At 43.8% G+C, this 72089-nt stretch overlaps 1 protein-coding gene across 1 annotated transcript; it reads left to right on the top strand.

Moving 5' to 3' along the window:
• Positions 1 to 20786: 20786 nt before the first annotated feature.
• LOC132826171 (spondin-2-like) lies at positions 20787 to 56242 on the top strand. The gene is made up of 5 exons (XM_060841814.1): positions 20787 to 20970; positions 23006 to 23220; positions 35507 to 35996; positions 52523 to 52927; positions 56124 to 56242. The coding sequence occupies exons 1-5, from the start codon at positions 20787 to 20789 to the stop codon at positions 56240 to 56242; spliced, it is 1413 nt and encodes a 470-aa protein (XP_060697797.1).
• The last annotated feature ends 15847 nt before the right edge of the window (positions 56243 to 72089 follow it).

Below are 72089 nucleotides of genomic sequence, written 5' to 3'. Positions count from 1 at the left end.
AGTCGTCTTGCTAAATGCCTGATTGCTTGGGATTTTTGCATGAACAATAGAAAAGAAAAAAAAATGTCAATCACACTGTAATTTGGCTCTTCAAATGACTACTAACACCCACACTACTCAACATTTAAGTGCATACTGTAATTTAATATCACTTAGATTGTACCATAAGTACTCACATATAAAGTTAAGACTTTTCACAATATATAAGAAATAGGAAGAAGAGCAGGGTATTTGGCCCCTTGTTCTGCCACGCTGTAAGCTCAAGGCTGATATTCAGCTATACCTTCTTGCACTATCACCATATTATTTAATCCAGTCAGTGTCCAAATATGTATCTCCCTCTATCTTGCATATATTCACTGACTTCACATTCCCAACAGTTTGCGATAGAAGATTCCAAAGATTCACAATACTTTGAGCAAATGCATTTCTCTGCATCTCAATTCTAAATGGCTTGCCCATGCTCTGATACTGAAATCTAGTGTTTTACCCCTCTCAATCAGGGAAACAAGTGAAATAAGAGTGGACTTGCAGTGACTTTCATGCCCTTCAGATGGCCCAAAATACTTCACTGTCAATTACTAACCTGCAAAATACAGAGCAAGATCCCATAAACAAGTGTTAAATAGCTAGTTCATCTGATCTAATAATCATGTACTCTGGAGATAGAGTCATAGAGTCATATAGCATGGAAACAGACTCTTCAGTTCAACCAGTCCATGCTGAACATAATCTCACATAAATTATTCCCACCAGCCCATATCCCTCCCAACCTTTCCTATTCATGTATCCATCCAAATCAACTATATCAATACCTCTTATTATTTTATAAACTTCTATCAGATTGCCTCTCAACCTCCTACGCTCCAGTGAAAAATGTCCCAGCCTGTCCAGCCTTTCTTTATAACTCAAACCCTCCATACCCGGCAACATCCTGGTAAAACTCTTAGCAAACAAGGACATACAGACTAGACTAGACTTACAGTGTGGAAACAGGCCCTTCGGCCCAACAAGTCCACACCGACCCGCCGAAGCGCAACCCGCAAACTCCACACAGTCAGTCGCCTGAGTCGGGAATTGAACCCGGGTCTCAGGCGCTGTGAGGCAGCAGTGCTAACCACTGTGCCACCGTGTCTTCTGTACCCTCTCCAGCTTAATAATATCCTTCCTATAACTGGGTGACTTAAACTGGATACAGTATTCCAGAAAAGGCCTTACCAATGTCCTGTACAACTTCAATATGACTTCCCAATTCCTATACTCAAAGGTCTGAGCAATGAAGGCAAGCGTGCTAAATGCCTTTTTAACCACCCTTTCTACATATGTAAGGCATACTATGAAGAATTATGTTCCCGCACCCCTAGGTCTCTCTCTTCTACAACACCACCCAAGGCCTGACCATTAATTGGATAAGCCCTACCTTTGTTTGTTGTACCAAAATGATGTTTGCTGGCAGGACTCCTGCTGATTTTAGCAACGCCACAAATACAAATAGACTCTCAGTTCGAATTCTTGAACCTGCAACCTTCCTAAAGGAAGCTCAAGGTGCTACTAGTAAACAGTAATTATCTCATGATTTGGGCAACAGAATGTAAGCCAGTCACCTTACATCCAGCATTGAGACAGCTCACCATGTCTATGCCAACCAACAAGCACCAAACTACACTAATCCCATTTACCTGCACTTGGTCCACAGCCTACAATTCCCTTGCATTTTATGTGATCATCCAGATACTTCTTAAGTGTTCCGTACATACTTGCCTCCACCACCCTCTCAGGCAACACATTTCATATTTCCACCAACAACACAGATCTCCTCTGAACCACTTATTCCTCATCTTAAAACTCTCATCTTAGACATGTCTGCCATGGGGAGGAGATTCTCATAATTTAAATTACTTACTTTCAGTTTAGGCATTGTTCAGGTCTTGGAGGCAGTCGGAGAGGTCACGACATGACGTATTTGAGTGGTTGCTTTACCCGAAACACTACTCAGGTAGTGTCTCCCACCCATCCTCCTCCTCTAACCAAAAAAAAAGTCCTGTGCATCAGTCGGTAAGTGACAAGTGTTTTCTTTTGTGTTTCATTTTTTTTCAGCAGTCTATTTGCGACTTTAGAATAGTGGGAATGGAGGTTAGGGCAGTTGAATGTTCCTCCTGCAGTGTGTGGGTCACCTCTGGTGTCCCTGCTGACCTCATTTGTGGGAAGTTCACCCAACTCCAGCTCCTTGAAAACTGTTGGGGAACTGGAGCTGGAGCTGGATGAACTTCGGATCATTCGGGAGGTGGAGGGGGTTATTGAGAGGAGTTACAGGGAAGTAGTCACTCCATAGCCATGTAAAGACGGTAGGTTACCTTCAGGGTAGGAAAGGGAACCAGCAGGCAGTGCAGGGATTTCCTGTGGTGGTTCCCCTCAACAACAAGTATAGCGTTTTGGATACTGTTGGAGGGGATGACTTACCGGGGTAAGCAATGGGGCACAGGTCTCTGGCCCAGAGCCTGTCCCTGTTGCTCAGAGGGGAAGGGGGAAGAGGAGCAGAACTTTAGTCATTGGGGACTCCATACTAAGGGGGACAGACAGGAGATCTTGTGAGAACGAGAGAGATCTATGATTGGGGTGTTGCCTCCCAGGTGCCAGGGTTTGTGATGTCTCTGATCGTGTTTTTGGGAGCCTTGAAGGGGAGGGAGAGCAGCCCCAAACTGTGGTCCACAGAGGCACCAGCGACATAGGTAGGAAGAAAGGTGGGGATTTAAGGCGGAAATTCAGGGAGCTAGAGTGGAAGCTTAGAGCTGGAACATACAGAGTTGTTATCTCTGGTTTGTTGCCCATGCCACGTGCTAGTGAAGTGAGGAACAGGAAGAGAGCGGAGCTGAATACATAACTGCAGGGATGGTGCAGGAGGGAGGGTTTTGGATTCTTGGATAATTGGAGCTGTTTCTGGGGAAGGTGGGACCTCTACAAACAGGATGGTCTTCACCCGAACCAGAGGGGTACCAATATCCTGAGGAGGGGAAATTTGCTATTGGTCTCCAGGGGGGTTTAAACTAATGCAGCAGGGGGATGGGAACCTGAATTGTAGTTCCAGTGTAAAGGAGGTTGAGGGTAGTGAGATTAGGAATAGGTTTACAAGGTCGCAAGAGGGCACCGGCAATCAGGGTTTTGGTTTGAAATGTGTGTACTTCAATGCCAGGAGCATCCAGAATAAGGTGGGTGAACTTGCAGTTTGAGTTCGTACCTGGGATTTTGATGTTGTGGCCATTTCAGAGACATGGCTGGAGGAGGGACAGAAATGTTGCAAATTCCAGGATTTTGATGTTTCAGTAAGAACAGAGAAGATGGTAAGGGGTGGTGGGGGTGGCATTGTTAATCAAGGTAGTATTACAGCATCTGAGATAACGTTTGAGGACTCATCTACTGATATTGTTTGGGCTGAGGTTAGAAACAGGAAAGGAGAGGTCACCCTATTGGGAGGTTTCTCTAGGCCTCTGAATTATTCCAGGGATGTAGAGGAAAGGATAGCAAAGATAATTCTCGATAGGAGCAAGAGTAATAGGGTAGTTGTTATGATGGACTTTAACTTCCCAAACATTGACTGGGGATACTATTGTTCAAGTAGTTTAGATGGATCAGTTTTTTTTTGTTCAATGGGTGACAGGCCAACAAGGGGCAATGCCATATTGGATTTGGTACTGGAGAATGAACCTGGCCAGGTGTTAGATTTGGAGGTAGGTGAGCACTTTGGCGATAGTGACCACAATTTGCTTACGTTTACAATAGTAATGGGCAGAGATAGGTATATACCACAGGGAAAGAGGTATAACTGGGGGAAAGGCAATTATGATGTGATTAAGCAAGATTTAGGATGCATAGGATGGGGAAGGAAACTGCAGGGGATCGACACACTTGAAATGTGGAGCTTATTCAAGGAACAGCTACTGCAGGTCCTTGATAAGTATATCTGGTGAATTCGACGTTTCGAGCATAAGCCCTTCATCAGGAATAAGAGAGAGAGAGCCAAGCAGGCTAAGATAAAAGGTAGGGAGGAGGGACTAGGGGGAGGGGCGATGGAGGTGGGATAGGTGGAAGGAGGTCAAGGTGAGGGTGATAGGCCGGAGTGGGGGGGGGGGGGGGGGGGGGGTGCGGAGAGGTCAGGAAGAGGATTGCAGGTTAGGAGGGCGGTGCTGAGTTGAGGGAATCGACTGAGACAAGGTGGGGGGAGGGGAAATGAGGAAAATGGAGAAATCTGAATTCATACCTTGTGGTCGGAGGGTTCCCAGGCGGAAGATGAGGCGCTCCTTCTCCAGCCGTCGTGTAGTTGTGTTCTGCCGGTGGAGGAGTCCAAGTACCTGCATGTCCTCGGTGGAGTGGGAGGGGGAGTTAAAGTGTTGAGCCACGGGGTGATTGGGTTGGTTGGTTCGGGCGGCCCGGAGGTGTTCTCTGAAGCGTTCCGCAAGTAAGCGGCCTGTCTCACCAATATAGAGGAGGCCACATCGGGTGCAGCGGATACAATAGATGATGTGTGTGGAGGTACAGGTGAACTTGTGGCGGATATGGAAGGATCCCTTGGGGCCTTGGAGGGAAGTGAGTGTGGAGGTGTGGGCGCAAGTTTTACATTTCCTGCGGTTGCAGGGGAAGGTGCCGGGGGTGGAGGTAACCCAACCTCCACCCCCGGCACCTTCCCCTGCAACCGCAGGAAATGTAAAACTTGCGCCCACACCTCCACACTCACTTCCCTCCAAGGCCCCAAGGGATCCTTCCATATCCGCCACAAGTTCACCTGTACCTCCACACACATCATCTATTGTATCCGCTGCACCCGATGTGGCCTCCTCTATATTGGTGAGACAGGCCGCTTACTTGCGGAACGCTTCAGAGAACACCTCCAGGCCGCTCGAACCAACCAACCCAATCACCCCGTGGCTCAACACTTTAACTCCCCCTCCCACTCCACCGAGGACATGCAGGTCCTTGGACTCCTCCACCGGCAGAACACAACTACACGACGGCTGGAGAAGGAGCGCCTCATCTTCCGCCTGGGAACCCTCCAACCACAAGGTATGAATTCAGATTTCTCCAGTTTCCTCATTTCCCCTCCCCCCACCTTGTCTCAGTCGGTTCCCTCAACTCAGCACCGCCCTCCTAACCTGCAATCCTCTTCCTGACCTCTCCGCTCCCCCCCCCCCCACCCACTCCGGCCTATCACCCTCACCTTGACCTCCTTCCACCTATCCCACCTCCATCGCCCCTCCCCCTAGTCCCTCCTCCCTACCTTTTATCTTAGCCTGCTTGGCTCTCTCTCTCTTATTCCTGATGAAGGGCTTATGCTCGAAACGTCGAATTCTCTATTCCTGAGATGCTGCCTGGCCTGCTGTGCTTTGACCAGCAACACATTTGCAGCTGTGATCTCCAGCATCTGCAGACCTCATTTTTTACTTGATAAGTATGTACCTATCAGGCAGGGAGGTAGTTGTCGAGAGAGGGAGCCATGGTTTACTAAAGAAGTTGAAGCTCTTGTCAAGAGGAAGAGGAAAGCTTATGTGAGGATGAGGCATGAGGGCTCTGTTAGGGAGCTTGAGAGTTATAAGTTAGCCAGGAAAGATCTAAAGAGAGGGCTAAGAAGAACTAGGAGGGGACATGAGAAGTTGTTAGCGGATAGGATCAAGGAAAATCCTAAGGCCTTCTATAGGTATATCAGGAATAACAGAATAGCTATAGTAAGATTAGGGCCAATCAAAGATAGTAGTGGAAAGTTGTGTGTGGAATCTGAGGACAATAGGGGAAGAGCTCAATGAATACTTTTCATCAGTATTCAGATTGGAAAAGGGCAATGTTATTGACAATACAGGGATACAGGCTACAGATTAGATGGGATTGCAGTTGACAACGAGGAGGTTTGAGCAATTTTGAAAGATCTGAAAATAGATAAGACCCCTGGACCAGATGGGATTTATCCTCAGATTCTTTGGAAAGCCAAGGAGGAGATTGCATAGCTTTTGGCTTTGACGTTTATGCCATCGTTGTCGACAAGAGTAATGCCAGAAGACTGGAGGATAGCAAATGCTGTTCCCTTGTTTAAGAAGGGGAGTTGGAAAAGGTTATAAGAGATAGGATTTATAATCATCTGGAAAGAAATAATTTGATTAGAGATAGTCAACACAGTTTTGTGACGGATAGGTCATGTCTAACTAACCTTATTGAATTCTTTGACAAGGTGACGAAACAGGTGGATGAGGGTAAAGTGGTTGATGTGGTGTATATGGGCTTCAGTAAGGCGTTTGATCAGGTTCCACACGGTAGGCCATTGCACAAAGTACAGAGTTTCGGGATTGAAGGTGATTTAGCGATTTGGATCAGAAATTTTCTAGCTGAAAGAAGACAGAGGGTGGTGGTTGATGGGAAATGTTTATCCTAGAGCTAAATTACCAGCGGTGTGCCGCAAGAATCTGTTTTAGGGCCACTGTTGTTTGTCATTTTTATAAATGATCTGGATGTGGGAGTAGAAGGATAGATTAGTAACTTTGCAGATGGCACTAAGGTAGGCAGAGTTGTGGATAGTGTCAAAGGATGTTGTGGGTTACAGAGGGACATATAAGATGCAGAGCTGGGCTGAGAGGTGGCAAACGGAGCTTAATGCGGAAAAGTGTGAGATAGTCCACTTTGGAAGAAATAACAGGAATGCAGAACACTGGGCTAATGGTAAAATTCCTGGCAGTGTAGATGAACAGAGAGATCTTGGTGCATCCCTGAAAGTTGCCATCCAGGTTGATAGGGTTGTTAAGAAGGCATATAGTGTGTTGGCATTTATTGCTAGGCGGATTGAGTTTCAGAGCCACGAGGTCATGCTTCAGCTGTTACAAGACACTGGTATGACCGCACCTGGAGTATTGCATACAGTTCTGGTTACCGCATTATAGGAAGGATGTGAAGCTTTGGAAAGGGTTCAGTGGAGATTTACTAGGATGCTGCCTGGTATGGAAGGAAGGTCTTACAAGGAAAGGCCGAGGGAACTGAGGCTGTTTTCATTGGAGAGAAGAAGATTGAGAGGCAGCTTAATCGAGACATATGAGATAATCAGGGGGTTATATAGGGTGGACAGTGAGAGCCTTTTTCCTCGGATGGTGATGGCTATATACGAGGGGACATAGCTTTAAATTTAGGGGTGGTAGATTTAGGACAAATATTAGGGGTAGTTTCTTTACTCAGAGAGTAGTTGGGGGAATGAAGCGACCTGCTTGCTCACCGATGTCAAGGGCATTTACATGGGCATTAGACACACATATGGATAATGATGGAACTGTGTAGGTTAGATGGGTTTCAGATTAATTTCACAGGTCAGCGCAACATCGAGGGCCAAAGGGCCTGTACTGCACTGTAACATTCTATGTTCTATGTATACTGTCTACGTATATCTCAATCAGATCCCCCCCCCCCACCCCCCCAACCTCCTCTGCTCCAAGGAAAACAAACCCAGTCTCTTCTTGTAACTGCGATTTTTCATTCCAGACAACATCCTGGTGAATCTCTTCTGCACCTGATCCAGTGCAATCACAACCTTCCCATAGTGTGGGGACCAGAACAGCACACAGTATTCCAGCCGTGGCCTAGCCAATGTTTTGTAAAGTTTTACATAACAGAAGGTATAGATCCCTCACAGCATTCATCACGCGTGCAATTGGCAAATCTATCTTCAACCATCATTTATTGCATTGCTCTATATGATCCAGCAGTATTTGTGTTTGGAATGGAGGTCGAGGAGTCATCTTCTATGTTAGTCACAGGACAGCCATGTGATTAACAAATTGAGTCATTTACTGAGTAACTTCACCAGGTGAAATAGAGTTATAGAACCATAGACGTGTTGACCTGGAGGCAGGATTATGTGGGATTTGGCAGCTGAGAACTTTGGCACGGTACCAACTTTGTCTTAATTAAGTTCTGAGCGTGAAGGCTCAAACTCTGTCTCCCTGCCCTACTGTCAATTAAAGCCCTTATGTAGTTGATGAATGACCAGTTAATGGTTTTATCCCACCTTAACTGCAATCACTTCAAACTATGGAAGCCAACCTATTTGGTTAACTAATGTGGGAAAGTTTTCAGTTGGGTTTGGGTAGGGTGACATTCAATAGTGCACGATTGAGGAATTGGACATGGTACAGGAGAGTAGCCACTGAGAGTTCACGTTTTCAATTCCCACTTGACTCAACACCCAACCCCAGAAACAGCCACCCACCTGAATCTCTCCTAAGTGACATTTACCTTTCCTGTGGACAGTCCTTCAAGCTGGGAGTCTGGAGGGTATTGTACTGGCAGTAGCCACATCTTCACTGCGGCACTGCTGAGCTCTGATTGGCTGGTAGCTCTTGGCAGCCAGGTTTATTTTGCGTCTGGTCCTTATTCCAGTAGAAAGCCCGGTGGCAGCCAATCAGTTGCCTGATTGTTAGAAGATCTAGTTGGATTTTCCAACTTCATTGGCCTTGGGTTTCCCTCCTCCAAACTCTATGAAAAGAGGATGATCCCGCCTACAGTCTTTACCTTTCCATTACTCTTCCTTCCATTCTGAAAGAGATTGATACATGTTCCATTCATGCTCAGATCCTCTTACATAAAACACTCTAATGGCGATCCTATACATGGGGCTTTGGAGTGAGGTCCAAGAAACTACTCAATGAGCGTCAGAGACCAACAACAGAAACTTGGATTTATATCACACCTTTAATCGAATAAGCATTGCACTACACTTCATAAATCATCATGTGACACCAAATCACTAAAGGAGATATTGGCACACTTAACCAAAAACGTTGTCGAAGAGGGAGGTTTTATGGACTGTCTTAAATAAAGGAGGAGAAGAAAGGGCAAAGGGATTTAAGGACCAGAATTCCAGAACCACAGGTGGGGCACCCCTCAAATGTGAAGCTGCTCAAGAAGTCAGGAGTGCAAACATTTCAGATGACTGTGGGTGAATTACAAAGAAACCTGAAGGCAAGATGATGGAGGGGTTTAAAAATACAGATGTGTACACACACACACACACACACACACACACACACACACACACACACACACACACACACACACACACACACACACACACACACACACACACACACACACCAGGAGAAAGGAATACTGGCTCAATTTCTTCTTAACCAAAGAATGTCGAATCCAGTTGTACTGCTCTGACTGTGTTGAGCTACTGAACATATAATAGGCATCAAAACTGCAACCTCCCTCGTCTGAACAACTCAGAAACAGCACTGAACTTCAGAGAGCACAATCTCACATCAAGCAATTCATTCACAGTTTATAGAGATTAGGATATGATAAGAATATATGGGCATTGGTGAGCTGAGTAGCAATGTTGGGTGAGATGCTTGGCAAGCCTATCCCAATGTAAAGAATAACTCACTGTTCTGTTCTTGCTGAATGTGAGGCAAGTTTCCTGTGGGCAGTGGGGAGTTGTCAATTAAAGGGAATTATTGATGCTAAATGTCTTATTAATGTTGTGACTCACCTTCCTGACATTCAGCTTCCTATCTTACTGAACACACTGAACAAGTAAGACATGAAGAATTCCTTACCTGAAAGTGGCAGCAGATTCCTGATGAATTCAGCTCATCATGGGTTGTGAGGAACCCCCATGTTGCTCAGCAGCAAACAGCATCTCAGGACACGGTCCATGGGCACCAGCCACACGTACTCCTCCTCCATGGGCACTGGCATCAGACATTTGCCAACTCTTCACAATCCTCATGATAATGCCTCTCTGGGCTCCGTCACCCCCCAACAACATGCTGAGGAAGTACAGACCCACACTGCAGGATGCATCAGTAACCAGCTACATGGGCACTCCACACAGGGACAGGCCCCCAGTTCATGGACTGGACCAGGCTGCAACTCAGGGCTGCTTGTTGACTCCCTTAATGCTCTCACTTTGAACCAACTGCCAGCTGGCAGCATCCCTGCCTTGCCATCCCATCCCATGCCTGTTAGTCAGAGCCAAAGGCTATCAGTATTGTCTTATGGACATGCTCTTTATTGCAGCCACACAGAGAGGTTACTTGTCATTAGGGATTTGGCCGGGGCTGGGGGAATGAATGGAAGGAGCTGTTTTTTATGAACAGCACACCGAGACATCGATCTAACACCTACAGCATGTGCCAGCTGGCTGTGCGGCAAACACACCGAACACATGTATTCAAACACAAGGCCCTGTCAGAAAGTGGATGGGAGCCAGCGCTCAGTCCACTCAAGAGAGGGGGTACTGCTGTCTGTAAGGGGGTCCCAGTGCCATCAGTCACAGGCACAATCCATACACAGTCCAGGGGCTGGGCCATGTTGTCCATTTGGACTATTTACAGCCAGGGGATCTGTCCGAGCACAGTCCGGGCAGCGGTCAGTCCTGTACAGCCAGTGTTGGCAATCCAGGGAGTGATGTATCATCAGTGAAGGAGCTGCAAACACAGCGGTCTGGCCCATCATGTGTGAGGGCTGCTTGTCGAACTCAATCAGAGAGCTGCGGACAAGTACACTGTGTCTGTTAATTGTTCAAGAAAGTGTAAAGGGCTGTTTTATAGGCAGCAGGTGATTCAGGGCCAAATGTGTTGAGAGGAGTGAAGGCTAGGGGTCAAAATAGAGGCATTTGTAGAGGTGGTGTCAAGCACGGTGATGAGGAAAATTCTAGAGAGTGTGGGGCAGGAGGAACAGCAATACTAGGCTTCAGCAGGGAATGCTATTGACAGTGACCACAGCTGTGATCCCAACAGGGAGAACATGGAGGAGCAAGCTGGGCATTATTAAGGTAGAATGTCGGAGTTCAGGGGACAGTGAGGACAGAAGGAGGTGAGGATCAATGAGGTGAGTCTCTGAATGGGGGAGAATGGGTGCAAATGGTCCACAGGAGTTGTATGAGGATGCCCAGAAGCAGGGGTATTACATGGCAACCAGGCAGGGACTAACACTGAAAACGTATACCATGAGTTTCATTCCATGCATCACTTCCTATTGTCTAAAAGTGAAATATGTCTGGGACAGTGCCCAGGCTGAGCAGGGTCAGTGTCACGTTGGTGGGTGAATGAGTGGGATCCACATCTCTCTGGCACATTGAAGGGAAAGGGGCAAAATACCTGAAGCAAACTCTAGCTCCATTTTATGTGTAACCATTTCATCAGCTACTTGTAATGCTGGGAGAATAAGCATGATTAAAATTCAAATGCTGGTCAAAGGAAATTTTCAATACACCACTGGGGCTTGCAAATTGAACACTGGCATCTCAATGATGCTGAAGTTAGCAGCAATGATGCACAATGAGGACAATATTGGCCAGAAGTGCAACTTCCATGGGATTGTAGGAAATGGAGATCATCCTCTGTCATTGATGGTCTGTTCTGAATGCAACAAAGAATTGAATGATATGTGTTTGAGATGGGAAGGGATTTGGTGCATAGCAGATACTCTGATCTTAATGGAATGAGCTGGCCTCTCCGCCAATGCAGCTCCTTCATCAAGTTAGCGCCCATGCTGAGGCTGAAGCCAAATGAATGAGAAGACATGGCTCCTGTTATTGGAGCACAGCATGTCACCCTGTGTGGAGGAACGTGTGCAGTCCCCATCAGTAGGCGATGCCACCTCTGACTGAGTCTTGCACACAGACATGGTGGGGGTGGTGGTGGTGGTGGGGGGGGGAAGGCGTGGGATGTTGGTCATTGCTTTCCTCCAGATGTAGGAGAATCTGGTCCAACAGCAAGCCCAGGAGCAGCAGCAGACCGCTGAGGGCCACCCAGCTGAGAGAGTTGGCACAGTACTATGGCCCCTGAGGATTCACAGTAGGAGCAGAGTTTCTCACCCCCAACTCTGGATCAGGAAGCTTCATTGTTGACATAGACTCCGTGCATCCTGGAACAGTGTGATGGAACTGTGGTAGATGCTGGAGGAGGACGTGGAGTCTGTAAGAGTGGGAGGCCATCCTCTCCCAGTGGCTGTGAAGGTGACAGTTGTTCTGAGTCTCTTCTGACTCCTTCTAGGGAATAATGGGTGACCTGTGTGGGATCTCTCAGTCATAAACCCACAGATGAATGAGCACTGAGGGGGCCATGGCACAACATTGCGGGATTCGTTAACAGTAAGGATTCCGTTCGGTTATTGTGCACATGATCTGATGTCACTGTTACCACTTCCTCAAGTTGTGCACCCCTCTACCTTAGCAGCAGCGAGACCTCCTACCTCCAGGAGTATTCTTGTGTACCTGTTATGTTTGAAGGTCCAGGTGCCTTACAAGGCTGATTCCTGGGGTACAAGGGCTGCCCATTGTGACCATGGCTCATGACTCCACTGTGTAATCCTTTAATTAGTGCAGATCACAGTTACAGTGTTGTCCAGGCTTTGAGCATGGCTGTGGTGGAGCATAAGAAAGGCCTGGTGAAGATACAGACTGGTCTGGGGAAGGGACCTCCAGTCCGGACACCATGTGCTGCAGCGTCCCTGTGCTCTACCCAAATGGAACAGGCAACAAGGTGGTGTGGCCGATACCGAGGATCTTCAGGATCAGTCTTTAGAGGAGGAGGACGTGGACACTGAGGAAGATGAGGAGGAAACTCTCCTTGTTTGTGATGGAGCGCAATTGTGTTGAGCACTCCAAAGCAGACAGGACCTGATTGACACTCAGTTCCAGTCAATGATAGCTGAGTCCAGCAGATGTCCCCGAATGTTAAATCGCCTTTGGTCATGGTGCCAAAATTTGGTTTGCATTGTCAGGGTGAACTGCAGCCTCTATTTGTTTTATTTAAGCTCAATTTTGATGGCTGCAAGTAAAAGCTCTTGCTTGGAATTGTCCAAAAGCTTGCCTTTATGTGATTACCCTTACAGGACAAGGATTGTCCAGTGGGAACTAGGGGAAGAGTAATGGTCACTTAGTGATTATACCATGCTAGGCTGTCGCTACAGAAAAGGTTAAACTCTGTGGCCCAGTGATCTCACAGTGACGAATGTGAGAGAATGGGGTTGTACTTGTGAGGGAGTGTCAGCCATGTTGGCTACGTGCCGTGGGCAGTGTGGCTTTGTGGCTGCTGTGGTGACAATGCCATGATATTGCCAGCGAGGGCCAACACTGGATTGCCAACACTTTTCTGGGTGCACAGCTGCCATTCAAAGATGGCACAGTCAGAATTAATGGTCATGATTTGGAGATGCCGGTATTGGACTGGGGTGTACAAAGTTAAAAATCACACCAACATCAGGTTATAGTCCAACAGGTTTATTTGGAAGCACACCAGCTTCGGAGCGTCGCTCCTTTATCAGGTGATTGATGGTGGTCTTTCAATGGATGTCCACAGATTGGCAAGTTGTTCTGATAATGGAATGTGGTAAATTCAGGATAGAAGCGAATGAGAGAGATGTCATGGGGGCAGCATCGGTCATTAATGCTGATCCTAGGCAAGATGATGCCCTGACCATGCATTACTATATCCACCAGAACCACCAGGTGCCTGCCCAGAAAACAGGGCACTGATTTCTCTGAGTGCCACATCCTGGGAAAATGCCAGGAATGGTGCAGTGCAATCTGGATTGCCAGTGCTTGTCCCAGTACATTGGGCTTTAAAACATAGCACAGCCGCAAGGTGACACTAGTCTTTCAGTGGCAAGTGGTTAAGGGAATGATGTCTGGAAAGATGGCTTAGACTTGGACAAGAGGTAGTTAATGAGGTGAGTTTGGAAAGGTATGCCAAGAAATCTCACTGGAATGCTGGAAAGACCTCCAAAGAACCCAACGCAACTCTCCCTTAGCTAAAAACAAATAAGATTTGTCTATTTTCCTACAGACAATGTTACAATGTAAGTGATCAAGCTTTGGTGAACAGTGTAGTTTATCTCCATGGTGGGGATTGGACACTCTAAATGTTGGGTCCCCTTTATATGAAAGCATTTCTTGTTTGTCCTGCATCATGCTGATAGGAAGATAGACTGTCCAGTCTTCTCCCTGTATCAATAATATGTTTGAAACAATGAGGGCCTGGGATATGCTCAATGACAATTCTCCTTTATTTCCATCATTTATTTGGGAAGGTGCCTGCCCTCCATTAGTTTCTCATGCCTCCCACAGATAAAGAATGTCATTAAAAATAAAATCACTCATCTTTGCCCATCTTGGAGAGCATTTTCCTCTTAACAATTGAAAGTCTAATAATCTGAATAAGGTCAAACAAAAGTTCGCTGGATTAAATCCTGGGATGAGAGAATAGTGTTCTGAGAAGGAGGGACTGACCAGAATGGACCAATAGTCTCTGCCATTCAGAAGAATCAGAGATGATTTCATTGAAACTTATGTCAATCTTAGAAGGCTTGTCAGGGTGGATGCTGAGAGGTTGTTTCCCCTGGGCAGAGACTCCTCCAGAACTAAGGGGAATTGTCTTACATTAAAGGAGAAAGTGAGGACTGCAGATGCTGGAGATCAGAGTCGAGAGTGTGGTGCTAGAAAAGCACAGCAGGTCAGGCAGCATCTGAAGGGCAGGTTCTCCTGATCCTCAGATGCTGCCTGACCTGCTGTGCTTTTCCAGCACCACAAGCTTGACTCACGTTAAAGAATCAGAAATTTCTGACTGAAGTAAGGAAAAATGCCTTCATTTAGAGGGTTCAAGTCTTTAGAAGTCTGTCATCCTGTCCAGTTATTGAATATATTCAAGACTAAGGATGCGTTTACACTAATGTAATCTCAGCATGTGAAGAACAGATATGAACTTGCTGAGGTTGAAGATAAACTATGAACTTGTTAAATCATAGAATCCCTACAGTGTGCAAACAGGCCATTCGGCCCAACAAGTCCACACCGACCCTCCAAAGAGTAACCCACCCAGACCAATTCCCCAACTCTACTACTGTACAGTTCCTCTGACTAATGCACTTAACCTTCACATCCCTGAACACTACGGGCAATTTAGCATGGCCAATTCACCTAACCTGAACACTTTTGGATTGTGGGAGAAAACAGGAGCACCCAGAGGAAACCCACGCAGACACGGGGAGAATGAGCAAACTCCACACAGAATGTCACCCGAGGCTGGAATCGAATCACTGTGAGACAGCAGTACTAACCACTGAGCTACTATGCCACCTGGTGATATGTTATAGCCATTTGACCTACTCTTGCTTCCCTTTCATACACTCATATGAAGGTCATCCTGCTGATTTGTGTTTCCTGGTCAATTTCCATTGCTTACCCATGGAAATAATGAACAGTCTTCAATCTGTGCTCAAGGCATCAGACTGCGAACACAGTAGTCTAAGCAATGAAAGTTATAATTCATGCCACACTCCTCAATATTCCTGCACAGCATAGTGCCAGCTTAGCTCACTTGGAAACATTGTCACCTTTAGGTCACAAGGTTATGGATTCAAGCCACAGTCTAGCACTTGAGCACGTTTGTCAGATAATGCTGGAGGACTGGTAGTGTTGTCCTTCAAACGAAATGCTAAACTGAGGCCCCATCCAACTGTTTCCAATGTCTGGAGACCATCTCAAGGTTTGACGTGAAGAGCAGGAAGGTCACCTGGTGAACCATACTTCCAATCAAATGTTGATCAAAATTTGTTTAATCCATTACATGGCACTCTCGAGGTAAAGTACTTTACAGCCTCCTTTGTATAGTGGAAAAACACAACAGCCACATTGGAAGATACATTAAATTGAGGATCTAACTGTCCCTTGCTTGTTGTAGCACTGTTTGAATAGTAGGTGTGTTTTCCTTGTGACCTAAACAATAGTTATTTCTCTTTTTATTATTCACTCATGGAACTCATGGCTGGGTCACTACTTATTGCTCATTCATTGATGCCCAGAGGGCAGTTGAGAGTCAACCACTTTGTTATGTGTCTGGAGTCACATGTAGGCCAGACCAGGTAAGGATGACCCACTTTGGTCCCTAAAGGATATTCGTTAACCAGACAGGTTTTTCTGACAATTGACAATGGTTTCATGGTCACTATTAGACCCCTAATTCCAAATTCTTTTTATTGAATTCAAAATCTACCATCTGCTACAGCAGAATTTGAACTCAGGTACACAGAACATTAACTGAGTTTCTGGATTAATAATCTAGTGATAATACCATTAGGCCATTGCCGTTCCATTAAAAAATGCCTGCTCATCCAAAATCAATTATTTCTGTATGTGGTACCTTACCTTATCCTGCATTGCTGTTGTGATTAAGATTTTAAAAAGGTACTTCACTAGCCTTGAAGGGTTTTGTGATATCCTGAGATGGTGTAAGGAGCTGTATAAATACACATCATCTTCTCTCATTTATACTAAATACTGAACTAGGGCTTGACTGCAAAGCTTTCTAGCTCAGATCATTTAGACACTCAGTAGCAATCCTTTCAATGTTCTCTGGAATAGAAAGCCAGGAGGTTGTTTTTAAAAAAAAATCCTAATCAGTGGCAGACTTGCTATACCAGATATTCCACCAGTAACATGCCCCGTCAAAAACACACAATGCCCTTTCAAAACAAAAGTAGCCATGCAGATTATTCACTAAGGTGATAATTTTTGGACTGACTGTTTTTCCTTTTTCTATTTTCATTTTATAGTCTGTGTGCAGGCAGTACACCACCCTCAAAGAATGAAATTGTAAACCTTTACTGTCTCTGCATTGATTATAACATTCTTGTACTGGCCTGCCTAGTGACGCTGTAATTATAACGCATTCATGCTGTTAACTGCAATTTAAGGAGCCAACTTGTTCTCCTAGCTAGCTGCATTAATCCCTGCAATCTTCTTTCTCAAAGCTTTTGAAGAGTTCTTTAAATTATATTTCTGTAATCACACTTGGTTTTTTTTTCATTAAAACTAAAACATCTAACTTTATGTATACAGAAATAATGACGTGTTGCCTTGCAGGAATCAGCTGGGGCTCATTGTTCAATGGTGATCACATCAATTGCGGTGAGACAGAGTAGCTACCTTTCACAAAATCAAAAATTGAGATCCTGTTAGAATTTCACTGTGCTCTCAATTTTCTCCTGATCATACCTAAAGACGTTGACTTCTGCTGGCCTTGACAGTCTCTTTTGCTATCTCATCCAAGTTGCAATCCATCATCTGCGAGCCTGACCAGGCAGCAGCTGGCAACTATTTGACTGGAGGAGTCATCACAGTGAAGTCAAATTGTATTCTCATCTGAATCCCAGCAGTTGTTTGAGGTGTGAAATAATAACGTTGTGATCTGTGAAGTGTCTGTCTATCTCTTTTGTGAGTTTGTATTAGTTTATGGGAACATTGCAATCATTAAATCATTAAATTGTAGGGCTGTTTTGCAATTGTTTTCCTCCTTGCTACCAATGTGCACCCTCACCATTCCCTCCTCCCAAATAGGAATGACAACAAAAAGTTTTTGTATTGATTGGGGCTCTAGCAACAAGGTTAAGAAAGCTACAATTGCACCATCCTCAGAGGAGAAGGAAGATTCCAGCCCAAAGTTACAGACAGGTTCAGCAAGCTGCAAATATGGTGGACATCATTTAGCATAAGCTGAAAGTTACAAATGAAACCAGGAAAATTAGATGTAATTTTGTGTTCTTATCTGGTCTGACATTCCAAGCCTCATGCTAAAGCATTGCTGCAATGCCAGAGTTGTCAGCTTTCTAATGGGTCATTAGATGAAGGTGGCAATAAGATCAGGTTTGAAGGAGAATAAGAGAGTTGTCCTTTGTGTCTTGCAGATATTTATGCCTCAGTCAACAACTCTGGAACAGATAAACTGGTCGCTTATCAAATTGCTATTTATGGGAGGTTACTCTGCACATATTAGAATCATAGAGTCATAGAGATGTATAACATGGAAACAGACCTTCCAGTTCAACTTGTCCACACTGACCAGATATCCTAAATTAATCTAGTCCCATTTACCAGCAGTTGGCCCATATCCCTCTAAACCCTTCCCATTCTATACCCATCCAGATGCTTTTTAAATGTTGTAATTGTAACAGCCTCCATTACTTCCTCTTGCAGCTCATTCCATACATGAACCATCTTCTGTGTGAAAACGTTGTTCCTCAGGTCCCTTTTAAATCTTTCCCCTCTCACTTTAACATATGCCCTCTAGTTTTCGACTCCCCTACCCTGGGGAAAAGACCTTGTCTATTCACCCTATCCATGCCCCTCATGAATTCATAAACATCTATAAGGCCACCCCTCAGCCTCCAATGCTCCAGGGAAAATAGTTACAGCCTCTCCCTATAGCTCAAACCCTGGCAACATCCTTGTAATTTCTGAACCCTTTCACATTTCACAACATCCTTCCCATAGGAGGGAGATGAGCTGCCACATCTCCCTATAATGCAACAGTACCTTCCATAACATCTCATTGGTTGTAAAGCAATTTGGGACATGTCGTGGTCTTGGAAGTGCATAATATAGATTCAAATTCCAAATAGAGCTTTAGGACCTTGTTGGGTTGTTTAGTTAATTGGCTAGAACCTGGTGCAGAACGAAACCAAAGTGCGGGTTCAATTCTTGTCATGTACAGTATGGCTATTCATGGAGGCCTGCTTCTTCACACAATCCTATGTTTGATGTGGAGCAGTGTCCCTCACCTATACAATGACTTGTCTCTAACAGAGAGCACACCATGGCTTTGAGATCTTTGCAGGAAAATGCAAATGTTGAGCACATTTAAGAGTAAAGTCACCACAGTCCTATTGAACAACAGGGCTGCTCTCTCATTAGAAAGAGCTGACTGGTGGTGGTTTAACCTGAGGGTTACCATGTCTCAGGCGAGGGAAGAGGTTGAGAAGGAGAGTCCCCTCATGGTAACCTCAGCTGGTGCAGGAATTGAACCCACACTGCTGGTGCTATTCCTTATCACAAAACAGCATCCACCTAACTGACCCCCCCCCCCCCCAACTACTGATGCCTATGGAGGGTTCCATAGTCAAATTGTTTTTAGGTTTGCATGTGAAGAGTGGATTTTAGTGGAGGTGTAAGCAGAAGAGATGCCAACGCTGCAAGAACAATCTCTTCAACTGGGGAGAGGGTTAAAATAAGACTAATTTCACAATGATGCTTTTACACACCCATTTTTTTGGTGAAATAATTCCATAATGAAACATTTAGCAGTGCAGCACTCTCCATTTTTATGTTCATTATCTACAAACTTGGCATGTTTTTCAGCAACTCACAAATAAACATTTAATACAGTGCTTGCCTTTGTTGGAGAATTATCTAGAAGCTCGATATAAAACTAATCTTTTGTTTGGAATTAAACCGTGACCGTAAGAGATACATCAAGCCAACTGTTACATTGTTGACTTCCAGCAAGATGCAATATTTAAAAGAATCTAGGATTACGAGCTCTACAGTGCAGTGAGTAATCACATATAGATTACACCAGCATTTACACAAATATCGCAACTTGTGAAGAAACAAGATTGCTTGCCCAGGCCTTGATTCCAAACAAGAAGACATTTATAAAGGTACATTTTTTTGAACACATCAAAACCTTATCAGACATATCTTGTTGAAACTTGAGGGAAAAGAAACAGAGAGATTGCAGAAGAATTGCATCAGGTGATGAGGTTAAAAGAATCTGCGAGAGTAAAGGTTCAATTATGTCACAGACCCCCAGTGCTAGTACATTCCATCACTGTACTCTCCTCACATCAACAATCTCCTTCAAATTAAGTTAGTTTTGCCTCAATCTGGTAAAAGATCAAGGAATGAATTTTCATTCATATAGCACCAAGTATAGTCTTTGGACCTCCCAGAACATTTTATAAGCAATGAATGTTTGAAGTGTTGTCACTGTTATAATGTAAAAAAAATGCAGCAGTTAATTTGCACACAAATTTCCCAAAAAGAGCAATGAAATAAATAATGGTAATAGGTAAACAGATAATAAATAGTGAAATAAATAGCCAAAATTAGTGATGTTGATTAAAGATAGATATTTGTCCACGCTCCAGGAAGAGCTTCCTGATCTTCTTCAAAATAGTGCCATGGGATCTTCAGAGAGCAGATGGGATTGAGACAAGGACTGGTATTTCCAAAAGACACTGCATCTGATAGTACAGCACTCACTCAGTTCTTCACTGGAATGTCAGCCTTGATTTTGCACTCTAGGTTCTGGAGTATGATTTGAACCCATGACCTATTAGGTTCCAAGGCAAGAGTGCTACCTGATGAACACATGACTGGTAGAGTGAGGCTCTCTTTCGTATTAGCAACGCTGGTTACAAGGGACAAAGAATAACCAACAGCAACACTGAAAGTATTTAAGAAATGTTGCTTGTCCTTGTGAGCATCAAAGCATTACCCCTGAGACAGCTCCCAATGGAAATTGTTTTGCTTTATTTACACTATCAAAATATCTTTATTATACCTCACTTTCAATTTCAAAACTTTTGACAAAAAAAAATCCATTCTGCACACAGAACTGAGTTTTCTCATCCGTGGGACCATTCTAGTAAATCGTTTCTACTTCTCCAAGGCCTTGACATCCTTCCTAAAGGGTGGTGCCCAGAATGGAACTCAATACTCCAGCTGAGAGCGAATTGTAGTTCCTCATTCAAGAAATAATTTCTGATCTGCACCTTCCAAAGTGCATTAAATGGAAGGTAGGAGAGGATTTATTTTGCAACAGATTGACTTTATTAAATATTAACCCAAGTTGAGAATTGTCTACCACAGGAGGTCAAAGGGTTTGTTTATTCAGAAAACTGTGGAGTCCAGATTCTATGTCACCATGGGGAATTCGCTCTGAATTGATCTCTAGCTTTCAATCTCCAGTGTTAGTATTATGAGTCCTATTCCTCTCTTCTGGCTCTTCCTCATCTGTCCAGCCACCACCGGCAATGTAATCCACTGCCAAACTCAGAAACCAGCACGCTACACTCTCCATTTCCTGGCAGAGTGGAACAGCTTTTCTTTTCCAAAGCAATATCCAATGTACAGACCTCCAGCCCAGTGGTCAATGCTTTTCGGTGAGTCCTGGTTTTTTTGTTGTATTCTTGATCTAAACATCCCTCAGTTTGCTGGGACAATGAAACTCTTACTGCAGAAACCAAGTGATTTGTGTCAATCCAATCAGTCAATGATGAATGAAAAGGACTTGAAAAGAGAACCATATTTTCTCTGAATCCACTAGACGTTTTTCGAGTGAGTGTCTGCCTTTACAATGGCAAGGTTTGGGTGAGTCACCTCACTGAACTCCATAGTATGGCTGTCTGCTTTATTCATTCAGGCCAAAAGGGAAGTGCCCAAAGCCCTTGCATACACCAGACATGGGTATGGCTGCCCGTCCCTAATACCTGTTGAAGCCTCTTTGAAAATTTGAGATTTCCTAAAAGCAAACAGTGGCATCTGGAAAACCTGACTCCCCATTCCAAAGGGACCGACATGTTGGAACATGAGTTCAAATTGTATTAATTCAATGTGAGTTTAACTTGGGGCGGCACAGTGCCTCAGTGGTTAAGCCTGCTGCCTCACAGCGCCAGGGACATCAGTTCGATCTCACCCTCAGGCGACTGTTTGTGTGGAGTTTGCACATTCTTCCCGTGTCTGCGTGGGATTCCTCTGGGTGCTCTAGTTTCCTCCCACAGTCCAAAGATGTGCAGGTTAGGTGGATTGGCCACGCTAAATTGCCCCTAGTGTCCAGGATGTACAGGCTGGGTAGGTTAGCTTTGGGAAATACAGGATTACGGTGGTGGGCTGAGTCTGCTCGAGTCTTCGGAGGATTGGCGTGGACTTGATGGACTGAATGGCCTGCTTCCACGCTGTAGGGATGCTATGAAGTAAAACCTTGTTGTCAGTAAAATGACCACGAAACTGTTGGATCAGTCTCAATGATTCAAAAATGTGTTGCTGGGAACCAAAATGTTGTCCTCAACAAAATGCACTCCAGTCTCATACTGATACTGCTTTCTGAAGTGTACTAGCAAACCACTCAGTTAAACAAGACCAATAACAGTGGCTGATGAACAAGGCTCTATACCTCCATGTGCAATGAAGGGTGGGCATTAAAAAGCTGGCCCTTTCAGGAATACCCACTTTCTAAAAAGGATTGTTTAAAAAAAAGGAACATTGTAATTAAAAAGCATTGAGAGCAACAATGTAAATACCACATCATGGCAAATCAGAAACATGGTTGTGTAGTGTAATGCCACTTTGAATTTAATAACTAGATTAGATTCGATTACTTACAGTGTGGAAACAGGCCCTTCAGCCCAACAAGTCAACACCGACCCACCAAAGCGCACCCAACCAGACCCATTCCCCTACATTTATCCCTGCATCTAACACTACAGACAATTTAGCATGGTCAATTCACCTAACTTGCACATTTTTGGACTGTGGGAGGAAACCGGAGCACCCAGAAGAAATCCACACAGAACGGGGAGAATGTGCAAACTCCACACAGTCAGTCGCCTGAGGCAGGAATTGAACTTGGGTCTCTGGTGCTGTGAGGCGGCAGTGCTAACCACTGAGCCACCGTGCCACCCACTACAAGTATACATTCTTCTTTGATAACACCATAATGTTTCAAAGTCTTTACTATTTGTGTCTGTGGTATACTCAAGCCTCAGTGGTTCTGAAAATTAAATGACTCAAATCAAACTGTTTACACTTTGGGAAACTCTGCCGTGACAATTTACTTAGAAAAAGAGATTAGGAAATTGTACTGAAAAAAAATGTTAGTCATCCTTTATTGTGAATTGTTGTTAAGTCACCCAATTAAATAAAGGAATGCATTGTATTAGTGGGATTTGAAAAGAATGGCATCATGAGAAGAGATGGAAACAGATACCGTTCTCAGGATTAAATAACATGAAGAAATGCCAGCTAATTGTTTTGATTTTATAGGTATGGTGACAGTTTGAGGTGCTGATGCTGAGCTCCACTGTGGTTGATGTCAAGGGGTAAATACTGAAGAATCACAATGAGAGGCCTTTCGAATGCATGATGCCAAATCTACAAACTCTCCCATGTTGCTTCATTCTTGACATTTTGTTCTTGCAGGTTGTGTCCATAACTATGACTTCACTCTGTGGGCCGAAGGGGCCATGGCATCCTCTGGCATTAAGATGTTTGCAGAGGATGGAAAGCATGGTCTTCTGCTGGAAGAAGTGAACGCTACACAGGGGTCTGTGCAGAGCTGCTTTCACAGTAATCCTATCACAGCAGGAGAAGGGAATTCCACCACTGCGTTCACTATCACTCCCTCACACCCTCTTGTAAGTTACAAAGCTGTTTTTTTTTTCACTTGTCACACATTTTCATACCTCTTTAGGGAGATGGTGTACAGTTTAGCCCCTCTTCACTTTTCAACAATTCTCCTACAGTTTTTAAAGAAGTGAATCTTGCTGGAGAATGGCCAATGGATGCAATATCATTAGCAACATCTGGTGGCCAGTCCTCATCCATGAGGCCTGACTGTAAGGCACTCAAGAACTCCACAGCCAATAGTTTTAATGAACAAAACAAAGAATCTACTTCATTAAGAGCTCATCTTCTGATCAAATTGGAGTCTCAAGCACAGCTTCAGGGTTTCTGCAAGGTATTCCGATCCTCAAGGAGCCCCACAACTCTGGGAACTGCAACGTCAATGTTGATGCCGAAATGAGTGAAAATTCTAACTCCCTGCAAGTATACTTTGTATTTGATTGACATGGAAGCATGTCTGGGAGGATACGCTGACATACCTAAACCCAGAAAACACGGACATAGATTAGATTAGATTGTTTACAGTGTGGAAACAGGCCCTTCGACCCACACTGAGAAACTCACCCAAACCCATTCCTCTACCCTATATTTACTCCTGACTAACATATCTAATACTGTGGACAATTTAGCACGGCCAATTCACTAGACCTGTAGGTTAGGACAGGTCAAAGTTTAGAGTCATTCATAACCTTTGCTGCCCTGTCTCACCCCATACCATCACTTCCATGAGCAGCAATGGCCCTGTCCTTTTAAATATATTCATGCTTGTTTTCAAATTCCTCCATGGTCTTGCACCTCACTGTCTCTGTAATGTTGTCCAACCCTCTGAGATCTCTATGCAAGTCCTCCTCTGGCCTCTTATGCCTTCGCTATTTTCAACATTACAGCAATGACAGCTGTGTGATTGAATAACTTCCTGCTGCCTTTTTGCCCTCAATAACCCGATCTCTCCCCAGGTGAGGAACTTGGATTTCACAAGCAGCTGCCATTCCCAAGAAACTTCCCTCTGGAACTAACCTCTAAATGACCTTGGGATATCCTTAATTAGGCTAGCTCCCCACAAGAATTCCCCAAACCAAGGCCAGCATAGGGCAAATGTGATTAAATTAGATTTGTGTCTCAGCTTTTAAGTATCACAAATATCCTCCAAACGGCCAACCTGTGATGATGTCACAGAAGATCAGTTAGATTATTAAAGTGTTATTAGCAAATTGTCAAAGATGGCAGAGTATATTGAGAAATTGTTTGAAAAGCAGTACGGATCATTGGCTTTATAAATGGAGGCATAAGAATACTGAAGCAAGAAAATTATGAACATTTATAAAGTTTATTATTTGTTTGTTGAATTTATTTGTTCATCCTCAAATAGAATTTTGTGTCCAATTATGGACACCACATTTCATAAGAAGTGAATGTCTTGGAGAGAGCACAAAAAAGATTTACAAGAATGGTTTCAGGGGTGAGGACTTCAGCTGAGTGCTGGATTGGAGAAACTGGTATCATTCTTCCTAAGGAAGGCCAGAGTGAGAGGAGATTTGATCAGATTGTCTGAAATCATAAGATGTTCAGGCAGAGTAAATAGAGAGAAATTGTTTCAATTGGAGGAAAGGTTGAGAACCAAACAGTCATCCATTGGATGTGAATTCTACAAAAAGAGGAGGGGAAAGCGATATGGTTTCCCTCAGGGACAAGTTAGGTTAGGTTTTGGAGAGCACAGCTTGAGATCATGATGGAGATGGGTTCAAGGGAACTTTTAAAAGAGAATTAGACAACCAACTGAAACAAGTAATTGTTCAAAGTTACAAAAAAAGCACTTGTAGTAGATTAAACTTGCAAGTATTCTTGCAGAGAGCCAGCGGGATACAATGGACTGATGGCTTCCTTTCTGTGCTCAGATCATTCCATAATTCTATATTCATTCTTATTCTTTATTGCGACATTAGCATCATGGGCAAGGTCAATATTTTTTGCCCATCCCTACATGTCCTTGAGAATATGGTGGTGACCCAACTTCTTAAACTGCTGCAGTCCAAGTGGTGTAGGTACTCCCACAGCTTTGCTGGTCCATTTTGATCCAGGGTCAGTGAAAGAACAGTGAAAGTGTGGAAAACAGTTGGTGTGGGGCTTAGAGGGAACTTGCAGTTAGTGCTACTCCCATGCTCCTTTTCTTTGGTGGTAAAGGCTGCAGTTCCTTGGAGGGCTGGTTTGCCATGTTGAATAGCACTAGCCGCATGGATTCAGTTTCTGCACTGGCTGAGATTACCATGCAGGACTCTTCTTCTTAGCCTCCCATCCTCACCTGAGGTGTGGTGACTCTTAGGCTAAAGTACCATCAGTCATCTCTCTCTAATTAGACAGTAGAACTCTGAAGACTTCACCTCAGAGGTTGCAGGTTTGGAAAGTGTTGTTGAAGGAACCTTGGTAAGTTACTGTAGTGCATCTTGTTACACACACTGCTGCCATTATTTGTTTGCGGTGGAGGGAGTAAATACTTCGGTAAGTGGTTGGGGTTTGAGCTAGCATTTAGCCTGGACGCTGTTGAGCATCATGAGTATAGTTGGGGTTATTCTCATCCAGGAAGGACAAGATTACAGCCCTGGGTTCTACCTCACAGCTGGTGGGTAGCTTTTGAAATATAAAAGATGAGTTATTCACTCTGATTTTGCAATATTTATATGGTTGGTCTCTTGAATTTCTGTTCAATGGTAGGATGTTGATAGTGAGAGAAATTCAGTGATGGTAAGATTATTAGACATAGGAGCAGGCCTAGGATTGTCAATCCATTGATTCTGCTCTGCCAAATGTTATTGAATGGCAAAGAAAGATTCTCTTTTGCTAGTGATGCTCATGGCCAGGCGTGTGTGTGGCTTGAATGACCTATGCCACTTATTAGCCCCAGGCACAATGTTGTCCAAGCTTTGCTTTGGTATAGATGCAGATTGCTTCAGTGTCTGAGAAGCTGCTCATCATATTGAATGTTAAACCTTCCACACAGCACAAATGTGGACTTGTTGTTATACTTTACTTGACAGATAAACACAGAATCGAATGCTCTTAGACTAACATCTTGAGTGGGGGTGGAGCTGTAAGTTTAGTCTCTGTGATGTGGCAGTCGGCCATCTTGAATGTGGTCTTACACTTTCTACAAACAAGGAGATAAAACGGGAGAAAGAACCAATAATAATTTTTTTACCTACACTGGCATGTTTGAAATGTCAGAAAAATGTGCCAATTTAGCAAAAGTCGAAAGACAATGAACTCCATAGATGCACTGTGTCTGCATTTTCTCACGAGTCTGCTGTGGAATTAGGAAGGGTATTTATGAGATGAATGACCTGGTTCAAAGGTTATGGTTTTATCATAAGATTGAGGTGAGGTCACATAACTCAGGAGTACTTACCACAAACATCATCTGATAAGAAGCTTCAAGTCAACTGTAGTCTTGTTCTTGTCCTTGATATTTTTCTGTTATTCAAGGTAAGAAATATGTCAGTATTCGAAGTGAACACTTCCCACATTTTGCATCTAGGATCACTAGTAAGCATATTTTTGTCACAGACTTGACATAGTTTTGACCAGCACTTGACATGCACACAAAGGTAAATTTTGTCAGGTCTGATGCCACTGATAAGGACCCACGCGTGTCAGTCTTGTAACTTCCTAGCTGGCTGGAAAGTTACAGAAAGTGTGTAAGGCTCAAACGGCAGCCTCACTATCTTTAGCTGCCAATGCATTCATTTTTTAATTTCTCAGTGGCTGTGGGGTTCTGCCTGTGGAGAATAAAACAGAGAAACTCAATGCAGTTCCCTGTAAATTTCATTGTCCTGGGTTATCGATTTACTTGTACCATCAACTATAGGTGCTACTTAAAAGAAACATTGCTGTTTTGTGCAGTTCAATGCCTACAAGCTTACTTTTACAGACCAATTCAAAATTTTTTTTTTGCCTTACTAACATCTCCCTGTACAATGTAAACAGAAGGATGTTTGAAGCAGGAGGGAAACAGAAAAACAGGAAGATACAGATAGACCACAGATGTTGCTGAAAAGGCTTGCCTGATAGTATTCTAAGTGCATCAGCCAACAGAAGTTGCCCAGAATCTCCCTTAACAATTCAGATAGTGAATAAAGGGGACCAACAATAAGTTGACGTGTTCAAACCAACCTCTACTTCAACAACTTCTATTTATATGGCACTCTTAACATACACTTTCCAGACTGCTATCAAACAATATTTAATTCTGAACCACATAAGTAGATATTAGACAGCTGTTAAAGAATAAGCTGTCAGGAGAGAGGGTGGGAGAGGTTGAGTGGTTTAGCCAGGCAATGCAGAGCTGATGCTATTGGCTGCAATTCCTGCCCAGGTTTTTAAGCTCTGCAACTGCCTCCCTAAATCTGCTCACAGTGATGCTGGTTGAGGAATAAATCTTGGCTGGAACCCAAGGGCAGTCAGTTCTTCTTTGAAAGAATGCCTTTGGCATCTCTTACATCAAGCTGAGAGGGTAGGCAGGGCTCCTGTTTAAATTCTCATCCAAAAGATGGCACTCCCTCAGAACTGTACTGAAGGGTCCACTTGTATTCTGTGCTTGAGTCTTTGGAGCAAGACTGAATCCATAACCTTCTGATTCTGAGGTGAGTCACACTCACTGATCTGTGCAAGTTTTTAACCTTAAAAACATGGTTATGTTTGTGGAAAGAAAACTGCATTTAAATAGCCTCTTTCATAAACCTAGGATATCCCAAACAGCTTTATAGCGAGTAAAGTAGGGTGGCACAGTGGCTCAGGGTGGCATGGTGGCTCAGTGGTTAGCACTGCTGCCTCACAGCATCAGGGTCCCAGGTTTGATTCCAGCCTCGGGCAACTGTCCGTGTGGAGTTTGCACATTCTCCCTGTGTCTGTGTGGGTTTCCTCCGGGTGCTCCGGTTTCCTCCCACAGTTCAAAAATGTGCAGGTCAGGCGAATTGACCTTGCTAAATTGCCCAGAGTGTTAGATGCTTTATTCAGAGGGAAAATGGGTCTAGGTGGGTTAATCTTTGGAGGGGCAGTGTGGACTGGTTGGGCTGAAGGGCTTGTTTCCACACTGTAAGGAATCTAATGTAAGTACTTTGAAAGAATCGTCACTGCTGTGATAGAGAAAATGCTGTTCAGTTTACATGATGTTCTTTAATTTATCACTCCTGTGGGAACATCAAATAGAGTCATAGAGTTACACAGCATGGAAACTGACCCACCGGTCCAACTCGTCCATGCTGACCAGATATCCGAAACAGATCTAGTCCCGTTTGTCAGCATTGAGAAAGAGAGAGAGTGAGAGAGGGACAGAAAGAGAGAATGAGAGAAAGAGGCAGAGAGAGGGTGAGAGAGAGAGAAAGCTGCACCAAGATTTAACATTTTTACTAATTTCTCCTAATCTTCAACATCAATCAAATATCAGAATATATATAGGGAGCAGAATTATTGAGATCAGATATGAAACTAGCCAACTGCTGAAAGCCAGTCCCTTTAAACTGTCCCATTCATTCTGTTATCCAGGCCAGGTTTTTCTATTGATTGTTCCCACTTGTTCAGAAATTTCTTGAATTTGTTTTATTTTAATGAAAAAAGGAAAGTTAGCTGGTTAATCTCCCCATCTCCTTTGAAATTCAGACATAAATACTGATGTCAAGCCCAGTCAATCAGAACCGTGCATTCCAAGTATCAGACATGAATCTTATTTTTACTTTTAAGATTACATATTTTGACAGTAGTCATGCATGCCCAACAGTGACATTCCACTAAGAGGATAAAGGCATGATGGAACCTCTACTGATACTGTGGTTGTCAAGAGCAAATGAAAACATGTTACCTTAAAACCACACATCGCTTGCACTTATTATAATATACAAAATTTCACAAAATTATTCTTCCATGGAATGCAAACACAGCAATCATTGACAACAATATCATCCCCAAATCAACATTAAGATCAATGGCCAATGAAGTTGTTTTTAATGGTGTTGGTTATCTGAGGAAAAATTGGCCAAGATACCACAGAAACCACTACTTTAGTGCCTTAAAATCTTCATAAATGCGAGGTTATTCACTTTGGTAGCAAAAACAGGAAGGCAGATTATTACCTGAATGGTGATAGATTGGGAAAGGGGGAGGTGCATCGAAATCTAGGTGTCCTTGCTCAAGTTGCTGAGGGTAAGAATGCAGGTGAAAAAGGCAAATGGTATGCCTGCTTCCTAGTGAGAGGATTTGAGTACATGAGCAGGGATGTCTTGCTGCAATTTACAGCTCCTTTGCAAAACCACATCTGGAGTATTGTGTGCAGTTTTGGTTTCCTTATCTGAGGAATGTGCTGGCCATGGAGGGAGTGTAACAAAGGTTTACCAGTCTGATTCCTGGGATGGAAGGCCTGACAAATGAAGAAAGACTACATAGGTTAAGACTATTTTTAATAGGAATTTAGAAGAATGAAAGAGAATCTCAAAGAATCCTGTAACACTTTAAAGAGGGTTAAGTGTGGGAAGGATATTCCTGATGACTGGATAGTCCAGAAGCAGGGATCGCAGTCTCAGGATACAGGGTAAACTATGTAGGACTGAGATAAGGAGAAATTTCTTCACCCAGAGAGTGGTGAGCCCGTGGAATTCTCTGCCACAGAAGGTGGTTGAAGTCAAAACATTGAATGTTTTCTGGAAGAAGCTAGATAATAGTTCTTAGGGTTAAGGGATCTCAGAGTTTGGGGAGAAAGTAGGAACAGGGGACAAATTTGATGATCAGCCATGATCATATTGAATGTTGGAGTGGGCTTGAAAGGTTTGAATAGCTTATTCCTGCTGCTATTTTCTATGTTTCTATGTTTTCTATCTGGTCAATCCCCTAAATAATCAGATAATCCAGACTCGTGAAAAATTGCTCTTGTGACTTTGCAACAGTCCTTCAATACTGCACTGCCATGTCAACTTAGAAACGACAATCAAAACCTTACACAGCAATTTAGAATCATATCAACTGGCCCAGGTTGTCACCATCATTTACAATTATTTAAATTTTATAACTAAAGTATATGCTTAAAAACTTTAATTATAATATCTGCTTTATTAGCAAGCCTATTATTTGTACATTGTCAACCTTTGGACTTTTACATAAGTGGAATTGAAGACCCCATATTGAATGATGAACAGACTCAGCAGACTATCTTGTCTACTCCTGTTTACACAGTCATAGAAGAGACCCTTCAGCCCATTAAGTCTGCGCCAACATATCTACACTCATCCCACCTTCCAGCACTTGGATCCAGCCTTGAATGTTATGACATTTCAAATGCTGATCTAAGGACTATAAAATTTTGTGAGGTTTCCCATTTCTGCTACCCTCTCAGGCAGCAATTTTCAGATTCCCACCATCCCCTGAGAGAAAAAGTTCTTTTCAAATCCACTCTAAATCTTCAGCCCTTGACATTAAAATTATGCCCCATCATACTTGATCCTTCAACTATCTGTAAAGTGATATACACACACACACACACACACACACACACACACATCCAACTATTATGGAAGGAGAGCTGAACCACGTTTACAGTCAGAGAGGACAGGTACTGGGGTGAGCAGGGGCAAGATCAAATTGGCAAAAGGTTGGAGGATGTTTGTAGCGGCCTGAGGAACAACTCTTGCTATTTCTGATCCCACACAAGCTCTGAAGGTTTTATCTTTTTAATAAGGAAAGCCAATGAGGGTAATGCAGTTGCTATTGTTTATGTGGCATTTCAAAAGGCATTTGATGAAATACCACATAATAGGCTTGCCAGCAAAAGAGAAGCCGGTGGAATAAAAGAGACAGTCGTTGCAGGGATATAAAGTTGGCAGAATGACAGGAAACAGAGAGTGGTGATGAACTGTTGTTTATTGGACTGGAGTGGGGTTATAAAGCAGAGTTCCCCAGAGATCAATATTAGGATCACTGCTTTTTATGGTCTATATTAATAAGATAGACTTGAGCGTATGGGATAGAATTGTGAATGTATTGATAGCATAAGGCTTCTAAGTATTGTGAACTGTCAGTCATACAGTGAATGACTTCAACAGAACACAGAGGGACTGGTGGAATGCACATACTCATTGCAGATGAAATTTAACAATGAGAAGTGTGAAGTGTTACATTTTGGGAGGAAGAATGAGGAAATCCAAAGCAAAGGGAGCACTTCTAAAGTGGGTGCAGAATCGGAGGGACTGGGAGTACATGTCGTAGTCATACAACCTGCACATTACAACAGTGACTACACTCCAGAAATGCTGTGCGATATCCAGTGGTCATGAGAAGTATAATATAAATGCAAATTTTCTTTTTCTCAATCTGTCTTCTCAAAACACTGAAGGTGACAGGGCAAATTGAGAAAGTGCTTAAAAAGATATAAAAATTCCTGGGCTTTAGAAATAAAGACATGGAGTAAAAGCTAAGAAGCCATGATGCACTTTCATAAACTCGGAGTCAGCCTCAGTTCGAGGAAGAGCAGAGTCTGATTAGAACAATTCAACATGGATTTAGTAAGAGGAGGTCATGCCTGACAAACCTGTTGGAATTGTTTGAAGAGGTGACAAGTAGGTTAGACCAGGGAAACCCAGTGGATGTGGTCTATCTAGACTTCCAAAAGGCCTTTGATAAGGTGCCACATGGGAGGCTGCTGAGCAAGGTGAGGGCCCATGGTGTTTGAGGTGAGCTACTGGGATGGATTGAGGATTGGCTGTCTGACAGAAGGCAGAGAGTTGGGATAAAAGGTTCTTTTTCGGAATGGCAGCCGGTGACAAGCAGTGTCCCGCAGGGTTCAGCGTTGGGGCCGCAGCTGTTCACATTATATATTAATGATCTGGATGAAGGGACTGGGGGAATTCTAGTGAAGTTTGCCGATGATACGAAATTAAGTGGACAGGCAGGTAGTACTGAGGAAGTGGGGAGGCTGCAGAAGGATTTAGACAGTTTGGGAGAGTGGTCCAGGAAATGGCTGATGGAATTCAACGTGAGCAAACGCAAGGTCTTGCACTTTGGTAAAAAGAATAAAAACATAGACTACTTTCTAAATGGTAAGAAAATTCGTAAAGCCAAAGTACAAAGGGATGTGGGAGTGCTAGTCAAGGATTCTGTAAAGGTAAACATGCAGGTTGAGTCAGTGATTAAGAAAGCGAATGCAGTGTTGTCAGTTATCTCAAGAGGGTTGGAATATAAAAGCACCGTTGTGCTACTGAGACTTTATAAAGCTCTGGTTAGGCCCCATTTAGAGTACTGTGTCCAGTTTTGGTCCTCACACCTCAGGAAGAACATACAGGCACTGGAACGTGTCCAGCGGAGATTCACACGGATGATCCCTGGAATGGTAGGTCTAACATACGAGGAACGGCTGAGGATCCTGGGATTGTATTCATTGGAGTAAAAGCTAAGAAGCCATGATGCACTTTCATAAACTCGGAGTCAGCCTCAGTTTGAGGAAGAGCAGAGTCTGATTAGAACAAGTCAACATGGATTTAGTAAGAGGAGGTCATGCCTGACAAACCTGTTGGAATTGTTTGAAGAGGTGACAAGTAGGTTAGACCAGGGAAACCCAGTGGATGTGGTCTATCTAGACTTCCAAAAGGCCTTTGATAAGGTGCCACATGGGAGGCTGCTGAGCAAGGTGAGGGCCCATGGTGTTTAGAAGATTAAGGGGAGATTTAGTGGGCGGCACGTTGGCACAGTGGTTAGCACTGCTGCCTCACAGCGCCAGAGACCCAGGTTCAATTCCCGCCTCAGGCAACTGACTGTGTGGAGTTTGCACGTTCTCCCCGTGTCTGCGTGGGTTTCCTCCGGATGCTCCGGTTTCCTCCCACAGTCCAAAAAAATGTGCGGGTCAGGTGAATTGGCCTTGCTAAAATTGCCCATAGTGCTAGGCAAGGGGTAAATGTAGGGGTATGGGTGGGTTGTGCTTCGGCGGGTCGGTTTCCACACTGTAAGTAATCTAATTTCAGAAATTTACAAGACAATACATGGCTTGGAAAGGGTGGACACTAGGAAATTGTTTCCATTAGGCGAGGAGACTAGGACCCGTGGACACAGCCTTAGAGCCGCTTGCGAAGCGCTTCTTTGATGTTTCTTCCGGTATTTATAGTGGTCTGTCCTTGCCGCTTCCGGGTGTCAGTTTCAGCTGTCCGTTGTAGTGGTTGGTATATTGGGTCCCAATATACCAACCACTACAGCGGACAGCTGAAACTGACACCCGGAAGCGGCAAGGACAGACCACTATAAATACCGGAAGAAACATCAAAGAAGCGCTTCGCAGGAGGCTCCAGAGCACTGATGATGTCGCCTAGCCAGGGGACGAAACGTTTGCAACAAAAACTTCCAGCTCGGCGAACAGAACCACAACAATGAGCACCCGAGCTACAAATCTTCGCACAAACCTTGAACAGCCTTAGAATTAGAGGGGGTCAATTCAGAACAGAAATGCGGAGATATTTCATCAGCCAGAGAGTGGTGGCCCTGTGGAATTCATTGCCGCAGAGTGCAGTGGAGGCCGGGATACTAAATGTCTTCAAGGCAGAGATTGATAAATTCTTGATGTCACAAGGAATTAAGGGCTACGGGGAGAATGCTGGTAAGTGGAGTTGAAATGCCCATCAGCCATGATTGAATGGCGGAGTGGACTCGATGGGCCGAATGGCCTTACTTCCACTCCTATGTCTTATGGTCTTATGGAGTACTGTGGGCAATTCTGGGCATTGCATTTTAGGAAGGCTTTCGAAAGGGTACAAAAGTTAGGAGATTGGTTCCAAATAGACACAACTTCAGTTACAAAGGTATGTTAGAGAAACAAGGATTGTTCTCCTTCAGAAGGTTAAGAACAGCTTTAATAGAGTTGGTAAAATGAAGAGGGTCTAGATAGGGTAGAGAAACAAAAAGCTTTTCTCCTTGGTAGTGGTGTCAAGAACCACAGAACATTGATATAAAACAAATGACAAAAGAATCAATGGCAACATGAGGAAAACCTCTTCACACAGCAAGTTGTTAGGATCAGGAATGCATTGCCTGAGAGCATGGTGGAGACAGATACAATTTGGGCTTATGAAAAGCTATTGAATAAGCACCTACAGAGGGCAGGTTCCAGAGCAGCACAGAAATAACAGGAGCTCAGAGGGAGTGACCGAGTTGCTCTTGCAAAGAACTTGTTCAAACTTAACAGGCTACACTATAACAAATCAATAATTCTATATGATAACCCCAAAAGGAGACCCAGTCAAGATATTTAAACATTACGATGGGCTTTGTAGGGGAAAACATTTTCATCTTGATTGCATGGTCAGTAAGCTGAGGTCATAAGTTTTAAATTATTGTTAAATTAGGCAAATGAAGAAATAGTTTCTACTACTAACACCCCCACTGAGGGTAGTTAATACATGATAACCCAATAGAATCGGATTCCATAGTACTTTGCAAACAGTACTGAGATATATTCAAAGTGGGCTTGTCTGCAGGATTATGGGGAGGGAGGTGTGAGACAAACTGGACAGTTTTTTTCACAGAGTTGACAAGGTCATGATGGGCCAAACAGCTTTCTACAATTCTTCTCTAAATTCTAGTCATAAAACCTAGTTCCTAGCTTTAGATTATGCAGTGTCAATAGCACTTCGCAGAGCCGGCCAATTAATAGCTTCCCATCATCTCAAATGGCAGTTCTGGTAAATATGTCTATATAACAATTTAGAAAGGAAAATTTTAAAAAATACTTACGAAAGAAGTATATAAGAAGAGATTTCAGAGAAAGGCCAGGGAAGTTTGACATTGGCATAGGACAATGAACTAAACAGCTTTCTGCGATGTATTATGTTTTACAGGGGTAACTTTAAACTAACCCGCTAGCAGGAAACCTCAAAGTTGAACTAGATTGTCAGTTTTACAACTCTGTCCATTCCGATAAAAGCCAATGATAAAACCCATTACAGAGTAAAATAGGTAAACTGCTGCAATCTGGCAGATCCTTTGCAATAAGGTGGAAGAAAACAGGGAGGGTGGAGAACTGAGGGTAGAGGTCAGATAACTGTAACATTTACAAAATTGGTATTAGTGACTCAGCAACTCCTATTGGGCTTGGCCAATTTTGTTTTTCTTTTGGTGGTTATCATCCACTTTGCACTGCCCTCAGGCCAAATTTAATCCCAAGGAATTTTTCATATTGTTGGGTTGAGATTTTCCAGTTCTTTACCCTTGTGAGTCAAACATTTTCTTTCTAGGTTTATACAAATTCTGAGGATCTAACTGGGTTTTTACTTTGTGGTCCAGGTGTCATTTCTGGTGCGTATAATTCCCAGTCCAGATTGGTTCCTTGGAGCTAACAGCATCAACTTATGTGAGAATAATGACTGGAAGGACTCCTACAACTTGGATCTATTTCCTTGGGATGCTGGGACAGACAGCGGATTTACATTTTCATCACCAAACTTTGCAACCATCCCTCAGGAGACTATATCACAAATAACGGCAAAGCATCCATCCCACCCTGCCAATTCTTTCTATTATCCACGTCTGGAAACATTGCCCAGAATGGGCTACTCAGAGTTCACTCTGCTCCCTGCAGTATTACCCAATCAGGCACCAGACAAAGAACCTGAACCAACAGAATCAACCCCGGGGCCAACCCAAAATGGGACAGAACTTTCACAAATCAACAGCACGTACACAGGGAATGGAACGAAAATGGAAGTTGAACTCTTCAAGGCTGATGATGTCTTCAATGACGTATTTGAAAAGCCATTGGGAAAGGAACCTGGAAGTAAGTGGAAAGAGTAAACTGACAGCGAGTGGGGGTGTGCAGAGAGAATCACCAAATTTGTGTTCCTCTCTGTGGAAAGCTTCTTCCCAATTTTGCTGCTGAACAGCTGGTTCTAATTTAAATATTATTTCCTCCTCAACTTTTAATCCAAAATAGTTTCTCCACATCTACCGCATTGAATTCATTGAATATTTCAAACAGATAAGGTAAGGGGTAAATGCAGGGGTATGGGTGGGTTGCGCTTCAGCGGGTCGGTGTGGACTTGTTGGGCCGAAGGGCCTGTTTCCACACTGTAAGTAATCTAATCTAATCTAATCTAATCTAATCAGATCACCCTGTCAATGTGGAAGTACAAGACAACCAGTCCTTATAATTTACCCTCCAGGCCACTGAAGTACTTCAATTTTCTCTATTTGTGATTATTGGCTAGGAAATTCCTTGGATCTTTCCCTACCATTAGTCCTAGTTTCTCCTGCTAATGGAAATATCTTCCCAATGTCCACTCTGTCCAGGCTGTTCAGTATTCTTTACGATCCCCCCTTATCCTTCTAAACTCCATTAAGTATACTCAGAGTCCTCAAACTTTCTTCATATGTTAAGCCTTTCATTCCTGGGATCATTTTCGTGAACCGCTCCAAGGCTGGTACATCTCTTCTGAGATATGAGGCCGAAAACATCTCCTTTTCCACTTGGAGACCCTGCAGCCTCCAGGATTGAACATTGAGTTCAATACCTTTACAGCCTGATTCCATTCTTCCACGTCTTATATACAACCCACACCCGGACCTGTTATGGCATGGTTTGCTGTTAGCACTGTCACTCATTCTTCTGTACACCTCGGGCCATGGTCACATTATATGGGTTGCATTCAATAAAGCTCACCCATTTTCTCCTACTTTTCACTCTTATCATCACTTTGGATATTCTAAAGAAGGGTCACTTGACCTGAAATGTTAACTCTGCTTTTTCTCCACTGATGCTGCCTGACCTGCTGAGTCTTTCCAGCAATTTCTGCTTCTGTTTCTGATTATCACTTTCCTGGCTTTTCTTCTGTCCTGGCCTTTCCTATCTCTCTCTCTGGCCTCCATCTTTACCTACCTGATCACCTCTCCCCTTCACACATTATCCCTCCCAAACCCACTCCTACTTCATCTCCAGCATAAATACCACAACTTCCTCACTGCTAACAGGTCAAATGAAGAGTCACTGAACTTGAGATGTTAACTCTGCTTTCTTCCCAGATGCTGCCAGACCTACTGAGTTTCTCCAGCAATTTCTGTTTTTGTTTCAGATCTCCAGCATCCACAGTTTCTTGTTTTATTTTATTTCCTTTGTGTACCTCCTTTTACTGCTATGCTCAGGCATATCCAAGAACTGAAAATGTGTTGCTGGTTAAAGCACAGCAGGTTAGGCAGCATCCAAGGAACAGGAAATTCGACGTTTCGGGCATAAGCCCGAAACGTCGAATTTCCTGTTTCTTGGATGCTGCCTAACCTGCTGTGCTTTAACCAGCAACACATTTTCAGCTGTGATCTCCAGCATCTGCAGACCTCATTTTTTACCTATATCCAAGAACTTCCCTGCAATGTACAGGTGTCAATGCACCATCCTAACCCCTGGGGTGCCTCCTAGCTAAATACTCATTGTGTCAAAAACTGACATTCATCAATGTTTCTGTGGATAACCAAGGTTATGTACATCCTGGTTTTGCTATGACAGCAAACATAGCATTGGAGAAATCACCAAAGAGGGGCCAAGGTACATTGTGTAGGATACCATTGGGGACATAAACAATAAAATGAGGAGGTAAAAGGTAAATTGGCTAGTTGTACTTGATGAAACTAAGATTGAATTTTTACAGCTGGGAAGACTGTGAAATGATGGAAAGCTACTGGGGATCTATAAAAATAAACTTCACTCGATTTCGTTTTTTCCCGGTGCTGTACATTCCAATGCATATAGCACTGATGCTGGACTGAATTCTAAATCTGCAACTTTGAACACAGAAGATCTGCTGGCGCCGAAGCAAAATTCCTCCGCAAGTCCCACTGTTAATTTCTAGAGGTAATACAAAACAGAGATTTAGTGGCTCCTGCTGACGAGGGCAGCACTTTCTCTCTCTCTTTCTTCAGCTGAGATTGTCAGTTTCATAGTCAAAGAGATGTACAGCACAGCAACAGACCATTCGGTCCAACTCATCCATGCCGACCAGACATCCTAAATTAATCTAGTCCCATTTGCCAGCACCCGGCCCATATCCTTCTAAACCCTTCCTATTCATATACCCATCCAAATGCCTTTTAAATGTTGTAATTGTACCAACTGCCATCACTTCCTCAGGCAGCTCATTCCCTACATGTACCACTTCTGTGTGAAAAAGTTGCCCCTTAGGTCCCTTTTATATCTTTCCCCTCTCATCCTAAACCTATGCCCTCTAGTTTTGGACTCCCCCACCTCAGGGAAAAGACCTTGTCTATTTACCCTATCTATGCCCCTTATGATTTTATAAACCTCTATAAGGTCACTCCTCAGCCTCTGATGCCCCAAGGAAAACAGCCCCAGCCTATTCAGCCTCTCCCTATAGCTCAACCCTTTCAACCTCGGCAACATCTTTGTAAATCTTTTCTGAACCCTTTCATCCTTTTTATAGGAGGGAGACCAGAATTGCACACATTATTCCAACAGTGGTCTAACAAATGTCTTGTACAGCTGTAACATGGCCTCCCAAATCCTATACTCAATGCTCTGATCAATAAAGGAAAGCATAGCAAATGCCCTCTTCACTATCCTATCTACCTGTGACTCCAGTTCCAAGGAACTATGAACCTGCATTCCAAGATGTCTTCTTTCAGTAACTACTCCTAGGACCATATCATTAAGTGTATAAGCCCTGCCCTGGTTGATAATTACATAAACCAAGGGGCTGACCTCAGAAAAGTGCTGAAAATGTGTTGCTGGTTAAAGCACAGCAGGTCAGGCAGCATCCAAGGAACAGGAAATTCGACGTTTTGGGCCGGAGCCCTTCATCAGGAATGAGGAGAGGGTGCCAGGCAGGCTAAGATAAAAGGTAGGGAGGAGGGGCTTGGGGGAGGGGCGATGGAGATGTTATAGGTGGAAGGAGGTCAAGGTGTGGGTGATAGGCCGAAGTGGGGTGGGGGCGGAGAGGTCAGGAAGAGGATTGCAGGTTAGGAGGGCGGTGCTGAGTTCAAGGGAATCGGCTGAGACAAGGTGGGGGGAGGGGAAATGAGGAAACTGGAGAAATCTGAGTTCATCCCTTGTGGTTGGAGGGTTCTCATTCCCTTGTGGTTGGAGGGTTCCCACAGAACTGACCTCAGAAATCCAGGCTTGTACCTTCCACGGGAGACAGTCATGACTAGTTCCTGTAGCAGATTCCCACAAAGTAAATTTCTGTGGCAGGAGGGCCAGGAATTCAAATTTGACTCTTCAATTTTTATCAGGATGAGCAGGGGTCATTAAGAAGAGTTACGTGACTAGAAATTTGACAAGTGACTCTGGGCTCAAATTTGGTTCCCTTCACCTGGTGTTTATTTGGCAGTAAAGTCCTTAATTTGGGGTCAGTTGCCTTACTGTTCTGTTAACACTTGTGGGGTCCCTGTCCCCATTATTGAAAGAAAGATTTAAAACTGTTTGTGAGAACTGCCCATCTGATTCTGGCCCTAATTTCTTTTTAAGATGTCAATCAACACTATATGACACAAATAGGTCCCCCAATGCCATTTCGGTCAGTCTACAACACCCACGTTTGCAACTTGTTCAATGGGCACTGAGGAGAAGAGGGCCTGCTGCTGTTGAATTATTTGTTGGAATCATAATAGAATCCTCACAGTGAGAAAAGAGGCCATTCGGCCCATCACGTCTGCAGTGCCCCTCTGAAGAGCATTCCAACCAGTCCCAATCCTATCTCCATAAGTACCACCTATGCTAAACATCCATGGACACTACAGACAAACCTGCACATCTTTGGATTGTGGGAGGAAACCAGAGTACCTGGCAGCTCGGACGCAAGATAGCGCCGGATATGGTCGACTCCTTGCGAGCTCCTGCATGCAAATCTAAGTTTCCTATTTCCTACAATCATTCTACACTCTTTAAACTTAATAAACTTAAAAATTACTAATGACTACATTTTATCTAAACTCACAGGTTTGAAGCTCCTCTGATCCTCAAAGCCAGCTTACTTGGCATTCGCTTGTACCTGTGTTTTTGTTTTTGCTGCTGTTTACCTATTATTCACTATCTATGCTATTTAACTCTGTGATCTGCCTGTATTGCTCGCAAGACAAAGCTTTTCACTATGCCTTGGTACACATGACAATAAATTCAATTTAAGAATCCCAGACAGATATGCTGAGCATGCAAATTCCAAACAGACAGTCAAACAGGTTGGAGTCAAACCCAGGCTCCTAGCACTATGAGGCAGCAGTGCTAACAACTGAGACACCATGTTGGGCCCTGGAGAGGCCTCTGGTGATTGCAACAATATTATTGGGTTTGTCTGCTTTTTGTGCACGGATATATCTGGACAATTTTCCACATTGTCAGATAGATGCTAGTGTTGTAACTGTACTGGAACAGCTTGGCTAGGGCAAGTTCTGGACCACAAACCTTCAGTACTATTAACTGAATGTTGTCAGGGCCCAAACTCTTTGCAGTATCCAGTGTCTCCAACTATTTCTTGATATCATGTGGAATTAGCTGATGACTGGTATCTGTAATGCCAGGCACCATTGGAAGAGGTCGAGATGGATCATCTACTCGGCACTTCTGGCTGAAGATTGCCGTGAACGCTTCAGTCTTATTTTTTGCACTGATGTGTTGGCCTCTTCCATCATTGACGATGGGAATATTTGTGGAGCCTCCTCCTCCACTGAGTCATTCAATTGCCCACATCATTCACGATTGGATGTAGCAGGACTGCAGAGCTTAGATCTGATCCGTTGGTTGTGGGATTGCTTAGTTCTGTGTATCATTTGAATCATAGAATTAAAGAGCAGAAAGAGGCCATGCGACTGCTTATGCTGTTTGACATGCAAGTAGTCCTGTTTGGTGACTTCACTAGGTCGACACCTCATTTTCAGGTTTGTCTGGTGCTACTCCTGGCCGGGGGAGGCGATGGCCTAGTGGTATTATCACTGGACTGTTAATCCAGAGACCCAGGAAATATTCTGGGGACCCATGTTCAGATCCTGCCGTGGCAAATTAATTCAATAAAACTCTGAAATAAGAGTCAAATGATAACCATGAATCCATTGTTGATTGCTGGAAAAACCCATCTGGTTCACTCATGGCCTTTAGGAAGGAAACTGCCATCCTTACCTGGTCTGGCCCACATATGACTCCAGACCCAATGTGATTGACCTTTAACTAATCTTTGGGATGGGCAATAAATGCTGGCACAGCCATTGATGCCCTCATCCTCTGAATGAATAAAAAGAAATAATATCCACCTGCACTCTCCATTGAATCAGGGATGATCCCATGGCTTGATGGTAATGGTTGAGTGGGGTGTATGCCAAGCCATGAGATGGCAGATTGTTCTGGAGTCCAATTCTGCTGCAGTTGATGGCTTGCAGTGCCTTCTAGATGCCCAATCTTGATTCTGGTGGAAGTCTGTCCCATTTAACATGGTGATTGTGCCACATGACATCATGTAGGATATTCTCGATGTGAAGGTTGGACTTCAGCTCCACTACTTGCATGACTGCACAGTGGGCGGCACGGTGGCACAGTGGTTAGCACTGCTGCCTCACAGCGCCAGAGACCCGGGTTCAATTCCCGCCTCAGGCAACTGACTGTGTGGAGTTTGCACGTTCTCCCCGTGTCTGCGTGGGTTTCCTCCCGCAGTCCAAAGATGTGCAGGTCAGGTGAATTGGCCATGCTAAATTGTCCGTAGTGTTAGGTAAGGGGCAAATGTAAGGGTAGGGGTATGGGTGGGTTTCGCTTCGGCGGGTCGGTGTGGACTTGCTGGGCCGAAAGGCCTGTTTCCACACTGTAAGTAATCTAATCTAATCTAGGATAGATGCATCTGCAGCTGGCAGATTGATGGGGATGAAGTCAAGTATGATTAACTCAACCTGCCGCAGATCCAGGTTTGCAGTTATATCCTTTAGGACATGACCAGCTCGGTCAGTAGTGTTGCTGTTGAATCACTTTTGGTGGTGGACATTGAAATCCCCCACCCAGAATACAGTTTTTGCCCTTGCTACCCTCAGTGCTCCTCCAAATGTTGGTCAACGTGAAGGAGTACTGATTCATCAGCTGAGGGAGGATGGTGTAAGGTAATCAGTAGGAGATTTCCTTGTCCGTGTTTAACCTGAAGCCATAAGAATTCATGAGGTCTGGAGTCAATATGGAGGACTCACAGGGCAACTCCCTATTGACTATATCCCATGTGCTGCCATCTCTGCTGGGTTTACTCGGCCAGTGGGACAGGGCATATCCAGAGATAGTGAGGATGTGTCTGCGGGTATAGTCTGTCAGGTATGAGTCTGCGAGTATAACTATGTCACGCTATTGCTTGGCAAGTCTGTGAGACGGGGAGAAAGTGAGGACTGCAGATGCTGGAGATCAGAGTCAAAACGTGTGGTGCTGGAAAAGCACATCCAGTCAGGCAGCATCCGAAGACTGGAGAATCAACATTTCAAGCTTAAACTCTTCATTAGGATTCTGGGGGAGGCCAACGGGGGCTGAGAGATAAATCTGGGAGTGGGGTTAGGGGAAAGGTAGCTGGGAATGCGATAGGTGGATGAAGGTTGGGGGTGATGGTGGTAGGTCGGAGGGGAGGGTGGAGCTGATAGGTGGGAAGGAAAATGGACAGGTAGGACAGGTAGGACAGTTCAAGAGGGCAATGCCGAGTTGGAGGGTTGGATCTGGGATAAGGTGGGGGAAGGGGAGATCAGGAAACTGGTGATATTGACATTGATCCCATGTGGTCGGAGAGTCCTAAGATGTAAGATGAAGCGCTTTTCCTCCAGGCATCGGGTGGCTAGAATCTGTTGGTGGAGGAAGCCCAGGACTTGAAAGTCCTTGGGGGAGTGGGAGGGGGAGTTGAAGTGTTCGGCCACAGGGCGATTGGGTTGTTTAGTGCGTGTGTACCAGAGATGTTCTCTGCAACATTTTGCAATTTTGCAAGTTGGCGTCCTGTCTCCCCAGTGTAGAGGAGGCCATATCGAGAGCAACAGACACAGTAGATGATGTGTATGGAGGTACAGATAAATCTCTGTTGGATATGGAAGGATCCTTTGGGGCCTTGGATAGTGGTGAGGAGGGAGGTGTGGGTGCAGGTTTTGCACTTCTTGTGGTGGCAGGGGAAGGTGCCGGGAGTGGAGAGTAGGTTGGTGGGGGGGCATGTACCTAACAAGGCAGTCGTGCAGGGAATGATCTCTCCAGAACACTGATAGGGTTGGGGAGGGAAATATATCTCTGGCGGTGGGGTCTGTTTGTAGGTGGCGGAAATGGCAGAGGATGATGCATTGTATCTGGAGGTTGGTGTTGATGACTAGAGAGGTTCTATCCTTGTTGCAATTGAAGGGGTGGGGTTCAAGGGCGGAGGTGCGTGAAGTGGAGGACATGTGCTGGAGAGCATCGTTGACCATGTGGGAGGGGAAATTGCAGTCCTTGATGAAGGAGGCCATCTGGGATGTTCTATTGTGGAATTGGTCCCCCTGGGAGCAGATGCAGTGGAGGTGGAGGAATTGGGAGTAAGGGATAGCATTTTTACAAGAGGTAGGGTGGGAGGACGTGTAGTTCAGGTAGCTGTGGGAGTCGGTGGATTTGAAGTAGATGTTCATGTTGAGTCGGTCGCCAGAAATGGAGATGGGAAGGTCCAGGAAGGGGAGTGCGGTGCAGCTGAACTTGAGTAAAAAGTGAGGTCTGCAGATGCTGGAGATCAGAGCTGAAAATGTGTTGCTGGTTAAAGCACAGCAGGTTAGGCAGCATCCTAGGAACAGGAAATTCGACATTTCAGGCCAGAGCCCTTCATCAGGATGAAGTGGAGAAAGTGGGAGAATTCAAAGGAAAAATTGTCCAGCCAATTGAATGAGTGTGTTGGTGGAAGGGTACTGATTGGTTTGGCAGGAGTGGAAGAAACGGTGGGCTTGGTGGCCTTCATCATGGCGGATAGATGTGTACAGGGTTGGATGTCCACGGTTAAGATGAGGCATTGGGAGTCAGGGTCCTGAAAGTCATGGAGGTGGTGGAGGGCGTGGGTGGTGTCTCAAATGGATGTGGGGAGATCCTGGACCAAGGGGGACAGGATGGTGTCAAGGTATGTGGCGATACGTTCGGTGGAGCAGGAGCAGGCTGAGACGATGGGTCAACCAGGGCAGTCAGGCTTGTGAATTTTGGATAAGAGGTAGAACCAGGCAGTGCAGGATTCCCAGACTATGAGGTTGGAGGCTGTCAGTGGGAGATCACCTGAAGTGATGAAGTTGTGGATGGTCTGGGAGATAATAGTTTGGTGATGGGTGGTGAGGTCATGATCGAGGGGGCAGTCGGAGGAGTTGTGCGTGATTTAATGTCTGGCTTCAGGGGTGTAGAGGTCGATGCGCCAAACTATCACAGCGCCTCCCTTGTCTGCTGGTTCGATGGTGAGGTTGGGGTTGGAACGGAGGGAGTGTGACTTTTGGCACGAGTCCCCAGATGTTAGTGAGGAGGATCCTGCAGGGTTGACAGGGCTGTTTCTGCCATTGTCATTTTCGATGCCTAGGTCAATGCCACGTGATCCATATGGTTTCATTTCTTTGTTGAGACTTTGTAGCTATTGATACAACTGAATGGTTTGCTGCACCATTTCAGAAGCCTGTTGAGAGTCAACTGCATTGCTGTGGGTCTGGAGTCACATGTAGGCCAGACCAGCTGAGGATGGCAGATTTCCTTCTCTGAAGGACATTAGTGAACCAGATGAGTTTTCTCAACAAACGGCAATAGTTCCAAGGTCACCAGTAGATTCTAAATTCCAGATTTCTTTTAATTGAATACAATTTCCACCATCTGCTGTGGCAGGATTCAAACCAAGGTCCCAGAACATTTGTTGAGTTTCTGGATTAAAAGTCTAGTGATCGAACCACTATGCTGTAACCTCCTTTAATTCCTAGAGATTTCAGGGCAATCATTAAGAATTTTTAAAAAATTTGTTAAGAGGACATAGATCCTAGGTCAGCATTTATTGACCATTCTTAATTGCCCTGGAGAAGGCGAGCTGCAATGCTTAGGGTGTAAGGGTAGCCACAGTGATGAAAGGAAGGAAATTTCAGAATTTTCACCCAGTGAGTGCTAAGGATCTGTGATCTAGTTCCAGTCAGCACGGAGTGTCACTTGGGGAGAACTTGCAGGTCGCACTGTCCCATTAGTCTGCTGCCTCTGTCCCTCTAGGTTGTTTTGAATGTGATATTGAAGGAGTCTTTGTGAGTTGTTGTAATGTATCTTGTGGATGGTATGCACTGTCTCATCCAGCATGGACAAAATGGATCAAGTAGTCTCCTCCTGTGTCATCTAGGAGAAAGTGAGGACTGCAGATGCTGGAGATTAGAGTTGAAGAGTTTGAAGCTGGAAAAGCACCGCCGGTCATGCAGCATCTGAGGGGCAGGAGAATCGACGTTGACTCCTGATGAAAGGCTTAAGCCTGAAACATTGATTCTCCTGTTTCTCGGATGCTGCCTGACCAGCTGTGCTTTTCCAACACCACTCTCTTCTCCTGTGTCATAACAGTTATGTGATTGATTCACTGTTGCTACTGTCTCTGCTCCCAGCTGCAAAACACCAGGTGAGCCCCAAGTGAATACAGGAAGTGCTTCAATGCTACCCTCGGGGCCACACTGGGGAAGTGCAGCATTCCCACAGACACCTAGGAATCACTGGACCAAGACCGTCCAAAGTCGGGGAGGTGCATTCGGGAAGGCATGCAGCGCCTGGAGAGTAGCTGTTGGGAAAAAGCAGGAGCTGAGGGAAAACAGGGAAAGGATGGCGCTGTCACATTCTTGCCCCACCCACCCCCTTTCTGTGACCACCACCTGTCCCCGCCCCCCAGTGTAACAGAGCCTGGGGTAGCCCCATCAGTCTATGTAACCTCCTGCAAACTCACTCTGAGAATCATCCTCGTCTGTGAGGGACCCCCCAATGATGATGATGTGTGTCATTGGTGGAGGGAGTGAATGTTTAAGGTGGTCTATAGGGTGCGAATCAAGCAAGCTACTTTGAGCTGAATGGCATCTGGCCTCTTGAAGGTTGTTGGAGTTGAACTCACCCAGGCTAGCACAGGTCAGGGCTGTGTTGGAAATGTAATTGGTGGACAGATTTGGGGATTGAGAAGATGAATTACTTGCTGCAAGTTTCCCAGTCTCTGATCCCTTGATGTGGTGATCCAGTTCAGTTTCTGGTTAGTGGTAGTCCCCAGAATGTTGATAGTTGGAGATTTAGCAATGGTAATACCATTGAATGAAAATGGGAGATGGTTAGATTCTCTCTCTCTTGGTGGAGATAACCATGACCTAAAACTAGTATGGTGTAAATGTTGATTGACACTGATCAGCTGAGTTCTGCATGAGGATTCAGGTTGCTTCGATATCTGAGGATTTACAAATTGTGCAGAAAAATCATCAGTAAACATCCCCACATATATTGTGAGTATGTTCGCCGAGCTGGGAAGTTGGTTTGCAGATGTTTTGTACCCTTTCTAGGTCACATCCTCAGTGCTGTGGAGCCTCCTGTGAAGCGCTGCTCTAATGTGTCAGTTGGAATTTATTTGGTTTCATTCCACTGCTTCCAGTTGCCAGTTCCAGTTGTTCATTGGCCTAGACCCAGTTTTATTGCAATGTGTTTATTGATTGGACAACACAACAATAATAGGACAATCCAAACAGAGGACAACCAGAGAATTTCTAGAAGCATGGCACTAATCCACGGATCCATCAATAAACACATTGACCTAGACCCAATATACTGACCACCGCAACAAACAACTAGAACCAGCAACTGGAAGCAGCACAAATGAAGCCAAACAAATTCCAGAAGACGTAGCACAGCAGTGCTTCACAGGAGGCTCCACAGCACTGAGGATGTCTCCTAGAAAACATCTGCAAACCAACTTCCCAGTTTGGTGAACATACCCACAACCACAGCAACCAGCACCTGAGCTACAAATCTTTACATAGACCTTGATCCCCACGTATGAATCATAGAATTCCTACATGGTGGACGTAGGCCATTCGGCCCATTGAGTCCATGCTAACTCTCTGAAGAGCATTCCACCCCAACCCACTCCTCTCTTCATTTCCGTAACCCTACATTTTCCATGGCTAATTCACTTGGCCAGCACATCCCTGGATGCTATAACCTCCCTATGTCTCACTTTGAAGCAGCTGAAACCTAATTAGTTGGGCCTAAGACACTCCCCTGTTGAACTCCTGAGTGATGTCATGGGACTGAGAAAACTGACCTCCAACAATCATGACTATCTTCCTTTGTGCCAGGTATGACTTCAGCCAGTGCAGTTTTCCTCCAATTCCCATTGGCTTTAGTTTTGCTTGGGCTCCTGAGTGATCAAATCCGTTCTTGGTGTCAAGAGCTGTAACTTTCACCTGACCTGTGGAATCCAACTCTTTTGTTCATGTCTGGACCAAGGCTGTAATGAGGTCAGGAGTTGAGTGGCTCTGGCAGAACCCAAACTGGGCATGCTATTGCTGAGTAATTGTTGTTCGACATCCCTATCACTCAACTTCCATCACTTTCATAATGATTAAGAGTAGATCGATCGTATGGTAACATTGGCCGGATAGGATTTTTCCTTACTTGGGTAAAGGGCAACCTGGGCAACTTCCCTCATTGCTACAGTACCTGCAATTCACAATGGGATATAAAATCTGATTGAAGATTTGTAGCTCGGGTATCCGTTGTTGTGGTTCTGCTCGCCGAGCTGGAAGTTTTTGCTGCAAACGTTTCGTTCCCTGGCTAGGGAACATCATCAGTGCTGTTGGAGCCTCGTGTGAAGCGCTGCTTTGATGTTTCTTCCGGTATTTATATTGGTTTGTTCTTGCCGCTTCCGGGTGTCAGTTTCAGCTGCAGTGATTTGTATGTGGGGTCCAGGTCGATGTGTCTGTTGATGGATGTTCTTGCCGTTTCCGGGTGTCAGTTTCAGCTGTAGTGGTTTGTATATGGGGTCCAGGTCAATGTGTCTGTTGATGGAGTTTGGGGATGAATGCCATGCTTCTTTAGACCTGGACACCATATACAAACCACTACAGCTGAAACTGACACCCGGAAACGGCAAGAACATCCATCAACAGACACATCGACCTGGACCCCACATACAAATCACTGCAGCTGAAACTGACACCCGGAAGCGGCAAGAACAAACCAATATAAATACCGGAAGAAACATCAAAGCAGCGCTTCACATGAGGCTCCAACAGCACTGATGATGTTCCCTAGCCAGGGAACGAAACGTTTGCAGCAAAAACTTCCAGCTCGGCGAGCAGAACCACAACAATGGGATATGGCAGGATCACAAAACCTAGATTTGATCCATTTGTTATTGGATTACCTAGATTTGCTTATTGCATGCTCCCTCAGTTGTTTGGCATGGAAGTAGTCCTGTAACTCCACCTCATCTTTAGCTATCCCTGGTGCTTTCCTTGCATGCTCTCCTTCACCAAACCAGGGTGTATTTCTTCTAGTTAACTGGCAATAGTGAAGCGGAGGGTATGCCAGGACATGAGGTTACAGGTTATGATTGAGTACAGTTCTGCTGTTGTTGAACCCACTTGATATCCAGTTTTACGTTACTAGATTTACTTGGAATCTATTTGAAAAAGCATAGCGGTGGTGCCACACTACATGGAGAATGGTACCCTCAATATGAAGAAGAAACTTGTCTCCAAAAGGATTGTGTGATAGTCAGTCATAGAATCGTAGAATCCTACCAATATTGTCACAGGTGGATGCACTGATGACATAAATAGATTGATCAAGATGAAATCAAAGAAAGTTTTTTCCTCATGTGAGCTCCCTCATCATCTGCCACAAATCAGGTTCAGTAATTATGTCCTTTAGGACTTAGCCAACTCATTCAATGAGTGGCACCACTGAGTCACTCTTGGCAATGGACTCTGAAGTTCACCATCCAGAATACATTCTATATTTGCTACACTCAATGCTTCATACAATTTTTTAAAAAATCATTGGAAGAGGGCATTGCTGGCTAGGCTAGCATTTCTTGCTCATCCCTAATTGCCCAGAGGACAGTTAAGAGGCATGCACGGGTAGTGATTCCTAAGCTAAGAGGGGCAATAGATCATAATCAGCAGGTGGTTTCCTTTCCCATGTTTGGCTTGAGACTTTGTGTCTGTTGAATCCCCATTTACTTCCTTATGCTGAGGAACTACTGGCAATGGGAGAAGGTCAGCAGTTGCCAATGTAGATAAATATTCAGCATCAATAACGCCTTTGGAATTCGCTTTTGGTTGAGGCCAAAACATTATGTATTTTCAACAAGGAGGTAGATACAGCTCTTGTGGCTAAAGGGATGGAGGGCTTTGGGGGGAGGGCAGGATTTGGGTAGTAAGCGATGATCAGCCATAATCATATTGGGTCAAGGAGTCAAATGGCCTACTCTTCCTTCTACCTTCCATTTCTATTTGAGACCTAAAGTCAATGTTTGAGGACTCTAAGGGAAATTCTATCCTGACTGTATACCAACATGCCACACCTCTGCTGAATCAGGGATGGTTACGGTGATGTATGAGACACTGTCTATTAGGTATATTTATGAAAAGGTCACTAATTCTAATGCCTGACCATGTCCCATTCCACACAATGCAAAAAGAAGCGTAATTGTCTTTTTATTCTTAACATCTGAAAAATGATGAGTACAAAACAAATCACCAAAAAACAAGCACTTCTTCCCACTGACAACTCTTATCTCTTCCTTGATGTTGGGCAGCCTTACATGCTTTCTGTTGTACTAGTATTTGTAGTGCACCACTAATGGTGGGCTGTCTAAACCCAGGGATTATCAGACAACATGCGTAAACCAATACATTAACACAAGGTTATCAGCAAACAGCCTCAGCAGGCAATTAATCCACCAGCAACAACCTCCAGGAGAACCAAACGATTTCTTTTTTAAGTCCCCATTCTCTGATTTATATTAGGTTCTCCACCTTAAGCATCCCGTGAGAAATGGATGGGCAAGTGTTTTATCAATATCCTGCTCACACACAGTCTTGACATAGGAGCATAGGAACAGGAGTGGCCCATTTAACTGTAATAGCCTGTTACTGCCGCATTCAGTAAGATCATGATTGATTTGTGACCTAACTCCAGACACCCCAATATCCCCAATACTGGTGATTAACAAAAATACATCAGTTTCAAATTTAGGGACGTAGGGAATTAACATCTGACCTAGCATTAACTGATGTTCATGGAATAGAGTTCCAAATGCATCCACTATTCTTTTTTCTGGAAGATTTGCAAACTATTCTCTGAAGTCCTGGCTCTAATAGTTAGGCTCTATCCCTTGGAGACTGGACATTTGACCTTTTTGGGAAGTCACAACTGGGAGCAAATATTCACGCCCCCCCCCCCACCTCCCCGCCCCACCTACACACAACCCCCCACCCCACCTTGGCCCTATGTGTTGCTATGCCACTGTACTTTAACCTTTCAACATAAAATCAGTAACAATTCTAATAATGCCACACAAGTATAAATCAATTTTAAATCTGCTTGATTAAGATGGATAATCTGCTCTCTTCTCAATCTATTCCCAGATCCTAAGCTCTCTGATCCCACCCAACCTGATTTCCACTTACACCTTTATATTGTGGGACTAATGTTGAGGTGACTGAAGACAAAAACTGCTGGAGGTCATAGTGGGTCAGGCAGCATCCATGGAGAGACAGCAAGCCAACATTTTCAGTCCAATGACTCTTCATCAGTGCTGACATGAGATGTGGAGGGGGCAGCATTTATGCAACAGTGGGGGAGCATGGGGCAGGGGGCCACAGGGGTTGAGTGCTGGGGGGGAGAAACTGTCACAGTGCAGATTAAGTGATTGGAATGTAAGAATGGCAGAACAATGGCGTGTCTAACTACCGAACAGGAAAGAACAGAAGCTCCCATTGGAGTGGGGAGATGGGAAAGAGGACATGATGATAGAGAATCCAACCAGTGAAGCTAAAAGGGAGGGAGTGGGAGTGGGTACAATATCTGAAGGTGCTGAAGGTGGGACTAGATTGGGTTGGGATATCTGGTCAGCATGGATGAGTTGGACCGAATGGTCTGTTTCCATGCTGTACATCTCTATGACTCTATGACTCTAAAGTTGTAAAGTGCCTATTCTGAAGATGAGATATTGTTTCTTCAGATTGCGTTGTGATTCACTGGAGCATTGTAGCATGCCGAGGGTAGGCACATGGACATGCAAGCAGGACACTGTGTTAAAATGATCAGCTATGGGAAGGTAGGGGTCATGCTTGTGCATGGACCTCAGGTGTTTTGCCAAGTGGTCACCCAGTCTGTGTTTGGTTTCCCCAGTGTAGAGTAGGCCACAATAGGTGCAGAGAATGCAATAAACCAGATTGTAAGAGGTACAGGTGAAATGCTGCTTCACCTGGAAAGGCTGTTTAGGCCCTTGGATGTTGAGCAGGGAGGAGGTGAAGAGGCAGGTCTGTTGATGATCTAGAGAATTATCTAACAACAATAATAATTAACCTCTGATTGAACTCAAGACCTAGTCAGACCAGCAGCCTGTACAAATATTGGAACTTAAGGAAATGGGATAATTGTTATATGTTCCTCACATCCCATATTAAGCATGAGCAATACCACTGGTGACCAGCTAGTGTAATATAATATACATTTCCAGTTTTTGGTCAATTTTACCACATATTTGTATTTTTTGTTTCAATGTAGCAGGCAATTTGACCCAGAACTGTGGCATTTGTGCACTGTATTCATGATATATGAATTATAGGTACCCTGAATAAAGAAAATCAACTCAATTATTCCATGCATACTGTACTGGGCACTAATACCAGTAAATGGCATCCAGCATTAATCATTATTCAGTGACCAAGGATGTAAAGCATCCACAACAATTCAAAAAAGTACCAGAAGTTTTCATCTTTCTACATATGCAAAAAGTTTAAAATTTACATGCAAATGACATACAAATGAATACTGAGATTAAATACCTGACTGAAGTGTCTATTACTTGTTTTTTATTTGTTAATCTGAAATCCAGTTAGCCTATTTGGATTCCCAATTGAGCACATGTACTTATGGCCAACATATTTAACAACCTGGATTAAACTGTGCTATGTGGATTGGGTATTTAAGAGATGATTCTACACAGCATGGTAATATCTCAACATTCAATGGCAACAAATTAGCACCTGATTGGGAGGTGAAGTCAAAATGCTTACTCATGCACTAAGCAGTAATGACTGAGTATAATCATATTGTCATGTAGCAGCAACAAGGTTTTTGTTTTTGTTATTCTTCAGACTCCCAGGAAAAGAAATTAACTAGGACACCTCTGGACTGCGAAGTCTCTGCCTGGTCTCCCTGGGGTCTGTGCAGCCATAGCTGTGGGATTGGCATCCGAGAAAGGACACGGTTCATAATACAGCACCCTGCCAATGATGGGGAGACCTGTCCAAGCTTGCTGACCCAGGAAGAATGCAAGGAATCTCCTTGTCAGACTCAAGTGGCAGATAGCAACATCACTGTTTCAGAGCCAGCAGAAGGAACTGCAATGTCATACTTAGAGACAAACCTGAATGAAAGCGCGGGCTCCAACTCACTGGAAGAACCCCAGTCACCACACAATGAAACAGACAATATCATAGCATCGTCTCATCCTGTTGATTGGCAAGTTGAAGAAAGTGAACAGTTTCTGAAAATCATAAGTAAGTTACCATTTCTCTTCTTTCCTGGAGCTTTTTGTTCTTGTACCTGCCCACCAGAACGACTAATGTAGGCATGAGGACATCAGAAGGTTCAATCCCCAAACCTGTGAGGAGTTAGCCAATCCTACCAATTTACACAACAAGTTGCAGCATTACAATAAAAAGCATATAATCTGTTCTATTGATGTTAGTTGAGAGGCTTTATTCCCCCATCAACTGCATCTATCTGAGAGGGCAGATAGGGGCTTAATTTAATGTCACAATTGGGAGACAAGATCTCTGACTGTCTCATACTCCCTTTGCGCTGCACTTGAGTGTCAATCTAAGTTTTATGCTCAAGACTCTGGAGTAGATTTGGAACTCTCAATCTTCTGAATCAAAGGTGAGGGTGTAACCTCCTGAGCCACATTTACCATGTTGAAATTTATTATTTCCCTCTTCACATTACATACCATGTCTACTGTCCAACTACATTCTAATTTTACCAGTTTCATCATGGCCATCCTCCATGTGCAGGTTTTGCCCATGAGTTATTAGATCACTGAAGTGTTCAGCCAGTACTGAATTTTTCCTCATCTGATATCTGTACAATTGCACTTTCAACAGAGATCACTGAAGAGCAAAGGGGCACAGGAATCTAAGGCAGCCTATTAGCACACAATAATTGTGGTTGACTCATTCATCAAGGCTGAAGATTGAAACAGGAAGACTCCATTTTTCAGGCTTACGATTCCACATTGGAAAACATACTAACCTATTGAGCAATGGATGCGAAATATAGTTTTCCATAAACATTTCCCTTTTATAACGTCGACTGCTGATCTAGACAATTTACAATTTGGGAACTAAATGTTAATCAAACACAAAAAGAATTGAAAGTAGTTGTTCAGAAATACAAAACTTGAGTATTGCTGAATAAAGTCAGATTTTGTTGAAGTTTTTTATCTTTCACTCATCAGGTCAATTCACAAGAAATACCAATGTAACAAGACATAAAAGCAGAAGCAGACCATTGATAATCCTCAAATCTACTTTCCTGCCTTTTTCCTATATGCTTGATTGTCTTACTGATTACAAATCCACCTCAGCCTTAATGCCCAACCTCAGTAGCCTTCTGCAGTAAATAATTCTGCAGATTCACTTCCCTTTGAGAGAAAACAAATCTCCTCCTCATCTTTGTCATAAATTAGCAACCACTTACTCTGAGATTATGTTCTCTGGTCCTAGACTTTACCACAAGGGAAAACAACTTCTCTGCACCTACTCTATCAAGCCTCTGAATAATATTATATGCTTCAATAACATCACCTCTCATCCTTCCAAATTCAAATCAGTACAAGTCCAACCTATTCAATCCATCCCTCCACACCCAGGATCAACCTTGTGAACCTTCTCTGGACTGCCTCCAGTGCTTGTAATAGTCAAATTTCATTTGCTAACCTATCAACGCTCCTTTCTCTTCCAACATAAATGTTTTCTTTTTACACTGGTGAATTGACCTGATGGGTGCAGAACAAAACGTTTTGACAAAATATGCTTGTTCTTTCAGCAACACTCAACACTAAAAGTCTCAAGAAAAGTATCTATGAATCTGAAAGACTCCAACTGGAAAAAATGCACAGTGAATTTATCAGCATCTGAAAAGGCAGATGAGGGAAGTATTGTTTATGTAACACATGGTGAGGATTTACAGTGCAATGGCTGCTGGGCTAGAATTCCTACAATGTGGAAGACAGCTATCCGGCCTATCAAATCCACACCAATCCTCCAAACAGCATCCCACCCAATTTCTGTAACCCTGCAATTCCCATGGCCAACCCACCCAACCTAAACATTCTGAGACATCATGGATAAATTAGCATGGCTAATCCAGCACACCTTTGGACTGTATGAGGAAACCCACATAGGCATGGGGAGAATGTGTAAACCCCACACAGATTGTCACCCAAAGGTAGAAGAAAGTGAGGACTGCAGATGCTGGAGATCAGAGCTGAAAAATGTGTTGCTGGAAAAGTGCAGCAGGTCAGGCAGCATCCAAGGAGCAGGAGAATCGACGTAGAATCAAACTCAGGTCCCTGGCACTACAAGGCACTGGCCTTAACCACTGAGCCACCATGTCACCTAGCTGTGGAAGCATTTTTAAAATGCTTTCTCATGATATGGGGTTAGTTAGCTAGGCCAGCTTTTGTTGTCCGTCCCTAACTGCTCTGAAGAAGGTGGCAGTTAGTTACCTTCTTAAACCACTACCGTCAATGTGGCATTGGTACACTCATAGAACTGTTTGGGAGTGAGCTCAAGGACTTTGACACAAATATATTTAATAGTAGTCTACAAAGGAACTTAGATAAATAATGAAAATAGAAAAAGTCACAAGATTTCCGAAAAGAACAGGGGAGTGGGATGGTTGGATTAGGCTGGCTGACCATGTAGGCTACCTCTTCTGTGCTGTATTCAATGATTGTATGAATTATTTTTTTGCCCTGGTAAATTGCAATTCTTAATGCCTCTGAACTCATCTATCATCTCAAAAGTGGCTGAGGAAATTTCTGTTGACAGATATAAGTCCATTTTCAGAGAGTGCAACATGTTGTAAGTTTTACACCGCACACCAAATACTAACAGCATTTGATTATCTCAAGAGGGATAACTTTGACCATGACTATTGTTCAGTCAGCCACACATTACCTATCACATTCAAACCAATTACCTGATAGGAACCTTTCCCCTCATTAATTCTGCAGTTCCAAACTCGTCAGTACTTTCAACATGAAAACCAATAACTGGAAATCAGTATTTCAGAGTTGTTTATCGCTTTGAGGTTTTGAAAAAAAAATTCATGAGATACTTGAATTGTTGGCATGGGTTGTCCATCACTAATTGCCCTTGAACAGTTGAGAGTCACATTTAAACTAGCTTTCCTAGAGGATAGCATGAGCAAGCCAGATGGACTTTTTAACAACAATCAATGATAGCTGTGATGGTCATCATTACTACTGACTGGCTTTATTTTCCAAATTAATGCAACCAAATTCAAATTCACCGCAGTTACAATGTTGAGCTTTGAATCCAGTCACCACACCATTAGCTTGATTCTTTGGATTATCTAGCAAACACTATTTCCATCACACCACCATTTGCCTTAAAGTTAGCTCAGCTTACCTGACACTTGATTCTGTTTATATTTCTGTTTATACAGATGAAAGCAGGTGGATCTCCAAGGCTGGAGCTCCATTCAATGAGAGTATGCTAGCATTGCAAAATGCTTCCAGTGACCAGCCTTTCAACTCAATTACAACATCAGAAGAGGGTGGATAAGAAGCATCCCACTGTTCAATCACCAGATCCCATGTTGGTTATGATTAACTATGTAGCTTAAAGGAATAAAATTGTTTATAAAGCATTTATGTAGAATCTGATTATATATTGGCTTATGAGGAGAGACTGAGTAGACTGGGACTATACACATTGGAATATAGAAGAATGAGGAGGATCTTACAGAAATATACAAAATTATGAAGAGGATAGATAAGATAGAAGTGGGGGGAGGGTTGTTTCCACTGAAACTAGAACTCAGGAGTATAGCCTCAAAATAAGGGGAAACAGATTTAGAACTGAGTTGAGGAGGAACTTCTTCATCCGGAGGGTTGTAAATCTGTGGAATTCCCTGCCCAGGGAAGTAGTTGAGGCTACCTCGTTGAATGTTTTTAAGATGAGTTTAGATAGATTTTTGAACAGTGAAGGAATTAAGGGTTATGGTGAGCAGGCAGGTAAGTGGAGTTGAGTCCACGAAAACATCAGCCATGATCTTATTAAATGGTGGAGCAGACTCAACATGCCAGATGGCCTACTCCTGCTCCTGATTCTTATGTTCTTATGTGATGTTGCTTAAATGAGAACCGAGGAGCACATGGCAAAATCAGAGACATTGGCACCGGACACATTGTATAGATGATCTGTGAGATTTTACTCTCATGGCATAGTTTTGCTGAGCAAGTTGAGAAGCTGTCACATAAATGTTTGATAGGATTGAGGCCATGGTACTGAGGTTAGATCAGTAAGAGGTAAGGTTTAGATATTTTCTGAATCAACCTGTTCAGATTGGTTACAACACACCTCTGGAGCAGGTGGCACTTGAACCCAGGCCTCCTGTCCCAGAGGTAAGGTGCCACTATCACTGCATTTCAAACACACTTCTAGATTTTTTTCAATATCAACCTGCTATTACACACCTCTGGAGCAGGTGGGACTTGAACATGGGCCTCCTAACTCAGAAGTAGGGACACTACCATTGTGCCAAAAGAAACCCAGGAGGAAGTGGAGTTAATTGTAAATATCTGTGTGAGTTTGTGTGAGTTTTATAGGCTTCCATGGAGTTCTCTCCTTCTCAACACTGCTGTTGGCCTGAGGTGTGGTGACTCTCCGATTAATTGCAGATTGGGGTGAAAAGAGGCCATTTACACATGACAGCAATGATTTTGCAGTTACAGAACTAACTCTACAGCTGTACAATAAGAAACACTCCGCTCCAGACTGTTTCATTAAGAGTGCATTACATGACTGGGAGGTGCTCGCCCACAGCTTCACTTCGGTGCCCTTTTACATGAAGGTTGCGTAAAAATAATTAGGCCATTGAATTGTGGCAACTGTTATTCAGAATAAAAATGTCTTTGTTCTACCTTGTATGAAGAAACATGAGCTTCTCCTGCGTTCAGAGGTTGGGGAGGTGGTGGGAGGTGATGGAAGCAGACTGACTTTGGCAGTTAATTTTTCTCCGCTATTCTGATGTGTAATTGCTGCTAATCAGATCACAAACTCAAGTTTGCAGGGCTGCTTCCCATTCCGAGTGTAGCCACCAGCTGGGAGCAGCGCGCTGTTTTGATACTGGAGCCTAGGCCCTATAAATCATGTCACTGGATTAACAGTCATCATGAGAATTCCATACATACCAAGTAAATCAGCTTGCAGTGTAATAGCTGGCTCTCAGCAAGGGCTGACTGATCTGTTGGGGTGTCCATTCACCTTTGGCATCTCGGTCAAAAACTCAATTAACTTGTCCTTAGAGGGTTCAGTTGGGGCCACCCCTCCCAATGTGCAGTAAGAACACCTCCTTTAGTCCTTCCCTTCTCTGTAAGTGACCATGGTCCCTTGGGAATGCTCTCTCACTGGACACATCGGGATGGTGAGCTTAACCTAAGGATCACCATTACCTCAGGTGAGGGTCAAAGTTGAAAAGGCAGGGTCTTCACTGGAATTGAATCTACGCTTTCGGCATCACTCTGCATTGCAGACCAACTGGGCTAACTGACCCCCACAGTGGATGCCCTTGTCTGTACCTGTCTCATGGTTAACTAATTAATCAAGCTATAATCAATAAGCCAACAAGTGTCTGGTGTTAGTTCCTCTCTGGCTTCCACTCAACAAGACCTCTGGTCCAGGACTTCAGTTATATTCATAAAACTGGCTTCTACCATCTGGAAGGACACGGGTAGCAGATACATGGAAAATCACCATCTACAAGTTCCCCTCCAAGCCACTCACCAGCCTGACTTGGAAATGTATCACTGTTCATTTAATGTCACTAGATCAAAATCCTGGAATTCCATTCCTAACGGCATAACAGGAGTCCCTACACCATGTGAACTGAAGAAGTTCAAGATGACAGCTCACCGCTTCAGGGCAACTAGGGACAGACAATAAATGCTGACCTAGCCAGTAATGCCCATATCCTACAAACAAATTTAAAAATGAGAGAAGTTGAGGCCTTTAGCCCCAATTTTAAAACATCACTCGCAGGAAGGGGTGGGTTCAGATTGGATTGAATTGACTCTCTTCCTCAATTTATGCTCCACTGGGCTTCAATCTGTGTGAAATGTTCATTGCAACTTCTGTCAATATTTTTGCTTGCAATTGAAAGAGAATATGGCTCCAGGGAGCATCTGGAATTCTGCCTGCAGTTTACATGCAGGAGGCTTCATTCTTCATGGGTTAGCAGCTTTCCTTCATCCGTGGAGTAGATGACGTTATGTTTCTGACTTAGTCTCAGCAACTCTTGCTTATATTCCAAATGCATCAATGGCTTCAGACAAAGAATTGGGCGGATACAAACTGATATGTATAAGGTGAGGAAAGGAAGAGACTTTTGAAAGACACAATTCCAGTTTCACTTGTGGCCCAGATTGTTTCCGAGCATAATCCATCAACAGAAACTTCAGACAATATAAAATAGCAACCACCAGAATCAAAGGAATAAATTTCATTTTTGTAGCACCTTTTAAAATATTCAGGACATCCCAAAGTGCTATACTAACAATGAAGCATTGCTGAACTATAATCACGGTTGGAAATAGGAAATGCAATAGGCAACTTACGCTCAGTGACCAGGATACCTATTTTTTGGTGATGTTGGTGGACAGAAAATATTGTATCCTTCCTAGTCCCAGTTCTTGTCACCATATTCCTACAATGTAGTGAAATCCAGACTGTAGTAACATGTAAGAATACTGGAGAAACTCCACCAGAAATGCCTCTACTGCATTCTCCAGATTCAAATAGAATAAATGCTAGTGACCTCCATGAGGTCAGTTATCCAGGCGTTCAGGCAAGTCTCCAATAAAAACAATTTCAGTGAAGAGGACACTGTGTCTGGAAAGCTAAAACATAAAAAAAATCGGAAAAGTGGTCTTTGAGCTTGCTCTACATTCAAAATGATCATAGAGTCATAGAGTCATAGAGATGCACAGCATGGAAACAGACCCTTCGGTCCAACCCAATGCTGACCAGATATCCCAACCCAATCTAGTCCCACCTGCCAACACCCGGCCCATATCCCTCCAAACCCTTCCTATTCATGTACCCATCCAAATGCCTTTTAATTATTGCTATTGTACCAGCCTCCACCACTTCCTCTGGCAGCTCATTCCATACATGTACCACCCTCTGCGTGAAAAAGGTGCCCCTTAGGTCTCTTTTATATCTTTCCCCTCCCACCCTAAGCCTATGCCCTCTAGCTCTGGACTCCCTGACCCCAGGGAAAAGACTTTGCCTATTTATCCTATCCATGCCCCATATAATTTTGTAAACCTCTATAAGGTCACCCCACAGCCTCCGACTCTCCAGGGAAAACAGCCCCAGCCTGTTCAGCCTCTCCCTCTAGCTCAAATCGTCCAATCCTAGCAACATCCTTGTAAATCTTTTCTGAACCCTTTCAAGTTTCACATGGCTGATCATCCAACTGCGTAAACTTTTCCTGCTTTTGCTCATAGGTTTTGATCCCTGGTACACCTAAGCAGGCATCTCCCTGCCAGGTCCTCTTCTCTGAACTCTTAACTGGTCAGCATTCCAGAGGAGGACAAAATAAATTCTGTAAAGATTGTCTCAAGCTCTGCCTGAAGCTCAGCAGCATTGACATTAATGACTCGGAGGATATTGCTGCCAGTTGATCACCAACCTTACCGCTCTTCAAGTCACAACATCTAAGGATTAAGTAGAGCAACAGCAGAGAAGAAACAAAATAAAGAAGCAAATTCTGCAGTCTGGATCATGGGATGCCCTGCTCCATCTGTCCAAAGATCTGCAGGACAAAAATCGGCGTGTTAACTCGTCTGAAGATCTACGGCAGAGACACAGAAAGCCGACTAGGCAACATCCACCCTCTAACCAAGGGACAGGCGTTGAGATATTGGGTCAGGACATTAAACAAAATGTTCATACTTTTCTTGAGAATTATTCCACCTAAAAGTGCAGTTCGAAAAGCAGTACCTCCTACAGAGGAGCACTCTCTCCAGGTCTCAATGGAGTCCTGATGAAAGGCTTTTGCCCGAAACGTCGATTTTCCTGCTCCTCGGATGCTGCCTGACCTGCTGTGCTTTTCCAGCACCACACTCTCATCTCAATGGAGCATCAGCTTAGATTTATTCTTAAGGATTCTGGGGTGCAGCTTGAATCCCTGACCCTTTGACTCTGAAAGCAATGTGTTCACCATTGATCCAAATCCATTACCTTATCATAACATCACCAGGTTCCAGGCTCCTGGCTCCTGATGAGGCAGTTTGATTCCTCACCTACATACACAGTTCTGCCATTGAAGTCCCATCTGCCTATTACTAACACAGGAAATGCTGGATTAAATATTCTTCTGTGCTTTATGTTGGATATTACACAAAGGAGGTTATGATTGAAGAGTGCATGACAGATTATTAAAGTGCTGAGCAGGTGAGGTTTGTCCATTTAGTTAACTAGTGGTGAGTGATTTTAATTAGGCCTATTGTTCACCTTTCATTCTGGCCCTTCAGTGAGGCAAGAGAGGAATAATCACAGCTTTGAAATGGAAAATACAACCCAATCAATATTAGTCAAGCAAACAAACACCTTGGCATCCAGAGCTGAATAGACAATTGTATGTTTTCACGGGCAATAACTCTCAAATAGTCAGTAGCTTGCAGCAGCTTGCAATTGAAATGCCTGAATTCAGATCTGTCTGGAAAACATAGGATTGTGATTTGTTCATCTTACAGTGCAGCGTTTAATGAGTTGCTTGTAATATGACAAGTGATAGATTCACAATTCACTAACGTCCTTCGGGGAAATAAATCTGTCCATACCTGGACTGATCCCTATATGAATCCAGACCCACAGCAATCTAGCTGTCTCTAATAGCTCTCTCAATTGGCCCAGCAATCCGTTCATTTGTATCAATCCACTACAAAGACAGTAATGGGAGGGCTCTCTATGTGGGAATCCTTCCACTTTCCATCAGGGATCTGAGGTGGAGGGTGTTGCCCGCAGCAGTCCCACCTAACTGCAGGTTGCTGTGATTCACGGACTCCTAACCATCTGTTTATTTTGCAGTGCTGTGGAATCCTTGGACCAAGTATATTTTAGGTTATGGGCAATTGCATCCCCTTTTTAGCTACTTGAACAGTCTTTTGTTGTGCTTTTGGTTGCACTTCAGACCCACATCCAGATCTTTGAGCATCTGGTACAAATCAGAGAACTGTGTTGTGCGTCTGCTCTGGGGCCTGGCCAAATTGGTTATGAACAGGTGCAGGCAGTGGGCTGTGGAGGGGTTTATTGCTGCTGTCTGTCTGCCCCTCTTCCTTGGTTACCTTCGTGACTGGGTATCCTTGGAAAGAGAGCACGTGGTGTCCACCAATACTCTCTGGAGTTCCTGATGAAGGGCTTTTGCCCGAAGCGCGATTTTCCTGCTCCGCGGATGCTGCCTGACCTGCTGTGCTTTTCCAGCACCACTCTGATCTAAACACCTGTTAGAGAGGCGGGCACCTCAGGAAGTAGAGTGCTTTATTTTCCCCTCCAACTCCATTTGATTGAGCCTTTCTCCCTATGCCCCCTTCATCTTCCAATGGTTTACATTGCCCTAAACAGGCCTTGCACAAACTTATGTGCATTATTCAGTTGGAAGTACAGGTGATTTATTGATGATAATAGATGAGAAAGAAACCACAGATGATTTGCTGTTGGGGAGAAAAAAACGTTATGTTATGTGTAAATGCACTTCTGGATATATATGGGAAAACAAAGACAATGTGATAAACCCAGACTGCCTACCTGATAACAAACTATGAACTGGACCCAATGTTTCTGCAAGGAATTCCAGGCGGAAGATGAGGCGCTCCTCCTCCAGCCGTCGTGTAGTTGTGTTCTGCCGGTGGAGGAGTCCAAGGACCTGCATGTCCTCGGTGGAGTGGGAGGGGGAGTTAAAGTGTTGAGCCACGGGGTGATTGGGTTGATTGGTTCGGGCGGCCCAGAGGTGTTCTCTGAAGCGTTCCGCAAGTAAGCGGCCTGTCTCACCAATATAGAGGAGGCCACATCGGGTGCAGCGGATGCAATAGATGATGTGTGTGGAGGTACAGGTGAACTTGTGGCGGATATGGAAGGATCCCTTGGGGCCTTGGAGGGAAGTGAGTGTGGAGGTGTGGGCGCAAGTTTTACATTTCCTGCGGTTGCAGGGGAAGGTGCCGGGGGTGGAGGTTGGGTTGGTGGGGGGTGTGGATCTGACAAGGGGGAATGTTCCATCCCATCAGCAGGATAGACCTATCAGAGATGGCACACTCTAAAGCATACGACCCTGGGACTCTTAAATATTGACTTTGGACTCATAGCAGCCGGTCCAACAATCCATTTGACTAACTGATGAATCAGTACTCGTTCATGTTAAACACTATTTGCAAGAAGCACTGAGGTGCACAGAATCCATTGAGTATTGGTGAGACAGGCCGCTTACTTGCGGAACGCTTCAGAGAACACCTCTGGGCCGCCCGAACCAACCAACCCAATCACCCCGTGGCTCAACACTTTAACTCCCCCTCCCACTCCACCGAGGACATGCAGGTCCTTGGACTCCTCCACCGGCAGAACACAACTACACGACGGCTGGAGGAGGAGCGCCTCATCTTCCGCCTGGGAACCCTCCAACCACAAGGTATGAATTCAGATTTCTCCAGCTTCCTCATTTCCCCTCCCCCCACCTTGTCTCAGTCGGTTCCCTCAACTCAGCACCGCCCTCCTAACCTGCAATCCTCTTCCTGACCTCTCCGCCCCCACCCCACTCCGGCCTATCACCCTCACCTTGACCTCCTTCCACCTATCCCACCTCCATCGCCCCTCCCCCTAGTCCCTCCTCCCTACCTTTTATCTCAGCCGGCTTGGCTCTCTCTCTCTTATTCCTGATGAAGGGCTTATGCTCGAAACGTCGAATTCTCTATTCCTGAGATGCTGCCTAACCTGCTGTGCTTTGACCAGCAACACATTTGCAGCTGTGATCTCCAGCATCTGCAGACCTCATTTTTTACCCCTTTAATTTTCATCACAATGACTTTGCAGGACTAAGACTGACTGAGATGGCCAGGCCTTGAAGTACGTAGTTGCAAGTTGAGCTTGAGGCAGGAAGGAACAAATAAGAGGAAAAATCCTACCTAACCTCATACTCTCACCAATGTAATTGTTGCAGATGCATCTGTCCAGGCATTGGCTAGAATGGTAACTGTCCACTCCTTATTGAGACAAGGATCAACCTCCATCTTGTTATGTCATACCAGCAATGAAAGATTCAGAACAGACTCAGAGGTCAGAACTGGGCATCCATGAGATGCTGGGCAGAGGCTGAATAGGCTGGGGCTGTTTTCCCTGGAGCACTGGAGGCTGAGGGGTGACCTTATAGAGGTTTATAAAATCTTGAGGGATATGGATACAGTGAATAGTCAGGGTCTTTTTCCCAGGGTAGGGGAGTCCAAAAGTAGAGGGCATAGGTTTAAGGTGAGAGGGGAAAGATTTTAAAGGGACCGAAGCGACAGATTTTTCATGCAGAGGGTGGTGCATGTATGGAATGAACAACCAGAGGAAGTGGTGGAGGCTGGTACAAATACAACATTTAAACGACATCTGGAATGGCATATAGTTAAAAATCACACAACACCAGGCTATAGTCCCACAGGTTTATTTGGAAGTACTAGCTTTCGGAGTGCTGCTCCAAATCAGTATTGGCATATTAGTAGGAAGGGTATAGAGGGATGTGGGCCAAATGCTGGCAAATGGGATTAGATTGATTTAGCATATCTGGTTGGGATGGATGAGTTGGACCAAAGGGTCTGTTTCTACAACACTACGACGCAATGACAATATGATTATTCTAAATAACTTTTAGACATTTTCTCTTCACTATAAAAAGACTTTGAATTTATCACACATTTTTTGCATTTGAAGAACATCCCAAGATGCATCACTACCAATGTAAATCTTCATTTTGTGAAGTGAGCATTAAGCATGATTGGTCACAACTCCCCTGGTCTGTTTCTGTGCTGTACAATTCTATGACTCTATGTAGCACTACATTCTGCACCCTGGTTTGATTGCCTGGCCTGTGCTGGAATAGCTTAATCTGACAGGGATGGAATCTGCAAAATTGGACTTGTTGAGGTTGAATTTCTTTGGGTTTTGGGGATGGCAGTGTGACTGCAATAGAAAGCCCAGGAAAATGACTATGTTCCAGATCTCTAGCTGGTAGAGTTCAGGGAGACAACCAGCAGAAGCCCTGTGTAAGTTCAAACCTTAAACCTCCAGGCTAGACAGAGAGAAAAATAAGCCTAAATTCTTACCTCTGATTATTCAATAGTGTATTAGGTGAAAGAAGCAACATCAAGCCCAATTGTTATTCACCCCAAGAGTAATTAGTTTGCTGACAGTTATTAACTGCACCCAAAATGAAGACCTTTCTAGTATAGCAGAAAGCAATTAGTCCCACTGACCCCATGCCAGCTTATGAACTACCCAACTACCCCTTCATCAAAAATAGATTCCTCTCTCCTTGTTACAAATAAACACTGTGAGCACTGAAGTCATCAATGTTCTAGTAGGGCATCCTTGCCTTAGAAATCTTCTGGCAATATATCTGTACTTGCAAAATCTTATCATTCCTTTGATGTGGGGCATGTGGAGGCTGCTAGCATAACTAGTGTGAAATCAAGTCCTCAGGATTTGTGAGCAATATGTTGATTAGAAAAAAAAGTCTTCCTAGTTTCAGTGTCTGCTTTCTTTGTTCCATGATGTCATGAAGTATTTTTGCCTGCACATATTTTTCCCAAGCAAGCTGTAAACAATGTTGAAGAGATAAGATTATCAGCTGATTATATTGAATTTGGTGTGACTAACAAGGGGTATATGCTCACAACATAGCTTCTACATCCCTACCAGTATAAGAATCCGCCCAGGTGAAGCCTTATCACGTACAGCTACTTGATATAGGGCAGAAGCCTGAGGCCTACAGTCAGTCAGATATTTAACAAGGATTAAACACAGTACAGATTAATCTGATAATTGATCTGATGTTAGCCAGCACACAGATTGAAGCAACAGAGACTGGGAAAGATAGGGAGATGTCATCTATGGCCTGCACGCACAATCTATCGGCCTGGTTTAGTGAAGACAAGGTTGCCTTTAGTGCTTGATGGGAATTCGATGGGTCAGAAGCCAGAGGTCAGTTTATGAATGCTTATCCATTTGATTAAACTGTAAAGGAGTATGTGGGGGAGGGAGGCAGAGTGAAGGGAAGCAATTTAGATTTTGTCGACCAGATTCTCATCATCAGGAGCTATATTGAGAAGTCAAAAAATGGTGTCTGCTGTTTATACTATTTGACATCAGAAATTAATCAAGGATAGGTTATCATAATCTGGAGTAGTGCAAAAATCTATGCATTTCTCTAGAAATTGTGCTATTAATACTGCGGTGTAAACCATAAAACAATTCTAAATACACATCAGCAATAACATTCCCCTGCATTGGAGGCCCCAAGTTTAAAACACAGACAGAGCTACCATCTGTTTGTAGACCCTAACAAGGCATTTCTTTAAAATGGCAGCTTTATGATTAAATCCTGAAATTACAAAATCAAACATTTTACAAAACTTAATGTTTTTTCTTTTCTGATAATATACTCTGTCGATGGTTAACATATGTGAATTTTGAAAGTATTTTATATCTCTGAACCAGAGTGGAGTGTTCGTGCTGCTTTTCCTGATCTTTAACCCCCAGGACTCAGCCATTTAGATCCAGGCACAAGGATTGTAAGAAGGCGTAGAGGTTTCAGTTGCCACAACAGCAAATACCAGTGTTTCTGTGTCTAGGAAGGAACAGTGCTACATTCCAACTCCAGATAAGAGTGAGCCAAGAAAAGTGCCCATGATGTATTTTATGAGCAACAGGAGTAGGACACTCTGGCCCTCTCTTGAACAATCTATTATATACACATTCTCTGGGAAGCATTCCAGATTTCCCTTGTAAATTACCTGGTTTTAATATTAAAATATTATCCCCTCTGTCCCCTTTGTTAAACGAGATAGTTATCCCATAACTACCCAATCCAATCCTTTTATCTCGTTAAATAAATTGATCAGGTCACCCCTTAACTTCAGGGAAGACAAACCAAGTTTGTCTATCTTCATAGCATTCAACATTTCTACTGAATCTTCTTCAAGGGCAATATATTCTTCATGAGATGTCCTGCATGCCTAGAGTCACATGATGTTAGGTGAATTATGACGGACGAAGGAATTTAAGAATTGTATAAAATTTTTTAAAAAGGTGCATAAAGTGGCCAGAAATAGTGATAACTCTGAAGTTTGGGAAGTGTTTAGAGTACAGGGGTTCCCTAATTTATGAACATTTGACTCGTGAATGCTGATGCTTACGAATGCAATCCTACACAGAGATGTAATTTTGAAGGTCTAATATGCAAACATTTTCTGTACTTACGAATGGCAACTTTATATTGTCCTGCATTGTGTTCCAACTTGTGTACGAATCAACTTATGACCAGATTCAAGAACGGAACCTATTCATAACTTGGGGACTGCCTGTAGAGCAAAGGAGGACCAAGGATAAGGAAATGAAGAATTGAATACAAATCCAAGCTAACAAACATAAAAATGGACTGTAAAAGCTTCTAAAGGTACATAATATGGAAACATTTGGCTGAGACAAATGTGGGCTGAAAATGTGTTGCTGGAAAAGCGCAGCAGGTCAGGCAGCATCCAAGGAGCAGGAGAGTCGACATTTCGGGCATGAGCTCTTCTTCAAGAAGGGCTTCAGGAATTCCTGAAGAAGGGCTCATGCCTGAAACGTCGACTCTCCTGCTCCTTGGATGCTGCCTGACCTGCTGTGCTTTTCCAGCAACACATTTTCAGCTCTGATCTCAAGCATCTGCAGACCTCACTTTCTCCCTGAGACAAATGTGGGTCCATTAAAAACAAAGTCAGGGGAATTTATAATGGGGAATAGAGAAATGGCAGAGAAGCTAAATGATTGCTTTGTAATTGTTTTTACTGAGGAAGATCTAATAAATCTCCTAGAAGTAGAGATCCAAGTGATTAGGGAGAATGAGGAGTTGAAAGAGATTAGTATTAGCAAGAAGCTTGTAATGGAGGTATTAATAGGTCAGAAAGTTATTAAGTCCTCAGGACCTGATGTTTTATATCCCAGAATGTTGAAGGCAGTGGCTATAGAGATAATCAATGCATTGGTAATCACCTTACAAAATTTCATAGATTTTGATTGGAAGATTGCAAATGTCACCGCTTTAATTTAGAAAGTAGCATGGGAAAAAACACAGGGCCCTGCAGACCCATCAGCCATACATCAATATGAATGAATGATTTTATTGCTGTTTGTATGTTGCAGTAAGAATGTAATAAAATACAGTCAAAAGCTTTCATTTGTCGCCACGATTTCAGCACCATTTTGAATAATTTAAGAATAAGGGAAAAAGAAGGAAGGTGTAGCTTGAAGAGAGTAGTCCATCATTCCTGAGCCAGCTTAGCACCATCAACAATACCTGTGCTGTCAGCCCTCCACTGCTTTGCTGCCGCCTACACCAGACTCAACCAACATCGGAGTTGCCAATCCTGAGAGAGGAAAAAAAGAAAAAGGGAAAGCGATTGGAGCAGATGAGCTGTGGCTCAAGAGTTCTACTCCAACACCATCTTGTTCAGTAGTAGGGAAAATACTAAAATCTATGATAAAAAATGTGATAAATGGATGAAAATGTTCTGTTTGAACACAGTCAGTATTGGTTTATGACTGGAAAATCATGTTTGATGAGATTGTTGGAGTTTTTTTGAGGATGTTAGTAATAAAATTGGTAAAGATGAGTTGATGGATGCAGTATATTTGGATTTTCAGACGGTGTTTAGTAAAGTCACCCATGGAAGTAATGAGGTATAGAATGTAATGTATTGTTGTGTGGTAAGTATCAGCTAATGGACAGAAGACAGAGAGTAAAAATAAATGGATCATTCTCACATTGGCAGACAGTGACTAGTGAAATGCCACAAGATCAGTACTTGGACCTCAGCTGTTTACAATATATATTTATAATTTGAACATGGAGGCCAAATGGAATATTTCCAAACTTTCAGACGATACAAAATTGAGCAAGAATGTGTGTCATGAGGAAGATGAAAAATGTTTGCAGGAGAATTTGGACAGGCTTATGATTGAGAAAGAACATGGCAGTTGGAATATAATGTGAAAAAATGTGAGGTTATCCTCTTTGGCAGGAAAAGCAGATGTGCAGAATATTTGAGAGGTTGGAAAGTTTAGATGTCCAAAGGGACTTGGGTGTCCTTGTCAATAAATTACTGAAAGCTGACATGCAGGTGCAGCAAGCTAATAAGGAAAATTATTGAGAGAGTATAGGAGCAATGAAGTCTTCCTTCACTTGGACAGAAGCTTAATTGGATCACACCTGGAGTACTGTGCGCTTTTGGTCTCCTTATCTCAGGAAAGATATTATTGCTTATTTTAGATTTTGAGCATCTGCAGTTCATTGTTTTATTTGTGATATTAATGCACGGAGTGCAATCAAGGTTCGCCAGACTTGTTCTCAGAAAGACGGCATTATGCTATGACGAGGCGTTGGGAAAATCTGGCTTGTGCTCTCTAGAGTTTTGAAGAATAACAGGTGATCTCATTGAAACCTACAGAATATTCAAAGGGAGAGACAATGCAGATGCAGGTAAGATGGCTCCTCTGGTTGGAGAATCTGGAACCTTATTTATAAATAAGGTGAATTCCATTCAAGATGGAAATGAAGAGAGATTTTTATTAGTCCAAGTGTCATGAATCTTTGCAATTCCATACCTCCGATGACTGTGGAAGCTAATTCTTGAGTATATTTAATGTAGAGGCTGATACACCTTTGATTATCAATGGTGTGATGGTTATAGGGATCGTGTGTATAAAAGATATTGAAGTATTTGTTCAGCTGTGATCATATTAAATGGCAGAAAAGGCTTGATGGGATGAATTGTCTACTCCACTTCACATGTTCCTATATTCCTCTGAGGGGAAGACAACTTCTCCACATCTCCATCTTAAATGGGAGTTTAGATGGCTGAGAGGGGATCTGATTGAGACATATAAGATTTTTAAAGGATTGGACACTCTGGAGGCAGGCAGCATGTTTCCACTGATGGGTGAGTCCGGAACCAGAGAATACAGTTTAAAAATAAGGGGTAGGCCATTTAGAACAGAGTTGAGGAGAAACTTCTTCACCCAGAGAGTGGTGAGTGTGTGGAATGCTCTGCCCCAGAAGGCTGTGGAGGCCAAGTCTCTGATACTTTCAAGAAAGAGTTGGATAGCGCTCTTAAGGATAGTGGAATCAAGGGTTATGGGGATAAGGCAGGAACAGGATACTGATTGAGAATGATCAGCCATGATCATAATGAATGGTGGTGCTGGCTCGAAGGGCAGAATGGCCTACTCCTGCACCTATTGTCTATCCCTTATTTTTAAGCTGTGTCCCTTGTTCTAGTCACTTCCATTAGCGAACTTGTTTCATTTTGGGGTTGGATTACCGACATGGGAAATAGTCATCTAACATAATTGGTTGATTGTCAATGGAAGGCGCGCTCACCATCCAATTAAAGATTGAGAGCTGGCTTCCAATGCCGAGAGAGCCAACAAGAGGTCTTCCAACACTGGGAGGATGATAACCTACCAGGAGAGGGAAGGAACTCTCAAAACCAATGCACTCCCCTCAACATTCCCAAATGATTTGGAAATCAAAGTGACCACTTCTGCTGGATTGTCACAGTGGAGGATTTAAAGCACTCTGGCTTTGCATCCACCCTCCTGGTCTGGGGAGACCTCCAGTATTGTACGACACATTAGTCTGCCAGTAAGAATGGAAGGCCTCACTACTACAATTGAAGGCATCTCTTGAAGGCAGGTCCCTGACCTGGCCTCATTGAAAACCAACATATCATTCTCTCACAGTGATTTGTATATCTGGTAGCCTCTGGTTCCTCTTCCTTTGCCATTGGTAGTTCTGGCCCCAATCATAATCAGTTCCTCTCAACACTGGATAATTAAGTTGTGAGTTATATAGCTGCAACTTTATGAAGCATACACTGACGGTATAGTGCAACACTGAGTGAATTTTGCAATGCCAGAATAGGTGTCATTCAAATGCTATATTAAACCAAGCATCAATAAACAGGTGTATGTGAGTGACTGTCCATGCTGCTATTTGGCGGCACAGTGGCTTAGTGGTTAGCACTGTTGCCTCAAAGAACCAGGGACCTGGGTTCGATTCCTGCCTTGGGCAACTGTCTGTGTGGCGTTTGCATGTTCTCCCTGTGTCTGTGTGGGTTTCCTCCCACAATCCAAAGATGTGCAGATCAGGTGAATTGGCCATGCTAAATTGCCCATACTGCTAGGTTCATTAGTCAGAGGGAAATGGGTCTGGGTGGGTTACTTTTCAGAGGGTCGTTGTGGACTTGTTGAGCCTCAGGGCCTGTTTACACACTGTAGGGAAGCAGAAGAGTTGTGACCAATCATGCTTAGTGCTCACTTAACCAAATAAAGGCCTACGTCAGTGGTGATGCACCTTGAGATGTCCTTCAAATGCAAAAAGTGTGTGATAAATTCAAGGTCTTTTTATTGTGAAGAGAAAAGTTATTTAGAATAATCATACTGTCATTAGAGTCATGGAGATATACAGCACAGAAACAGACTTTGTTCTTTATGTGAAGTGTTCTCAGAAGATAGGAATTTTCATTAAATTCACACAAAAGGGGATTTGATGATAATCAGGCCTAACTGGTGCCAATGGAATGTGTCTAATCCACTTTGTGCTTGAATTTTATGGACTGATGTGATATTGGTTTGATGGTATCCCTTTCCTCCCCGTTTGTGCTGTGTTTGAGTGAATTGCCCTCGCTGCCGGAAGGTGCTGAGGTCAAGTCCCCCTCCAATGACTTAAACTCAAAATCGAGACTTATGCTTCCAAGAAGATGGTGAAGGCTGAGAGGAGCAACCTTTTGGATGAGGTGTTAAACTGAGGCCCACTCAGGTTTGATGACAAAGTCTGTGGTATTACAGAACAGCTCTTCTGAAAACCCTGGTCAATACTCGTCTATCAGTCAACATTGCTGCGATATAGTTACGTGGCTATTATCAGAGGGGCTTGTGGGAGCTTACAGTGTGCAATTTGGTTGCAGTGTTTTCACTTCCATTAATCCTTCATTCACTGTGAAGTATTTCATGTGATTGTAAAAGGGACTATTAAAACACAAGTTGATTTTATTTGTAGCTATCTGAAGAAATAAATGGTGATTGAGTCACAGCTTTCTATTGCTAGAGATAATGC

The sequence above is a fragment of the Hemiscyllium ocellatum genome, chromosome 22 (genome assembly GCF_020745735.1).
Source record: "Hemiscyllium ocellatum isolate sHemOce1 chromosome 22, sHemOce1.pat.X.cur, whole genome shotgun sequence".
Classification (NCBI taxonomy): Eukaryota; Metazoa; Chordata; class Chondrichthyes; order Orectolobiformes; family Hemiscylliidae; genus Hemiscyllium; species Hemiscyllium ocellatum.
This window is presented reverse-complemented; position numbering and strand designations above follow the sequence as displayed.

What these genes read in the sequence shown, in the direction of transcription:
- LOC132826171 (XM_060841814.1), top strand. Translation starts at nt 20,787, where the DNA reads ATGAGTCCTATTCCTCTCTTCTGGCTCTTCCTCATCTGTCCAGCCACC. An exon ending in CCAGTGGTCAATGCTTTTCG is followed by an intron (nt 20,971 to 23,005) that starts GTGAGTCCTGGT and finishes TTGTTCTTGCAG; the next exon opens with GTTGTGTCCATAACTATGAC. An exon ending in ATTGGGAAAGGAACCTGGAA is followed by an intron (nt 35,997 to 52,522) that starts GTAAGTGGAAAG and finishes GTTATTCTTCAG; the next exon opens with ACTCCCAGGAAAAGAAATTA.